General features: G+C 43.0%; 3 protein-coding genes across 4 annotated transcripts; all 3 read left to right on the forward strand.

Annotated features, from left to right (window-relative positions):
* Window positions 1–11093: 11093 nt before the first annotated feature.
* Window positions 11094–15511, forward strand: LOC129704931 (platelet glycoprotein IX-like). The gene is made up of 2 exons (XM_055648336.1): window positions 11094–11167; window positions 12869–15511. Exon 2 carries the CDS (start codon window positions 12880–12882, stop codon window positions 13486–13488), a length of 609 nt encoding a protein of 202 aa, XP_055504311.1. The 5' UTR covers window positions 11094–11167; window positions 12869–12879; the 3' UTR covers window positions 13489–15511.
* Window positions 15512–18173: 2662 nt separating this feature from the next.
* LOC129704832 (platelet glycoprotein IX-like) lies at window positions 18174–39644 on the forward strand. Its single transcript, XM_055648204.1, has 3 exons — window positions 18174–18346; window positions 38176–38227; window positions 38350–39644. Exon 3 carries the CDS (start codon window positions 38351–38353, stop codon window positions 39071–39073), a length of 723 nt encoding a protein of 240 aa, XP_055504179.1. The 5' UTR covers window positions 18174–18346; window positions 38176–38227; window position 38350; the 3' UTR covers window positions 39074–39644.
* Window positions 39645–53452: 13808 nt separating this feature from the next.
* Window positions 53453–69034, forward strand: rab43 (RAB43, member RAS oncogene family). Of its 2 annotated transcripts, none has more exons than XM_055648206.1 (3): window positions 53453–53975; window positions 55798–55946; window positions 64559–64697. In XM_055648206.1, exons 1-3 carry the CDS (start codon window positions 53784–53786, stop codon window positions 64560–64562), a joined length of 345 nt encoding a protein of 114 aa, XP_055504181.1. In that variant the 5' UTR covers window positions 53453–53783; the 3' UTR covers window positions 64563–64697. The 2 variants fall into 2 exon arrangements, with proteins under 2 accessions (XP_055504181.1, XP_055504180.1); XM_055648205.1 differs by having other exon boundaries at window positions 53455–53975; window positions 55798–55981; window positions 64559–69034.
* The last annotated feature ends 611 nt before the right edge of the window (window positions 69035–69645 follow it).

Here is a 69645-nt window from a genome sequence, read left to right on the forward strand (position 1 = left end):
TCCTGCACTAGGCTGAGTAATGACCTCTAATCATAAATATGCTTAAACAAAGTGTCATCATATTGGGACATTGCATTAATGTTGGAAATATAGGTGAAGATTGGCTGAATCGCAAAAGGTCATAATCTCTGTCACATTCTTACAAACAAACTTAACGCCAGCCAATGTTGACATTTGCTAAATCCAACAAATCTTTTATGATCAAAAATCTGCATGCATAGACAGCAAAAAGCGGTATTATCTTTACGGATTAGATTAATTTGCTTTCCACTTTAGAACAGAGCAGTAGATGCTTATCTCTTGTGGTGCAGAGTTACAGCTACATTCTCACCAACCCTGTTCATGCAGGGTTTATTTCATGATAATGCCAGACCTAGATCAGACAGGAGCCTCATTGAAATTAGAATTAAAGTTAACACTAGAATTGAAATTCAGAATTAAAGGACTTCTTTTAAGAAGGAGATGAGAAGATATTTATTTAGTCAGAGGGTGGTGAATCTGTGGAACTCTTTGCCACAGCTGTGGAGGCCAAATCAGTGGATATTTTTAACGCAGAGATAGAGATATACTTGATTAGTACTGGTGTCAGGGGTTATAGGGAGAAGGCAGGAGAATTGGGGTTAGGAGGGAGAGATAGATCAGCCATGATTGAATGGTGGTGTACACTTGATGGGCCGAATGGCCTAATTTTACTCCTATTCCTTATGACCTTATGAAATGTGATAACTTAGCCCCCAGATTGCATTTGCACTGGGCAGTGACTGGCCTAATCAATGGTCCTTAAAGCAAATGCCAGAAGTCAGACTTAAGATAGTCCAAAATATCTGGATGTTTTGTTTTCTTGGAACAGCAGGAGGCCTCTTCTCCATCCAGTAAAAGTGACCAGGCTGGAGACTCTCACCCAAGTCCAGCCTGTGGGTTGCCAGCTCTCTGCCCCAATACCAGATCCATTTGCAGCTTTTTTCTCTGAGTACATTGGGCATACAAATCATTTCCCACAAATGTTGAAGTGTTCGCACCATTTCCTATGAGGCCCCTGTCACTGAGTAAATTATTCAGGCACTTCCTGTCACAATTTATCCTCACTTGCGTGACATTTGCCCACTGTTTTTCATTGGATTACTTGCCAACAGAAATTGGCTCAGATTGCAACTAACAACCCTGCATTGGTAATTCGCCGTTCAACAAGGAATGAAAATAATTGAGAGTATGAACCATGGGTGCTTTAACATGTCCTAACTCGGACATTGTTCTGTATTGTATAGAACCCCCATTGTCCACAACCTGAAAATCCTGAGTGAAAACCAAGGCATTTATGCATTTGTGTCTCTGAGTGACATATGCTTGTATTAGTGGGCTTACAGCTACCATTTTGCAATCAGCCCAGTTCTACAAATCCAAGTATCGCAATTCTGCTGCACACTGGTTTCCCATATCAGTGGGGTCTGTCTCTAGTGCACTCAATAATGGCACTGAGGCCAATCAGGCTACTCTGCAGTGCACGGGGACTCCCATCTGCCCTCACCCTTATTCCCTACCACGAACGACCTCCCCTCCCCCCACCCCACTTCCTTTCCCTCCTCTCAACAGCAGCTGACAACTTCATAGCCAATAGCAACAAAGAAGAAGGCAGCTTTTTGCAGCCACTATCTGTGAATCTGCAAGCCAGAATTTAATGGGAGTAAACCACGATAACTGAAATCAGGTGACCCAATTTGGAAATTACTTTGATGGGCCCCATTGTGGCAACATTTATTTACTGCCCCCAGAATAGGTGAAGCCCAAATTCTAGGTTCCCTCTGCTATTCATTGCTCCATTTCCCAGCCAATTGGACATGAAAACGCATGCATTCCCTGCCTTTGGAGAATCGTTGAGCTACAGCTCTACACTGTTGTTTACCTGTGCTTTGTGACAGGATTAAAGGGAGTTGGTCTCTCTTCCTTTTACCAATCCTTTCAGTCTGTTTTGTAAATGTTTTATTTGACTCTATCTGGCACTTCACCATTCCCCTTTGGCCTTTTAAGTATTCTGAGACGCAGTCAGAGGTAAATTAATGCAATATTCATTAAACCATTCTCTGATCGAATGGAATCCCGAGTAATATTTGATGATAATATCTCTTTAATATTTCCTGATGTGCTTCCATTCTAACCTGACTGTAAACCAGAGGACACTGAGAAAATGATCTTTGTACATTAGTTCTGCTTAATATTTTAAGAATGTGTGATTATGTGTCACTTTTCATCTGAAAGGAATATAATATTTCATTCATCTCCTTACTTATTAAACCTGCCTAAACTCTCTGTGATCCAATTTGCCTTCTCATTCAATATTTTAGAATCTTTAGATTTGGTTGCAGTGTAAATAATTCTCTCACTAGGATCATTAGTGGAGATTGAGGGGACTAGAATCCTGGTTATTATGTCACAATACAATAAGCATTCACAACTGTTTACTTCCTTCTGTTCAGCTTGTATCTAATCAGTAACATTTCTAAATTCATGAGCTGTCATAGCTCAGTCCTTCTCGGAGTGGTAGTGGCATAATGGGGTCAAGACTCAGCCCCTGAGGTGCTGTGTGCATCTGTGCTTCACAGAACTAACTAGCCTTGTGCTTTTATTTGAGATCAGCCCATTTATCTTCTAATGAGGTCGTTTCTCTCACAACACATGACAAATTAGTAGTATGTGTGTGTGTGTGGGCTTGTGGATGCTGTGTGCTGGAGGGATAGGAATGCAAAGATTGATATCATAGAAAATGTTTTTTCTTGGTCTTTAAAGCAATTATTTTGATGGGCTGAAGTTGCTGTAAGAAAACTGTCAAACTATCATCTACCCGATCTATTCCTCATGAGATCATAGGATTAGACCAGAGGACATAGGTTTAAGGTGAAGGGGGAAATATTTGATAGGAATCTTTTTCACACAAAGGGTGGTGGATTTATGGAACAAGCTGCCAGATGAGGTAGTTGAGGCTGGGACTATCCCGACATTTAAGAAACAGTTAGGCAAGTACATGGATAGGACAGGTTTGGAGGGATATGGACCAAACGCGGGCAGGTGGGACTAGTGTAGCTGGGACATGTTGGCCGGTGTGGGCAAGTTGGGCTGAAGGGCCTGTTTCCAAATTGCATCAGTCTATCACTCAACTCTTTTTAAAGAGCAGCTTCTAGCAATGAATGTGGTCTATTATGGAGCAAAGGATTTGTCTTCTTTCATGCAGACAGACCAAGCAACAGCAGAAAAGGTGCACGTTAAACCTGAATGGTAAAGATTGACAATCAGTTGATTATATGTGGATTGTCTCAATCCTTCATAGTGTGGACTATCAGGACAAGAGCATGCAACATATGACATTTACTGAATCGTGCTGGACAGCAGCATAGTCAATGCATAATGCTCCTTTCAATCAGTAAATAGACATACCTCGTCTAATGTGGTCCATTTTTTCTGATTGTCAAAAAAGAACATAGAAGATGACAGCACAGGAACCGGCCCTATGTCCCACAATGCTAGTGCTGAATGTGATATCAAAACAAATGCTTATCTGCCTGCACATAATCCATATCTCTCCATTTTTTGCATATTCATGTGCCTATCCAAAAACCTCTTATCATATGCCTTCCTTCCCACTCTATCTACTTGTGTTGCCATTGTCAAGGACTTATGGACTTGGACCAAAAGATCCCACTGTACATCAATGCACTTAAGGGTCTTGTCATTAATTGTACCGTTTTCCCTTGCATTTGATGTCCAAAAGTGCAACCCACCTACACTTACGTTTCAATCATGTATATACATCACAAACAACAGAGGTCCCAGCACAGATTCCTGGTGAACTCCACTGGTCACAGACCTCCAGCCCAAATAGTCAGTATTCTATTTCTTCAATAAAAGTCATAAACCATTTAACAAGAAGAGTTTCCTGACATAAATCTACTTTTTCATTGGACTTTCTCTTTACACTATTAAAGTTCATTGTCAGCCACAATCTTCATATTTTTTTAAATATGACCAAATTTCCTCTTACAGTCAGGGAGCAAGGTTCATCGACAATGCTAGTGATGGAAGCGACATGGCACAAAGGGTTAATTTCCGATGAAGGTCAGTGGGTTTACTCCATGGATATAATGGTGGAATGCATAAACACACGACACAGGTTCTCCCCGAGTTGTGATCGCCCAACTTGCAGAACGAATGAGTGTCTGGGGGTTTGGCAGGATGGATGGAGATGGATTTGTCATCTGCTGAGGGGCTGCAGACTTTTTGTGCCTGATGGAACCGTGCATCTTTGCATGTCTTCTCTCCCCACAACAAAGGAGCTTCTTCACAATTGTCATTGGATTGCAGACAAACTGGGTGACTGGGGAAAACGAGGCATTGTTGACTTATAGTTCGACACAAAATGCTGGAGTAACTCAGAGGGGCAGGCAGTAACTTGGGAGAGAAGGAATGGGTGACGTTTCGAGTCAAGACCCTTCTTCAGTCTTGACCCATTCCTTCTCTCCAGAGATGCTGCCTGCCCCGCTGAGTTGCTCCAGCATTTTGTGTCTATCTTTGGTTTAAACCAGCATCGGCAGCTCCTTCCTACACATTTTGACTAGTTATAGTTGTTTATTTCACCTTGAAATGTTTCTGTAAATTTGCTGCTGTTCCCCCAGTGAGTGCTATTAGAGTAGTGTGCCTCAGGAATATTTAACAGAGCTATTCTTCCTCGGAATTGCCTTTGAAGTCTGGATAAACAAGTCTGGATAAACAGCAGTTATGTGTTACCCAGTGGGATCAAAATGTACTGAACTACCTAGAAAATTACATTACAGAACTATCAAGATATTTAATGCAACCAGTTCATTGCAGTATCGATCCATGGGAGAAAATGGCTTCAGTCACAACTACCTGGTCTATTGTTTTCATCATTTATCTACTTTCCTTTCATTACATTTCCTTCTTTCGGATTCCTTTAATTGCTCTCACATTCCAGACTTGCTTCATAATGCCAGCCAAGTCTGAACATAAATGCCTGGACTAGAAACTTAGAAAACATAGAACATAGAAAACATAGAAAAATAGGTGCAGGAGTCGGCCCTTCAAGCCAGTGCCGCCATTCAATATGATCACGGTTGATCATCTAAAATCAGTACCCTGTTCCTGCTATTTCCCCGTATCCTTTGATTCTGTTAGCCCTAAGAGCTAAATCTAACTCACTCTTGAAAACATCCAGTGAATTGGCCTCCACTGCCTCCTGGGGCAGAGAATTCCACGGATTCACAACTCTCTGAGTGAAGAGGTTTCTCCTCATCTCAGTGCTAAATGGCCTACCCCTTATTCTTAAACTGTGACCCCTGGTTCTGGACTCCCCCAACAACAGGAACATCGAGGCGGGACTACTGCACACCTGGTTGAGTATTTGACATATAAAGTTAAGTAAAGTATCCTTTATTGTCATTCAGACATTTCAGTCTGAACAAAATTATGTACCTTGCAGTCATACCATAGAATAAAATAACTTAACACAGTTTAACATCCACCACAGTGAGTCTACCAGGCACCTCCTCACTGTGATGGAAGGCAAAAGTCTTAAAGTCCTTGGTTCTTCCCTCCATGTTCTCCCTCTGCGTTGAGGCGATCCAGGCTTCCGATGTTGCGATCCCGCCGGGTGTTGGTAAGTCCAGTGGCCGCAACCGAGCTCCGCGAACGGGCTTGTTCAAACTGCCAGAAATAATTTTGGTTGAGTCAAAAGTAATGAGTGGTTGGAATGGGATGATTTGGGTCATTGTTCTATTCGTTTTTTTAAATCAAGATTTGAAGCTGTCCTTGTTTTAATAATCAAGTTGTACTGTAAAATGGTATGTAAAATGTTATAAAGAAGCATGCAAATACTGCAAATAAAATACTGTAAGTTTTTGCAGTAAATAAAACCTTTTTTTAGAAAATATTTTGTGTGTTGATTTGATTACCTGTTACTGTTCGACTGTGTTAGTGTGTGCACGTTAAAAATGATGCAAAATGAAAGTCGCAAACTATGGAATACATATTTTTCAGTATTGTTATCAAGGAAAAGAAAGCAGTTCTAATGGTTTGATATTAGTCATATGGAGGAGAAAATATAATTGCTCTAAAACCTACCTTAATTTTGCAATCTCACTAAAGATATTCTTCCTTTCCCTCAGCCTCTCCTCCTTCCCCCGCCCTCTCCCTCTATCTCTTTTTTTTTTTTTCTTTTTTCTTTTTCAAAGACTTTATTGAACACATCAAATAATACAACAGATCAAGTCATACACAAAACGAACTTACATTATATCGTGTCATTATAGTACAACATTACAATCATTATTCACAATACTCTCAACCCCACGCGGTGACCAGCACCCACGGAATACCTCCAAAGTCCCCGTGAACACCGCATGTTCCCTCTCCAGGGACACACTCTCCCTCTCTCTCTCTCTCTCTCCCTTCCCATTTCTCTCTCCCCCTCACCTTCCCCTCTCCCCCTCTCTCTCTCCCTCTCCCCTCCCTCTCTTTCCCCCCCTCTGTCTCAAACCCCCCCTTCCCCCTCTCTCCCCCCCTCCGTCCCCCTCTCTCTTTTTCCCACGCAGCGAGGCTCTGACTCCGTGCTGCAGACACTGCAACCCCCCATCATAAAACCCCCATCCCCCCCCCCCGGCCCGGAGAAACGGGCACTCCCACAATGTAATATTCCACTACTTACCTGGAGTAGACACCTAGGATCATTGGTAGACACGAGGCATCGAGGTGATTGTGTGGAGTGCAAATAGGGATCTGAACCCGCACAGGCCCACTGCGCACGTGCAGAGAGACAGCGTCATTTTGTGTTGCTACTGCGTCACCGGCTTCCCCCAACTGCGCAGGCGCGGATGGTCGCAATTATTTCACAAAACTTCCAGCGGGCCAGAACCAGAATTTCGGGTCAAAGTGGAAACGCTGATAGCGCTCCAATTTTTTTTTTTTTCTTGGGATTTTTTTTTACTCTGGGAAAAAAAAACACCTTGGCCGGAGGCCCTCTAGATTTTGAGGCCCTAGGCTTCAGCCTATGAAGCCTATACATAAATCCGGCCTTGACGAGCCCCCCCCTAGATCTCGAAGACCTAAGCTTAAGCTTGTGAAGTAACGGAACGTAAATCCGGCCCTGACCCTGCTAAAGGAAGGATGGTGTTAATGTGGAAAGAGTGCAGTGAAGAGTTCAAAGGTTCAAAGGTCAGTTTATTGGCACATGTACCAATTAAGCTACAGTAAAACTCGAATTACCATACAGCCATACTAAAAAAAAAAGCAACAAGACACACAACTACATTAAAGTTAACATAAACATCCACCACAGCAGATTCCCCACATTCCTCACTGTGATGGAAGGCGCTAAAGTCCAATCTTCTGCCTCTTTATTCTCCCGCGGTCAGGGCAATCGAACCGCAGTTGTGGCGATCGAGGTTCCCATAGCCGGCGGTCGAAGCCCCTGGGGCTTGGAGCTCAGGAAGTTGGTCTCTAACCAGGGTCAGCGAGATCCATGATGTTAAAGTCGGCAGGTTCCCGTGGTTGGAGGTCAATCCTCGACTGGGATCGCGATGGTAAGTCCAGCAGGCTCCCCCAGTTGGAGCACCCGACGTCAGTCTCCAGCAGAGGCTGCCAGCTCCTCGATGTAAGGCTGCCATGTAGACGGAGATGCGATACGGAAATCTCCATCGTGGTAAGAGATTTTAAATGTTTCCACCAACCCCCCTCACCTGCATAAAAGAAGCTAAAGAACACTAAAACATATTTAACACATATTTTAAAAAAAACAGGACAGATGGGACGGACAGACTGGTGGCGAGGCAGCCATTGCTGGTGCCACCCGATGACTATGAGGAAGTTGTCAGGACTTGAGAGCCGGAGCTGTAGGGAGAGGTAGGGCAGGGCACGACTTCATTCCTTGGAGCGCAGGAGACTGGGTGGTGATCTTAGACGTGTACGTCATGAGAAATAGATAGAATGAATGGAGAGTGTTTTAGGGGAGACTAGACCAAGTGGGACCTGTTGCTCCCCTTTCGCCCAACGCAATATTCCACCACTCACCCATAGCCCCAACTGCGCAGGCACGGCTGACGGGTTCTCGTTGTGACACCAGAGATCCCCGTTGTGACGCGAGTCACAGCTACCCTCCCCCAACTGTGCCTCGCCATCCCTCTTCCTATCCCTATCCTCCTCCATTCCCCCTCATCCACCAACACTCCTTCCCCCTCCTCTTCACCCTCCCTCTTCTTTTCCCTCTCCTCCTCCCCTCCCCAACTCCCTCCCTCACCTCTCCCACCCTCTCCTTCCCCCTACCCTCAGTCACTCCCTCCCTCCATAACCCCTCTCCCCTCCCTACCCCCCTCTTCTCCCTCTATCCCCCACTCCTCACCTCCCCCGAAACCCACCCCTCCCACAATGAAAATCCCAATGTCTTTTTTTAAACGACACCTCCCCCCTATCCCACCCACCCCACAATGAAAATAGCGTTTTTTCTTTAAAATAACCTAAATAATATTTAGCTGTGAAAACAGAAGAGTTTGAGTAAAACGGAATTTTTTTTTAAATTGCGATTTTTTTAAGTAAATGAGATTCGCGATCCCATTGTGATGTCGAACGCTGCTGACGGGCAGGGCAAGTGTAAAAGTGGTTTTAAAAGTGTTTTTGTGAAGTTTAAAATGTCAATAACTTGTAAAATATAACATCAATCCCAACGAAACTTGTTTCTTTTACATCCCAGGACAATGGTGAGTAAGGTGTGCCAACAATTATAGTGCTATCATGTACCGTTTTTACGGGGTTTTGGAATATCGCTCACACACATGCACCCATACATACAAACATACAAAATGAGAGTTTTAGTAATATATATGTAGATGATAAATCAAGAACCAGAGGCCATAGGTTTAAAGTGAGAATGGAAAGATTTAATAGGAACCTGAGGCAATGTTTTCATTCAGAGGGTGGTGAGTATGTCGATTGAGCTGTCAGAGGAACTAGTTGATGCAGGTACTATAACAACATTTAAAAGACCTTTGCATAGGTAGATGGATAGGAAAGTTTCGACTGATATCTGCCAAACCCAGGCAAATGGGAGTGTCACTTGGTTAGCATGGACAAGTTGGGCCGAAGGGACTGTTTCCACATTGTGGGACTCTATGACTCCATCAACTACTCATCACACTCTAACGAGCCTTGGCAGATAATTTCTGGAGACCCAAAAGTAGCTCATTTATTAAATATGTCCAGACTCTGATCTAATATTTATACTTGTGCCTATTACAATAAACTTGTCTTGATTTGACTTGACTTGATTTATCTGTAACCACTACATTTGTGGAATTAGTGCAGAGCTCCCCCTTCCCCTGGCCACCACAATCAGCCTGAAGTAGGGTTACGACCCAAAACCAACTATCTGCGTTCTCCAGAGATGCTGCCTGACCCCCTGCAGTTACTCCGGCACTTTGTGTTTAAAAAAACAAATAAACCAGTGTCTGCAATTCCTTGTTTCTACACTGCAATGTGTGGCTGGTTTCAGTTAGTTTATTGTCACATGTATCGAGGTACAGTGAAAAGCTTTTGTTGCGTGCTACTCACTCAGCGGAAAGACAATACAAGATTACAATCGAGCCATTCAGAGTGTACAGATACATGATAAAAGGGGATTACATTTAGTGCAAGGTAAAGCCAGCAAAGTCCGATCAAACTTTACTGATCCAGTTACCTTTTAGGTCAACACCTTCACCACCACACCAAGGATATTGTCAGCGAGGATAACATCACTGAGTAGAGTGGGTAGATGGTTGGATCGTCTATTGTTGGAGATGATTATTTGTGCATCTGCTTGTTAGTAGCCACTTACCAGATGTAAGCTGAAATGTTTACAGGGCACGCTGCATACTGGCACAGAGTTGAGGATTTACCAGAATATTGTGCACCTTCAGCAAAAATTCCCACATCGAATGAAAGGCAGAACTTGGTAAAGCAGCTGAAGATAATATTTCCTTTGACACCACCCTGAGGAATTCCCAGACATCCTGGAGCATCAGAATGCTAAAGTAAGGAGCTGATGGACTTTGCACCCAGCCCTTAACTTTAGTTCATGGAAGGTTGGTGTAAGAACCATGACTCTATTCATTTGATTGGGGTCGCTGAACTTGTAGTAAACATTAAATATCTGTTTTGATTATTTTTCGGCGTTTAATTAAGATATTTTAAATTGTTTCCTAATTATCTAAATCTACTTGAACAGTTTTTAATTATCTCCGTGTATCAGGACGCTCCAAGGGGTAGAGATCTATTGGATCAGGGATTCCTCTTGGATACGATGGATCGGTACGGCTGGTACTCCTCAGCCAGAAATAATTATCCAGCTCGCAGCTCGGCAACCACTCAGGGAGATCTCTGGAAACCTGGTAGAACCAGGACAGCAGGTGACAAAGTGTTGGAGTTAAGGGCCTGTTCCACTTGGGCGTCATTTGCGCTTCATGCAGATGGCGCACGAAGATTTTGGACATCTTAAAATCCTGGGGCGCCACGCGCGACCGCACGCCACTGCCTACGTCACCACGCACCATGCGCGTATCACGTGCGCATCACGACGTCCGCGTCGTGACTCGTGAATGACGTCGCATAGATGATGCGCTAATGACGCCCAAGTGGGACAGGCCCTTAACTCAGCCGGTCAGGCAGCCTTTGTAGAAAACATGGATAAGTGATATTTCAGGCTAGAACCGTTCTTCTGACTGATTGTAAGGGGTGGGTGGAGGGGAGAAAGCTGGAAGAGAGGAGAGGCAGGACAAAGTGTGGCAGGTAATCGGTGGACACAGGCGAGGGTATTTTATTGAAAGGCAGATGGTGGGAAGAAAGGCCAGCGATTAAAGCAGGAGGCGTGACACAGATGGATTAGAAAGTTGCAAAATGCAAAACCAGAGGAATGAATGTCGGACAATCATGTTTAATATATTTTGGGAGAATGCAGGAAATGTGACAAGTGATGATATGTGAAAGTTTGCAAATTCATTTCCGTTCCAGTTCCTAGAAGGTTAATATATACTTTGCTCAATCATTCAGCTTGACAGATTATTTGTGTTTCATATTTACTGCTCAGTCCTGAGACTTTACTTAACCAACAAAAATAAAAAAGTATCTGGACTGCAAGGTAAGAGATTACATTTAATGCAAATAATTTACGTGTATTTGGATAAATTCCTATATTTGATGCATAGGATTGCAGAGATTTGAATAATTATAAAATTGTCTTTATTTATTAAATCCAAAGAGTGAATTAAAATTCAGAACTTTTTATGATTTCTGAAAGTTATTCTCATTTTTTTGTTGCCTCATATTCCATCCTTCCCCTCCTGAAGCTGATCTTTCACTCTGCATGATGGAGCCTGCTCTTGTGTTTATGCTGAAATAATAATGAAGGATTAGCCATTTACAGGGAATACACAGGCATCCTTACCTGCAATTTTATATCTCTGTTAAAGATTTGGAACAAAATCCTTGAATTCAAGTGGACACAGTTCGAGGTCTCCAAGCCTCTCATCCTTTTGTCTACCTGCTATTTCACATCGTATTGTATTTTTGCCCTTTTCTCTGAACAATGACTTTTACTTCTCTCCAAATTCCAAATAATTCAGATAATCTGAGTGTAATAATTTCTGTAAATGTAGGGACATGTTTGATAGTTTTCAGTAATATTGGAAGAGTCATTGCTGCAAAAGTTACATTTGATGTGCATACTATGTTGTCATATCTATTAATTCAATTAAATTAGCAGACCAAACAGTGACTGAAGAAGGATTGTAGAATTAATGATACTCCCCCCACAAATAACGCCAACAAGGTTACTGAGAATAGAATGAAAATGTTGAAAACTTCACCTGGTAGGTTGCCTAACTGTAAAGTCAACATCTTTGGGAACTGTGCATAATACCATGTGGCAAGGACACAAAGGCAGTCTAAACAGTTAAATTACTGGAATCACAACCATAGATCTGGACCATTGATCCAAAGACATGAGATTTAATTATCTTGAATGTGCTGTATTTAAATATAAATTAATAAACATGCAATGTCAGATACATTAATGTCCTAATGTAATTTCCTTATTGTGTCTATTCTAAAGGTGATCCCAAATCCTCCAAAACAATTCATTCTTAACTGCCTCCTTAGTTAAGGATTGGGATGAACAATAAAAAACTGGCTTTGCCAGCAATGTCAAGTGAAAAAAGCAATGTAACAAGAACAGGTAAAAGCAGCTTTCAAGTTGTATCCAAGATAATTCCACGTAACAGAATTTGTCATGTTACGCGGATTTTATTGTGATTGGAAAGGCAGCTCTTTATCTGCATGTACCTTAAACACGCCTCTCCTGTCTAAATACCCACCTCCGTCTCAATAATTCCATGTTTCCATATTTAGTATTAATGCGCACACATAAATCGTGGACATTGGTCCTCAGAGTGCTTTATCCCAGAAAGGGAGACAACATCTTTGAGAAAAGAGGAAGTAGGCGAAAATTGGAACAAAATAATGTCATTTAGCTATTTCAGCTTTTTAAAAAATATATTTAATATAATATATGATATATTTAATATATAGCTACATTTTTCACACAAAGGGTGGTGGGTGTATGAAACAAGTTGCCAGAGGAGGTAGTTGAGGCTTGGACTATCCCAACGTTTAAGAAACAGTTAGACAGGTACATGGATAGGACAGGTTTGGAGGATTATGGTGGGACTAGTGTGGCTGGGACATGTTGGCCGGTGTTGGCAAGTTGGGCCAAAGGGCCTGTTTCCACACTGTATTATACTATGACAGTATGACTCTATTAATTTACAACAATTTGTTCTAGCGCCGCCCAAGATGTTGGCCTTTGCTGTGTCAGCGTTATTTTTCTTCCTCGATTTGCCAAGTGTGGAATTGTGTCCAGTACCCTGCGAATGCACAGAACTCCGTGACCATGGCTTCAGAGTTGACTGCAGCTCCAAACTTCTGAAGGAAATTCCTGTTCTTCCTGAAAACACAATTGAACTTCACCTACAGGAGAACCACCTCACCACTGTTGCTCCAGGCAAGTTCGACAAGCTTCACAACCTGAGAAAGTTAGACCTTTCCTCCAATCCATGGAACTGTGATTGCCACATTGCATACCTCAAACACTGGCTCGAAGATCAAAAGCTCATTTCTGATTCATCTGTTCTTTGTTCAACTCCTGCTGTAATTAACGGCAAACATATATTGAACCTAACCGGCAATGAGTATCCTGCCTGTAAGAACCATGAATTGATCCTTTGTAAATCAATTCTTCACAGAAATATCGGTATTTTTGCTGTATCGTTGCTTGTTTTTCTTTTGTTAGCATGTGCTGTTCGCATTGCAAAGTACTTGAGCTACCGGGTTTTCATGGCAGAATGCCCCTTAAGATCAAACAGTCAACGGAAAAGTGGCAGGGGAAATGAATTTTGCAAATAAAACATTTTTTTCAATATTCTCTATAAAGTACAACCCCTTAGAGAACTACAATTCTAGATTATAGAAACATATAATCATATAAAATAGGTGCAGGAGTAGGCCATTCGGCCCTTCGAACCAGCGCCATTCAATACGATCATGGCTGATCATCTAAAGTCAATAGCCCATTCATGCTTTCTCCCCATATCCCTTGATTCCCTCTGCCCTAAGAGCTAAATATAACTTTGTTTAGAAATAATGAAAGTTTTGTTATATGTATAATACTCAGAGGGCAATGTGGGAGGGGCTTGAACTTTGAAATCATTGAGAAGAAGGGTCTTGACCCAAAACGTCATCTATTCCTTCTCTCCATAGAAGCTGCCTGTCCCGCTGAGTTACTCCAGCTTTTTGTGTCTATCTTCGGTTTAAACCAGCATCTGCAGTTGGTTCCCACACAGGAAGATAAACTAATTTGCCTGTTTTATTGCACAAATGATTCATAATGAATTTCCAACTCTGCATCTTTTTGCCTTTTGTTTGACTGCATCATGTGTTCTACCTGAGACCTACTCCCCAAACGGATTACTCTGAATTTCCATACTCAAATCCTCTGGTTCCCTGACTTTGCTTGTAGTTGCAGAATCAAGCTCCCCATCATTTCAAATCATATTCTTTCTCAAGCGTCAGAGATCCTCTCTATCAGAATGGGCAGCACGACACTGCAGCGGTAGAGTTGCTGCCTTATGCCACTGACCCACTTAGGAAACCTGAACGGAAACCTCTGGAGACTTTGCGCCCCACCCAAGGTTTCTGTGCGGTTCCCGGAGGTTGCCGGTGGTTGCCGGAGGTTGCAGGTAGTGGAAGCAGGTAGGGAGACTGACAAAAGCCTCCGGAAACCGCACGGAAACCTTGAGTGGGGCACAAAGTCTCCAGAGGTTTCCGTTCAGGTTTCCTAGGTGGGACAGGGGCATAATAGCGCCAGAGACTCAAGTTTGATCCTGACTATGGCTGCTATGGAGTTTGTACATTCTCCCCGTGGCCTGAGTGGGTTTTCTCCAGGAGCTCCGGTTTCCTCCCACACTCCAAAAACACACAGGTTTGTAGGCTAACTGGCCTGGTAAAATTGTAAACTGTCCCTAGTGTATATAGGACAGTGTTAGTGTGTGGAGTTCGCTGGTCGTTGTGGACTCGGTGTTTCCGCGGTGTATATCTAAACTAAACCAAATTAAACTAAATAAACTAAAATGTATCATGTAATTATAAAATAAACTCACACTTTGCAGTGGTATCACTTTTTTTTAAACCTTGGGAGAAATGTTTGTATAATGGTGATGTTACTAATAATTGGGAAATGAAGACTTAATGATATAGAAAACCAGCTTCAATATAAATACGAGCATCAGAGCAAGGGTGAGGGAGTACTAGAAAGGGTGCAGGGAGTTTTTTTTGTGAATATTGGTTAGAATGAAGAATTTATAGCCATGGGGAATGTTTAATTTAAGGTTGTTTTCTTTGATATACAGTAATACACAGGAAATATACAGTAAACCCTTGTTATTACAGACCTTTAGGATGGATTTCGGTTGTAGCGGACTGTATCTTTAAGAATACAGGCTTACACTGTGGAGGTCACTGAAATTGTCAAGCCATTGAAATTGATAAGGCGTAGAAATTGCCAAGGCATTGGAATTGATAAGGCGTAGGAATTGCCAAGGCATTGGAATTGACACACAATCTCTTCGATTGACACCTAACGCCATTGAACAATGCATCAAAACAGTATTTTCAGCTTGCAGTACAAAAATACATTTTTAGCTGTTGAGAACGTTGAATATTCAGCAGGTTAGGCATGTTAGTGTCTTTGGAAGGAGAATCAGAGTTACATTTAAGGTCAATGTCCTTTTGCCCTGGTGGGCAGCTGTTTGTGGGAATCTCACTTGGAGTGGGACAGGGTTACCTCACCCCGCCACACAGCCACCACATGCTCTCAGTCTCTGAATCCAGGAATCTGCAGCAGGGGCAGTAGTCATTTGCCCATGTGGTGAGGGAGGTCCACTGGGATTTCAGTGACGGGACTCCAGGATTCTGACCCGGACATGGCAATCATGCCAATGGGGGGGACAAATCCTTCCACAGTTATAGCGGACAATCACCTAAAACAGACATCATCATCACCCCCCCCCCCCCCCCACCTCCCCACCCTCATTATAATAATGGTTCACTGTATTGGACCTAGATGGAATAGACAAGAATTACTTATTTCCCTTAACAAAGGGGTCAACTATAGAAGATGTGGATTTAAAGTACTTGGTTGAAGGATACAGTTGGAGATTGAAAGGTTGGTAGAGGCAGGGACCCTCTCTGTGTTTACAGAAGTTCTTGGATATCCAGTTAAAATGTCCCTCATGTCCAGGGGCCCAGGAACTGGAGAGTGGATATGAACTGTGTATTCATTTGCATGAGCATCATGGCCAAAATGACAGCCTTCAGTGTGTTAAAGGCCGGTGATTCCATGATTCTACATATTCACACCCACAGTATTTTGTTGCCCTTGAATGGTGTAAGGTAGAACAGCTCCCAAAAGGAATAAAATAACGAGCGCAAAATAAATATACAACCTGTTTCCTGCAATAGCATCTACATAAATGATTGTAAATTTCTGTGGTCAAATTTTAAAACTTGAAGAAGTCTTTATGCTTTTGCAGTTTAATGAAACTGCAAATTGTAATTTTTCTGTGCTTTCCATGTTTGTCGAGAAACATCGTGCTACTACAGCTGAGTGAAGAAATAAAGGTTTTATAATGGCGAAGGTAGACACAAAATGCTGGAGTAACTCAGCAAGACAGGCAGCATCTCTGGAGAGCGGGTCGGGACCCTTCTTCAGACTGATAATTTTATAATGGCGATATTTCCTGTGTCCCCGTTTTCTCTTTATCTGAAGGGTGCAGCTGGTTGGCGATCGTGACTTCCTGCACTAAGCCACGTAGGGGATGGAAAAAACCAGTGTGAAAATGGACTGTGCATCGTTCCTACTTGGTTTCTACTTTCATTTGTCTCTTGCTCTGCTAATTATTCATTCCGATTTTTGTTTAACAATAAAATAAAGTTGTTTCACATTGTCACATGGAAAATGGTTGCTTCAGCCTAGTCAGGATCTGTTGATAATTTTTGCAATATGTTGAATATACAGTATTCCTCATCCTATATCCAACTCTTATACATGTCGAAGTGTTCATTAAAATAAGTGGGTTGCTTGACCTACTGAGTCATTCCAGCATTTTCTGTGTTTTTATTTCAAATTGTTAGCAACTGTTGGATTTTGGTTTTGAATTTGTGCACATATTTTTGAGTCTTTTCCACTTGCCCACAGATTAGGAGGAGTGGATCATCTGCATGGAAAAGCTGCCCAAAGGCTGGTTAAAACTGCACTGAGGTCCGTCTCGAATCATAGGCCCCAAACGACTTTGATAATACAAAGACATCGAGCTAATTCAGGATTGTATACACCAGTAAAAATGATGGTGGGTGGGGGAGAGAACGAATAGGTTCACCAACTTTAACTTAATTCTGCTTCTCAAATGGAGTTAAATCCCCCACTTATTACATCTGGTTATTTGCAAATAGCTTATGCAATCCCTAAATACGCAAAGTTTTTTTAAACCCGTAAAAATCCTAAAAATATATACACACGTGAAAGGTATTACAATGACAATCTTAATTCTGGCTCCTTAAGTGAGTTCATAAGTGATAGAAGAAGAATTAGGTCATTTGGCCCATCAAGTCTACTCCGTCATTCAATCATGGCCGATCTATCTCTCCCTCTCAACCCCATTCTCCTGCCTTCTCCCTATAACCCCTGACACCCATACTAATCAAGAATCTATCCATTGATATCCATTGACTTGGCCTCCACAGCCTTCTGTGGCTATGAACACAACGAAACAAAGGGTCTGAAGAAGGGTCTCGACCCGAAACGTCACCCATTCCTTCTCTCCAGAGATATTGTCTGTCCCGCTGAGATACTCTAGCGTTTTGTGTCTACCTTCCATTTAAACCAGCATCTGCAGTTCTTCCGTACACAAAGAAACAATATTGTGAGGAGATTCTTGACAACAACATTTGAGCTTTGCCTTTGCGGAACAATTGTAGCAACCAATGAACAGCAAATTCAAAGTGAAATGTGATCGAATGTACACGCAGTTCCTCCAATTCTTCAGAAGAGGGAGACAGAGTTAAAAGAAGAAAAGGGTTTGTAAAACATGTTTGTAACAATAATGCTGAATTTTGATACCTTTCGTTAGTTAGAGTACATGTTTCTCTAATCTATGATTACTTATTCCTGCATATGCATCATAAGTCTTCTTGGCCCTTTCTGTCGTATTTTTTAAGCTTCAATGCAATATCTAGTGTATACTTGTAAATAAAACACTTAGCTCCATCATTCTTTGTAATGTGACACAATTACACTTTCTTCTTCTTTTTCAATAACATGATGGAAATTCAAGAATAGTAAACTATTTTAACTTTAATAATAGACCGTATTAGAAATGCCACGTGTTTTTTTAAAGCGGTTAAAGAGGTTCAATTAATTTGTCAGGGAATTCTTATCTTGCAAAAACATTTAGTTCCCCTCGATCACGTGGGTGTTTTTGTATGTTAGATTATCGCAGCAGGCTGATCACACAAGTGATTACCATGTTTATTGCACGTTTTCCAACTGCGAAGAAGCTCTTGTGGACTGGTCTCATAGTCAATCCAACTAAAGCATTGTACTGAGCTGAACGAGAACTCAACTACTGGAGAGGCACCCTTCCTTTACCAGCAGAGAATGCAGCATGATCACCAAACAACTTTGTAATTTTTTGAGAGAGACATCAAGGTTGGTGTATTAACTGTGCATTGTGCAGGAAGGAGCTGCAGATGCTGCTTTAAACCAAAGATAGACACTAAAAGCTGGAGTAACTCAGCGGGACAGGCAGCAACTCTGGAGAGAAGGAATGGGTGACGATTCGGGTCGAGACCCTCCTTCAGAGTGGAGTCTGAAGAAGGTTCTCGGCCCGAAATGGCACCCATTCCTTCTCTCCAGAGATGCTGCCTGTCCCGCTGAGTTACTCCAGCTTTTAGTGTCTAACTGTCTGTGTATTAACTATTTTACGCTACGGAGTAAACATTACCTATAAATTGTACTTATTATTTAAGGATTAGTATTGTTTTGAGATGTTTTCATTTGCTGCTGTATTGGCAATGGATCGCTGTCATAGTTCATCCAATTTAGTTTAGTTTATAGATACAGCATGGAAACAGGACCTTCGGCCCACCAAGTCCACACAGACCAGCGATCCCCACACTTTCCTACACTCATTAGGGACAATTTACATTTATACCAAACCAATTAACCTACAAACCTGTACGTCTTTGGAGTGGGGGTGAAGACTGAAGATCTTGGAGGAAACCCACATGGTCACGGGGAAAACGTACAAACTCCGTACAGCCAGCACCCGTAGTCAGGATCGATCCCGGGCCCCCACCGCTGCGCCACCGTGCTGCCCTTTTGATGAGACAAGATATTTCTTTGGTATTGATATTGGTTTAATATTGTAGGGTCTACTGAGATACTTTGTTTTACATCCTACTGCGGGAAATCATACCATACATCAGGCAGGGCAAAAGGGAATAGAAAAAAAAAAGTGTGGAATATAATGTTACGGCTACAGAGAATGCAGATTAAAAAATTGCAAAGGCTGTGACAAGATTAAGTTGAAGATCGAGAATTCTGCCTTACCATATGAGAGGTTCATTGAATACTCTGGGGAAGTGACAAGAAACTGCAGATTCTGGAATCTGGAACAGAACACAAAATGCTGGAGTAACTCAGGGGGTCAGGCAGCATTGTGGAGGGAATAGCTAGTCAACATTTTGAGTCAAGACCCTTCTTCACTCTGAGCGGAACCAAGCCTGGCAAGTGGTGGATAGATACAGTCAAGGGAGGTTTGTTTGGTGGACGAGTGGAGTAAGTGACAAAGGCTAAAGATGAATAGAAGAGAAACGGGTATTAACAAGGAACTTCAGCTGCTGGTTTGAAAAGAATGACACAATGTGCTGGAGTGGGTCAGGCAGCATCTCTGGAGAACGTGGATAGGTGACGTTTCGGGTCGGGTCCCTTCTTCAGACTGATTCAGTGGACGGGGGGGGGGGGGCAAAGAAAGCTGGAAGAGAGGAGCGCAGAACAAAGCCCGGCAAGTAATAGGTGGATACAGGTGAAGGGTGGTTTTGATAGGCAGATGGTTGGACAAAGTCCAGAGATGATTAGACAGCAAGTCTGAGACAATTGGATTAAAGAGTTGTGAAGCTAGAGGAAGGAATGTAGGTGAAGGGGAGGGAGAGAGGGGAAAAACGGATGCAAGTCCAGGTGGGGCACAGGGGAGAGAAAGGGGGAGATGGGGGAAGAAGGGGGAGGGGGGGGGGGGTTGTGTCGCTATCTGGAAATTGGAAAATTGAATGTTCTTACCATTAGGTTATAAGCTACGAAAGCAGAAGCTGTTCCTCCAGTTTTGTGTGTGTCCTCACTCTGGCAGTGGAGGAGGCCCAAGATGGAAAGGTCAGTGTGGGAATGGGAAGGGGAGTTAAATATTTAGCAACCAGCAGATCCAGCGAGCCTTGGCTAATGTTGAACTAAACAGTTGGCTAGTGTATACTTGGCCTCGACAATGTAAAGGAGATCACATCGGGAGTACTCCAAAGCACAAGACGAGGTTTGAAGAGGTGGATGTGGACCTCTGACTCACCTGGAAGGGCCACCTGGGTCCCTCAGATGAGATAGAAGGTTCAGAGACAGTTATTACATCTTCCACGTATGTAGGAGAAAATACCTAGGGAGGTGGTGGTTTTGGTGGGAAGGAACGAGTAAACCAAGGAGTTGTGGAGAGAGTGGACCATGCGAAAAATGAATGGTGTGGGAACGGTAAGGCATGACTGGCGGTGGGATCATGTTGAAGGTGGCAGAAATGTTGAAGAATATTATGTCAGATGCGGAGGCTAGTGGGGTGAAGGGTGGGGACTAGTGGAATGATATCCTTGTTCCATCTAAGGGAGGGGGAGTGAGAGGAGATCTGTAGGATACAGAGGAGACACCGGTTAAGGATCCACCCACAACAGCAGGGGAGGGAGCCATGTTTACTGAAGAAGGAGGACATCTTGGGTGTCCTTGAGTTGGAAGCCTTGGCTTGGGAGCAGATGCGGAGAAACTGAGAGTAAGGAGTGGTGTCCTTGCAAGAAGGAAGTTGGGAGGAGGAATAGTCGCAGTAACTGTGGGAATCAGTGGGTTTGTAATAGGATGTCAATTGATAATCTGCCCCTGTGATGGAGTCAGAGAGTTCAAGAGAGGGGGGCAAGGTGTCCATGAATTTGAGGGCAGGATAGGAGTTGAGTAGATTTTTATTTAGTAGATACTGGTGGCAGCGGTGATGAGAGCAGGTATTGAGGGGGGTTGTTCTGGGACATCAGAACCAACTGTTGAGCCTTCCTAAGGTGTGTGGGTCTAATTCAATGACACACCACTGACAGGAGATGTCCACTTGATAACCCCAATGATATACTTGCATCTACATAGTTTTCTTTTAATGTGATTGGTAACAAGTAGTTAGCGGTGTATTGTATATGTTAGTTATTGTCCTTAGCACAAGTTTGTGTAATCAGTTAGAAACATAGAAACATAGAAATTAGGTGCAGGAGTAGGCCATTCGGCCCTTCGAGCCTGCACCGCCATTCCATATGATCATGGTTGATCATCCAACTCAGTATCCCGTACCTGCCTTCTCTCCATACCCTCTGATCCCCTTAACCACAAGGGCCACATCTAACTCCCTCTTAAATATAGCCAATGAACTGGCCTCTACTACCCTCTGTGGCAGAGAGTTCCAGAGACTCACCACTCTCTGTGTGAAAAAAGTTCTCCTCATCTCGGTTTTAAAGGATTTCCCCCTTATCCTTAAGCTGCGACCCCTTTTAGATAGTTTAGATAGTACTTTGGCTTTGGGCTTGGTTTTCTTAGTTGAGCACTTATCCTGGTGTTATAGCACAAGTACTTTGTATTTTAATAGTAATGAACAAAAGTAATAAAGGTGATTAAATCAACAGATCCTGCCTTGAGTGCATGCGGCTGCACTGATGCAGTCACCGATGTGGCTTAGAAAGAGTTAGGGGATGGCGCCAGTGTACGTTCAGAACATAGACGTAACCAAAAGAAAGACAGGCCTAGCTGAGGCTCGTGCAAATGCTCATGGCTACACCTTTGACCAAGTACTGTCCCTGTAACACCTGTCCCTACATCTCCTCCCTCACCTCCATACAAGGACCCCAGCAGCCCTTCCAGGTAAGACAGAGGTTCACATGCATTTAGTGTTCCTGATGTCACATCAGCGAATTCAAGCGTAGACTGGACGCCCGTGTTGCATCCATTTGTGTTCAGTCCGCCAAGGCCTGCTGCATCTCTCGGTAGCTAACCATTTAACATTCCATTCTGTCATTGACAGATTGAGGGCAGGTGCAACCTGGAAGAACTGCGCTCATTGAATAAACATTGAATTCTCCAATTTAAGGAACACTTCATTTACTGTTTCCTTTCAAATGTGATTCCACCCCCACCACCACTGGTGTGCAAGCATTTCTTCCACTATCCCACCCCCCCTCACCCTCCCCCCCCCCCCCCCCCCCCCCCCCACCCCACTGTCTTACAGTTTTCTGCCCCTTACTACAATCTGTCTTGAGAAGGGACCTGATCCGAAACACCGCCTATCCAATTCCTCCACAGATTCTGCATGAATGACCCACTGAGTCTAATTTAGTTTAGTTTGGAGATACAGTGAGGAAACAAGCCCTTCGGACCGCCGAGTCCACAACGATCAGCGATCCCGGCACATCAACAGCACCCAACACACGCTAGGGATATTTTACATTTACACCAAACCAATTAACCTACAAACCTGTACCTCTTTGGAGTGTGGGAGGAAACCGACGATCTCTGAGAAAACCCTCGCAGGTCACGGGGAGAACGTACAAACTCCGTGAAGACAAGCACCCTCAGGCAGCATCAACCCCGGGTCTCTAAGGCAGTAGCCCGACCACTACGCCACCGTGCCGCCCCAATGTCAGCACTTTGTGGTTTGATGGTGAGGGAGACTGGTTTGTGTGATGGTTTGACTGCGTTCACAACTCTCTGCTATTTCCTGAAGTCTGGAATAGAGCAGTTGCCATACCAAGCTGCTTCCTAGGTGTATCGGTCACCATTGGCCAGAGGCATTGGAGTCATGCCTGATTTTTTTTTTGCCTTCTGAGGATATAGAGGCAGCGGTGTGCTTTCATGGCTGTAGCATCAATGTGGTTAGACCAGGACAAATTGTTGGTGATAGTTAAACCTAGGAACTTGAAGCTCTTGATCATCTGCAGCACCTTTGATGCAGACTACTAACATTGAGGGAGAGGTTGTTGTCTTGACGTCATGCTTCTCTGGTCTCTATCTCCTGGAGAAAAGTCAGAAAAACATAACCTAGAAATTCAAATGTATGAATTATATTTTGATTGCAGAGGTAAACCCTGTTCCTGACTGTAATGCCATCAATATTTGAGCTTGCAACTTGTATTGATAATTTCTACAGTGCTACTCATTAACACCCCAGCACCTCATGTTTTGCTTGGGCAGCTTACAACCCAGCAGCATGAATATTGACTTTGCTAACTTCAAGTGACCCTTGCTTTCCCTCTCTCTCCATCCTAATTCTCCGACCAGCTTGACTGTTCTCATGATTACATTTTACTGATTGTATGCCTCATTTTCACCTTCCCCTCAGCTAACACTGATCTATTCTACATTTTCCTTGAATTTCACCCCCTTTGATCTATCATTTTCACACCTTACCCTTCCATATCTCTATGTCTCCCTTTCCCCTGACTCTCAGTCTGAAGAAGGGCCTCGACCTGAAACGTCATCCATTCCTTCTCTCCACAGATGCTGCCTGTCCCGCTGAGTTACTCCAGCATTTTGGGTCAAACTTTGGTGTAAACCAGCATCTGCAGTTCCTTCCTACACAGCAATCTTACTTATCAGATTTAGAAAATGGGCAACTAGAGGGGCCACAAGAACTTTGCCACCTTCCAAACACAGGCTGGAGAAGGCAAAATGTGTAGGAAGGAACTGAAGATGTTGGTTTATACCGAAGATAGACTCAAAATGATGGAGTAACTCAGCGGGACAGACAGCTTTTTCCAGAGATACTGCCAGACCCAGTGAGTTACTCCAGCTTTTTGTGTCTATCTGGAGAGAAGGCAGATCATTTCCCCAGAGATGTGTAGTCTCGGAGAATGGCCCCCGATCCCACCAGTCACATCAGGAAAGATCTTTCTTCATTCCCAATGACAATCTACTTTCATCTTTGTAGGCAACGACGTATGCTGTATGTGCAGGCAAATATTCGCTCACGTAGGTTTGGTGCATGTACAGATGTGGTGAAGATGTCTCCGTTTGGAGCATATTGCACAACACGCTATACTGCACACCTGTGGTCAAACTATGGAAAGACAAGTTTACAGAGACTAAAGGTGGCTTATAATAATGCCATGGGTACACTGCTAAGGAATCAATAGACAATAGACAATAGGTGCAGGAGTAGGCCATTTGGCCCCTCGAGCCAGCACCGCCATTCAATGTGATCATAGCTGATCATCCTCAATCAGTACCCCGTTCCTGCCTTCTCCCCATATCCCGTGACTCAGCTATTTTTAAAAGACCGTTCTTCAGACTATTTCTTCACTGGGCAGCCCTATCTAGCTCTCTCTTGAAAGTATCCAGAGAACCGCCCTCTGAGGCAGAGAATTCCGCAGACTCACAACTCTCTGTGTGAAAAAGATAAATACAATCTAGATGATGTAGTGCTAGTAACATGCTTGTGGCTGCAGGAGTCAGTATTTTAGAAGCTATCCTAAGAAATTATATGTATAAATTCATTTGCAGGATTAATGACTCTGAAAATGTAATTATCGTGGTCTTATCAAACATAGGGTTTGGCACGACACGCCATGAATCTCAGTTGTGGAGACATTGGTATCGCTGTCTCGTTGTAGGGCACTGATCTTTCTTTTTACTCTGGATTTTAAATCATGTATTGTATTTTTTGTGTATAATTTATGATGCTCTTATAAGTAATTTACTAAGCTTTTATATGTATTTGATGGTGTTTTTATATGCAATGTATTTTATGTAATGTCGTTTCTTGTCTGGACCTTGAAGTCTGAAATAAATGTTTAATAATAAATAATGTGTAAGGACCAGGAAGCAATCTGTCCCGTGAAGAAATAGTCTGAAGAAGCGTCTCTTAAAAATAGCGGAGTCAGGGGATATGGGGAGAAGGCAGGAACGGAGTACTGATTGTGGATGATCACATTGAATGGCGGTGCTGGCTTGAAGGGCCGAATGGCCTACTCCTGCACCTATTGTCTATTGTCTTGACATTAAACGTCACTTATTCCTTTTCACCAGCGGTGCTGTCTGACCCATTGATTTACTCCAGTTTTTTGTGTCTACCTTCAACCTATCCAGTGAAGTTTATTGTCAATGCGCAAATATGGTATGGTACAGATACAAAGAAAAGCTTGTTTGCAGCAGCTTCGGAAGCACAAACTCAACACAGTGAACATAAGTTTACATAAATTGTACAAGACTGTGAAAAGAAAGAGGAATTAATTTGTGCAAAAACACAATAGAAACAAGGCATTCGATAGTGTAGGAGGTGACCCGCTTCTGTTACTTAGTATTATGCAGGTCGGTTCACAGTCGATGTTTTTATGAAAGTAGCTGTTCCTGAACCTCGTGGTGTGGACTTCAGTGCTTTTGTACTTCCTCCCTTACAGTAGCAACAAGAGCAAGTAGCAAGCTAATACCTCATTAGTTTAGTGGTACAGAGCAGAAACAGACCCTTCGGCCCACCGGGTCCGCACCTACCTGTGATCTCCGCTCACCAACACTATCCTACACACACTAGGGACAATTTAAAATTATTCCAAGTAATTTAACCTACAAACCTGTACGTCTTTGTGTTAATTCTGGATAAATTGGAGATGCCTGGACACTAAAATTGAGTAAAGGCTTCTGTGCTGCTATTTGGCCATTTGGTGAATTTAAATGTGCCTTTTGCAGAACTGGGACAAGCTGCAGAATGGTGCCAGCTTGTCTGGAGTCCAGGTAAGAGTTGCAAGGAAAGAATGGGACATCTGCAGATTCTTACAATTAGGTGTAAATTGCATGAAACGGATTGGGTGAATACAAACCAGATATACACATTGTAAATAATGTTGCAAAGCTTTATGAATCTGTCCACTTTCACGACCTAATCCACGACCTTTTTTACTCGTGGACATTTTTCATCATGCTAGAAAAATGCCCCGAGTACCTACAACTAGCATCACTACCTCCTACAACCTACCTACGACCTCATAAAACCTCGTGACGACTAGACTGCAAGTATGAGTCAAGGGGAAACACGGCAGAGGTCGTGAATTAGGTTGTGAAAGTGGGACAGGCCCTTTACTTTGCTAATTGGTGATTGGTCGAACTGTTGAGCCTTGGAGGAACTGCCTGAATCTCAGGGCACATGCTCATATGTTTGCTTCCTTCTAGAAGTTTCTTTCAAATACAATGTACATAAGATCAGGGCTGCCAACATTGGGTGAGAGTTGGGAGTGAGAAATTGCGAGAGACCAAGCCCAAGGGCGTGCAGCATCCGAAGTGAGTGGGGAGGCTGTGGGAGGGGGGTGTCCGCCCTCCCATGGGTATGGAGCTTTTTCATTTTTCAGCTTGAAATTGTGCAATCTGGTGCATACTGCAGCGAGTCTTTTAACTTACACTTGAATGCAATATTTATGCTTTAAATTGGATTAGCTATGGATAAGGTTAGGCTAAACTACATTCCTAATTACATTCCACAGTAGAGCCAGGCTCTGATCAACAGGTACAGCACATGAATGATCTTAGTATTTTCATGTATGGAAATCAGATTATAATCAAGCACTTGGCCCATGTTGACCAACCTGGGTTTCACTGCACACCTGGTACTGCTCCTGACCCTGACTCCAGTTGCATACATTCTCTCATTCCTGACCCTGAGTCCAGCCTTACACCTGGGACCCTATTCTACCCTGATCATAGCTGTTTACCTGCTTTGGTTCCCAGTGCTGAACACTCCCATTGTCCCAGCTTTGACTGCACACCGAGTACTATTCCAGACCATGACTCTGGATGCACACTTGGCCTTGCTCCTAGCCCCTCTGCATGAACAATATATCTGGCCCACACATAAAGCCCCATATCTGACCCCCTGGACTTAACCCATTACATTCAAGTCCACAGGTGCTTATCTAATGCGGTAATCTGAACTTCACTTCACAGACCAAATTTTGTAGAACAAATCAGGCTAATCAATAACATTAGCCAACTCCGAAACACGAAGTGTTGAGCATTGGGATCCAGACATCATGGACAACTGGCCTCAGTTCCCCGCTCACATCTGCCAGTGCTCTCTGTTTGAACCAGGGGCCACGGAGCATTTTTGAAAGTGGAGGGGGAGGGGGAGGGGGGGCTTAGTGATCATTGATCACTCGCCTTGGGGGCACTCGGCGAGAAAGTGGAGCAAGCAAGTGGAGGGAGTGTGAGGGAGGGGGGTGTCCCCCCTCCCATGGTAGGGACATTGAAATTTGATGTATTAAAATCATATTTTAGTGCATTGTAGAAGTATGATTTCAATGTTTTTTGTTTGAATTATTTTTAAGATGTAACTTTTTAAGAGTGGTGGGTGTATGGAACAAGCTGCCAGAGGAGGTAATTGAGGCAGGGACTATCCCAACATTTGAGAAACAGTGAGACTGATACATGGATAGGACATGTTTGGAGGGATATGGACCAAAAGCAGGTAGTGTAGCTGGGACATGTTGGCGGGTGTGGGCAACTTGCGCCGAAGGGCCTGTTTTCACACTGTATCACTCTGTGACTACATTATACCTCCACCATGCATGATTGCTTCAAAATCAAGTGGTTGAGTTTTATTGCCATATACTCAAGCATAGAAACATAGAAAATAGGTGCAGGAATAGGCCATTCGGCCCTTCGAGCCAGCACTGTCATTCAATATGATCATGGCTGTTAATCTAAAATCAGTACCTCTTTCAAGTTTTTTTCCCATAGCCCTTGATTTTACGACCCCCAAGAACTCAATGTAACTCTCGTGAAAACATCCAGTGAATTGGCTTCCACGGCCTTCTGTGGCAGAGAATTCCACAGATTCACAACTCTCTGGGTGAAGAAAGTTTGGCCTCATCTCAGTCCTAACTGGCCTACCCTTTATTCTTAAACTGTGACCCATGGTTCTGAACACCCTCAACATCGGGAACATTTTTCCTGCAGTTACAGTAAGTGAAAATCTAGCAGGCAAGCAGGATGCTTTCTCCAACCACCCCCATTTGAAGGCCACTTGTCCTACCTGCCTGCGCTTGGTCCATATCCCTCCAAACTTGTCCAATCCATGTACCTGTCGAACTGTTTCTTAAATGTTGGGATAGTCCCAGCCTCAACTACCTCCTCTGGCAGCTTGTTCCATTACCCACGTGTGTGAAAAACTCACTTCAGGTAGGCCCGGCATTCCCTCTCTCTCTATCCCTCTCCCAGTCAAGTCACACTAGCTTCTCTTTTTCACCCAACAAACAACCAACAATGGCCTGTTTCCTTTATCATTGTTACTATTTGGCATATATTTTATTCATTGTTCTTTATCTCGCCACATCATCGTCTATATCTCTTGTTTCCCTTATTCCTAACCAGTCTGAAGGAGGGTCTCAACCCAAAACGTCACCCATTCCTTCCCTCCAGAGATGCTGCCTGTTCCGATGAGTTACTCCAGCTTTTTGTGTCATCTTCTACTTTCTCTCTTCAGGCCATTGATCATCGCACAGGCAAATCTGAAGCCTTGTGGTTGATGGCATAAATAGACACAGATAGTGTTATCATTTCACTCAACTGCATTGCAAGCCAGACAACTGTGGCAGATTAGACAGAAACTAAATGGCCAAAGAATAAACCTCAGAGATCCACCTTGATGCCATTCAGTCCTATGATTAGAACATAGAATATACAACATTGAACAGTACAGCACAGGAACAGGTCATTAGGCCCACAATGTGTGTGCCAAACATGATGCCAACTTATATCCTTCTATTCCTTGCATTAAAAATATGCCTATCCAAAAGTCTCTTAAATGCCACTATTGTGTCTGCTCCACTCCCACCCTGGCAGTGTATTCTCTGTTCTAGGCTTCACCACTATCTGTGTAAAAGGCTTGCCCCACACATCTCCTTTAAACTTTGCCCCTCTCACCTTAAAGCTATGCTCTCTAATATTTGATATTCCCATCCTGGAAAAAAAAAAGGTACTGACTGTCTACCTATCCATGCCTCTCATAATTTTATATACTTCTATCAGGTCTCCCCTCAACCTTTGGTTCCAGAGGGAAAAAAATGTGTAGGAGTACCTAACCAATTGCAGCCCTCATCTTCTTTAGTGTCCATCTTCCATGTTTCAAATGTTGACATCGCTGTCATCGTCCGTCCTGAAAAGGACACAAGCTTCCAGCGACAATCAGTGGGAGCCATCACGTGTTGCAATAGACGATGGTGGTAGCAGGTACCTGTAGCAGAATTAGCTCGGGATACTTCCAGTTTCCAGCCCCCCGACGTGGATGCTTCTGCTATGGAGCCGCAGCCCTCATGAAGGGTTGGAATGGGAATAGGAAGGGAATGTTAAATCATATGAGGAACTTCTGTGTGAAGAGTTTAATCTCTCTTTATTTTTGGCATCAGTGGTACATACATTGATATGTTCCCTTATTTATGCACATCTCTTAGTTACAAATTTGTGAATGAAATTTGCTTTCATGCTGTACTGATTGAAGGAATTATATTTGATGTGATATTGTCTGTGTACCTTGGAAATTCCATTCCCGTGATGAAACGGGGCTTAAATGTTCCAGCAGTTTCATAGTCCCATGCAGTCCAAGACCTGTGGGGTAGGAAACTAGTTCCTACCTTCCCCACTCCTTCCAAGCATGTATAATGTTCAGACTGAAAGAAAACAAAATCTGTAAAATACATTTATTTTCCAAACAGCACAATTTGGGGGCAACACTGTGGCGCAGTGGTTGAGCTACTGCCTTACGGATCCTGACTACGGATGCTTGTCTCTATGGAGTTTGTACTTTCTCCCCAGTTTTCGGTTTTTGGTTTTTGGTTTTGTCCCACATTCCAAAAAGTACAGGTTTGCAGGTTAATTGGCTTTGTATAAATGTATAATAATAATAATAATAATAATAATCTTTATTTATATAGCACTTTTCAACAAAACCAGTATTTGAACCAAAGTGCTTTACAGAGATCGATTAAATTAATTGAACAGATCAAATGTCAATAAATCCATACAAAACAAAAAAGAGAAAAAAGAAAAAAGACACAGAACAGTACACTATAGAAATCAACATGAAACATCGAATTCACTGTGGGCCTAAAAATATCCAGTTCTCCGGTCCTATTGTATCTCTCAGCCAAGTAAAGGCCCTCTAAACTAAACTGCGGCCAGGACTGAAAAATACTGAAGACTGCAATGTCCCAAGTAGGCCGCGCTTGCCGGACCTTTGACACTGGCGAACCACCAGGCTCCGCGGTGTTGTGCCCGCCCGCGGCTGACGCTCTTGAGCTCACTGCAGTCGGCGTTCCCTGCCCCGGGCCAAATCCGGTAACTGCCCGCTCTGTGTTGGTGTTGGTGTCCAATTACCGCCGGCTAGCTGTAGCAACAAGAAGTCGCTGCCTGCTCCAGGTGAGGCCGCACAGAGGGTGGAGCGGTTCAGAAGAAAACATCTCCGACCATGATGGGTTTTCCCCCTTTGCCTGAAGCAATAAAAAAGCAGGACTAAATATAAAAATAAAAAAAAAAGAAAGGACGGACTGCAGGTAAAGGGATCACCCCCGCATCCGCCATCTTGTATAATTGTATAATTGTCCCTAGTGTGTAAAATACCAAGATCGCTGGTCTGTGTTGACTCGATGGGCCTAAAGGGCCTATTGTATCTCTAAAGTAAACTAAACTAAACTGAGCAGAAAATACTATACAAAAGAGATCTTGACCTTTGAGCACCAAGGTTTGTGCATGAGGATTGAGCCACCGGGTGCCTAGGGCCAAATCTAACTGAAACCAATTAGCTACTTGCACCAAGAAGGTGCTTGGGTGAGGCCGGGTGGATTCAGAACTCCGATGATGGGTTGCCTCAGCAAAAGCAGAAAAAGTCCTGGCAGGTAAAGGGATGATCCAGATTATTTTGTAAAAATCATCCCTCACAAGCTGGAAATAATTTTCGTCCCTTTATGTTCATGCATTAATCTGCTCAGGAAGCTTGTGTAAAATCATCACAAGCTCATCTGCAAGTGGACTGCTGGATGTTTTGAGTACTGAGGTGCAAGTTCTTTAAAATGATAATGTTGTCATTATTAACATATAACACATTAACATATAACACATCAATCTACTGCCAAAAGCACAATAACAAAGATAAATGTTTCTCATTGTTCCCACCCTCAGTCTCGCCTTATATTTCTCCAGTATTTCCAGCATACCTTTCATGTAAATTCCAGAAATACGGCACTCATTAAAATCAGCAGCTTACGGAGTGGTTTCTGGAATGGTTTGAAATGTATTTTTCTTGAAATGAATATAGTTTTCACCTCAGTTTCCTATACAGAAAAAATAAATAGCTCTAAGTCTCTTGGATGCACAGAGTCTCATGACCAGAGTAGGTGAATTGAGGACCATAGGTGTAAGGTGAAGGGGAAAAGATTTAATAGGAATCTGAGGGGTAACTTTTCACACAAAGGGTGGTTGGTGTATGGAACAAGCTGCCAGAGGAGGTAGTTGAGGCTATCCCAACATTTAAACTATCCCAGCATTTAAGAAACAATTAGACAGGTACATGGATAGGATAGGTTTGGAGGGATATGGACCAAACACAGGCAGGTGGGACTAGTGTAGCTGGGACATGTTGGCTGGTTGGGCCAAAGCTGGGCCAAAGGGCCTGTTTCCATGCTGTATCACTCTATAACCTAGCCTCTAATGTTTAGACCTCCAAAAATGCCAAAGTTAGAAATAAAACGTGGGTTTCAAACGTATTGTTTGAAATGCACTCAAAACATCGGTCAAAAATGTCGGCAACTAGTTCAGCACGGATGTTATAGATTTAAATAATCAAATTATTTAAACAAGAACGTAGAGAAATGAAATGAGAAGTTTCATTTTTTTTTTCTCCATGAAAGCTCAGCGTCTAAAAGGGTGGAGCAAGAATTAATTTTATTCTTCCAGGCTAATTGCTGGTTTTGCATCCCATGAGACATTCAATTTTATTTTTCCCAGAGTTGTATATGTTGGTGAATAAATGTGTTTATTTATTTAACAGCATGGCAGAAAGCTCAGGCTACACTGCTGTGTCTCTGAACAAAGCTCGTCTAAATATCCTCCCATCGCCAGCTCATTGGAGACCCAAACGTAGACTGGGCGATCGTTTTGCTGAACACCTTCGCTTAGTCCGCCTGGACCTACCTGATCTCCGGGTTGCCAAGCACTTTACTTCCTTCTCCCAGTCCCACACTGGCCTCTCTGTACAAGGCCTCACCCATTATCAGAGTGAGGCCAAACGCAAATTGGAGGTACAGCATCTCATATTTCGCTTGGGCAGCTTATAAAGTGGTATATAGGGTCTCGGCCCGAAACGTCACCCATTCCTTGTCTCCAGAGATGCTGCCTGGCCCAATGAGTTACTCCACTTTTTGTGTCTAAACCAGCATCTGCAGTTCCTTCCTACACACCCCCTCTGTTATTTCTTTCCCTCAGCATTGCACTTTCATCGGTGTAACCCCCAGCTCACTGAATTCTTGGCTACAAGTGTTAAATTGAAAACATCCACTAAATTGGCACCAAACATTGCAACTTAACTAGAGTCAGGGAAAGAGGAAGCACTTCCATCAAGTATTGTTTTTATTTTGGAATGAGAAACTTCGGTTATGGTTTTGGTGTCTCGGAACTGAAAATAATGCCGGCTGCATTCTCACAAATTCAGAAAACGGCCACTGCCTCTCAGTGACTCATCATATTTATTAATCTGGTTTTTGTGCAGAACAGGGAAGTCCTGTGTAATCCAATTTGAACTGAGTTAAGTGATCTCTCTGGGGATGGATCTCTCTGAGGAGAATACAGAGTAATATGCCGAGAAACAATGCATGTAACTGTAAAGCTTAAATCTATAGCCAAGAGGTTAAATTGTGGTGCATCCGTTTTCAGGCACCAGGTTTAAGAACAGCTACTTTCCTATAACTATCAATATCTTGAACCAACCTACACATCCCTAATCCAAACTTGACAAGCCCACCTCCTACACTACTATGGGTAGAGTCATAGTCATAGAGTGACACAGTTTGGAAACAGGTTCTTCGGCCCAACCTTTCCACACCGGCCAACATGCCCCAGCAACACTAGTGCCACCTGCCTGCGCCCGGCACATATCCCTTCAAACTTATCATGAATTGTGGAATTGGACCATGCATTTTTGGTTGTGATCCATGCCAGTATCTGGTATCAGACGTAGACATCATAACGTGTGTGATGCCCATTTACACACATGTCAACGTCAATTGGAGCTCAAAGCTCCCCACTGTAAGCACCATGGAATAGTCTTACACCAACGAGGAAAACGTTCGACCTTACTCACAATTGGCAGCACGTTCTGATGGCATTGGGAGACCTGAGTGGCCAACTTTGTCCAGAGAGTGCTAAAATGACCAGTGAATGTTCCGTTCCAGCATTTAGCTGCTGCATTACTCATACCATGTGTGATTATTTGGTGGCAGTGGACCACTATAGGAGGTGTTGTTATGGGCAAATGGATACTCCAGATGGATTAGGTGCAATGAAGTATCCCTCAATGAACAGCTGCACTCTGTGTTTACAATGGATCTCCAGTGGAATCGTAGATACATAGGCAATAGGTGCAGGAGTAGGCAATTCGGCCCTTCAAGCTAGCACCGTCATTCAATGTGATCATGGCTGATCATCTACAATCAGTACCCGGTTCCTGCCTTATCCCCAAACCCCTTGATTCTGCTAGCCCTAAGAGCTCTATCTAACTCTCTTTTGAATGGATCCAGTGAATTGGCCTCCACTGCCTTCTGAGGCAGATAATTCCACAAATTCTCATCTCTCTTTCCTCATCTCAGTTCTAAATGGCCTACCCATTATTCTTAAACTGTGGCCCCTGGTTCTGGATTCCCCCAAACATCGGGAACATGTTTCCTGCATCTAGCGTGTCCAATCCCTTAATAATTTTAAATAGTTCAATGATGCCCTCTCATCCTTCTGAATTCCAGTGAATCCTAGCTAGAGAGTTATTTTTGTACACCAGAATTAATTATTTTGTAGTGAAATGCCATTGCTTGCTTTATAAGAGCAATCTGATTGTAACAGCTGACCTAGGGTGCCCTTCACTTTCACTCTTCACATCCTTGCTGCTGAGCTAAATGCTGAGTGCCTGCCATAGACCCAACGAGCCAGGATTCCCAGTGAATGATCAGCACGCATCCACGACTGCAGTCCCCGTCTCAGTGCTGACACCTACTGGTGAATGTGACCAGTCTGCCCTCCTGACTGCAGACATTCTCTAGTTCCCAACCTGATACCAGTAACTCGGTAACTGTCCCATAACCGATAGAAACTGCATCATTTCCATCGGTTAACCCATTTTTGCACCTGACTGAATTGAATTGAATTACATTGATTTGTCATTCAAAGATGAAAATTTGAACGAAATGTTCAAAAAATCATACAGCCATAACAATAAAAAGCAAACAAAACAAACAATTACATACATTTAACATAAACATCCATCACAGTGACTCTCCTCCAGGCACCTCCTCACTGTGATGGAAGGGAAAAAAACCTCTTATCTGTTCCTTGCTTCTTCTCCCGCAGTCAGGCAGTCAAACTGCTGCGTCGAGGCGATCGAGGCTCCCGATATTGAAGCCCCCGCCGGGCGATGAAAGGTCCTGCAATCGGGCCGAATCAAGGGGCGCCATGCAATTTGGGGCGGACGAAGCTGCTGTGGCTGGAATTCCCGAAAAGTCGGAAAAACAGTTGCATCTCCGTTGAAGAAGAGATTTTTTTTAATTTAATTTTTTTTTTAAATTAATAAGTTTCCCCCCCCACCACCCCCACATAATCTATCTATCTGTCTGTCTGTCTGTCTGTCTGTCTGGCTGTACGTACATAACTAAAACTCTGATCTTGTGCTCTTCCGGTTTGGCAGTTTTTCTATAGGGTGATTTCACTAAAGGTCACTGGAGCGTAGATCCGCACCCACGTGACCAAAATTCTCAAGTGGAGGACACTCGAGGGTTCGGTACATGTTAGTGGATGGGAAAAAACGCATTTTCCCACCCGTTAAAAACATAGAAAACAGCGAGGTTGTGAGCTGCAATTTACTGTGCCAGTCGGGGTGACCGTGAGGCACAGCTACCTAGATTTACAGGAAAAAAAAAGATAGCAAGTAAGGTAAATTCAAGAGGGAACTGAAGGTGCCAAACCGGCGGAAGTGAACAGCCGACATTTGCCGTGGATATTTACAGGTCCAAAATATCGGGAATGATCGCGTTTGCTCGCTGAATTTCATCAAAAGTAAGGCATTATTAACTTCCTTTTGATGAAATTCAGCAAGCAAACGCGATAATTCCCAATATTTTGGACCTTTAAATATCCACGGCAAATGTCGGCTGTTCACTTCCGCCGGTTTGGCACCTTCAGTTCCCTCTTGAATTTACCTTACTTGCTATCTTTTTTTTTCCCTGTAAATCTAGGTAGCTGTGCTTCACGGTCACCCCGACTGGCACAGTAAATTGCAGCTCACAACCTCGCCGTTTTCTATGTTTTTAACGGGTGGGAAAATGCGTTTTTTCCCATCCACTAACATGTACCGGAACCCTCGAGTGTCCTCCACTTGAGAATTTTGGTCACGTGGGTGCGGATCTACGCTCCAGTGACCTTTAGTGAAATCACCCTATTTGCGCTAAAACAGTACACGATAGATTTTTCCCAGGTTACTCGCCGTTCTCCTGTGCTGTGAGTGCAACAAGCTTCGTTCCGATCGGTGGTATATTGTAAAAGTTATCGACGTTTAAAAATGTTAAAAACTGCGTGTGCGCAGATTCCTTTAGTCAGCGCCACGCAGATTGGTCTCTTCTCCTGTCAGTCAATGCCACGGCCAGAATGGCGACGCCCCTTCCTGCCCCACGGGCGGCGGTCTGTCCCGCCTCACTCACAAACTCCTCTCTCCCCCTCCTCACAGTAACTTATTTATTGTTTCCCCCACCACCGGCATTGGCCGTGGGCGGGGTGGGGGGGGGGGGGATGCGGGGTGTTCAGTGGAGACCCTGGTCCTGTCTCTCTCTCCCCCATCACTCACCCCTCTCCCCCGCCCACCCTCTGCGGCAATGGCGGTCCCGTCTACCCGTCCCCCCCCGGGTCCGTTTCTAACGCCGCCGCCGTTGCGGTAACTCACCCTCACGGCCTTCTTGGAGATCTTCTCCACCAGCTCATTGAAACTCATGGTGCCCATCATAATGAACACCGACTCCATCCCCCCCTGCGGCCTGGCCCAGCCCGGCAGCAACAGCGAGCAGGTAGGCGGGTGGGCAGGGCGCGGATGGGCCGAGCGGCAGCAGCGGGCGGGCAGGGCGGGGACGGACTGAGCAGCAGCGGGCGGTCAGACAGGATAGGGATGGGGCCGAGCAGCGGCTGAGCCGGAGTGGGCAGAGGGAAGGAGGGAGAGTCGCGTTGCAGGGTGGCCAAGCAGTTTGCGCGGAGTTTGAGTAACTCACACACACACACACACACAATGCAAACTGGTCCAATCATCAAGTCAACTGGATCTAAACCACAGCTAGCAATGAATGACCTGTGGAGGAAGGAACTGCAGATGCTGCTTTTTATGGATGGAGGAGAGGGAGGGAGAGGTGAGGGAAGGATTGGGGAAGGGGAGGAGGAGTGGAGAAAGAAGAGGGAGTGTGAAGAGGGGGAGGGAGTGCAGGGGGATGAAGGGAAATGAGCCGTGGCTGTGCAGTTGGGGGCTATGCGTGAGTGGTGCAATATTGCATTGGGGGACGGGTTGTATTGAGGGAACGAGCGAGTGATGGAATATTGCGTTGGGGAACGGGTTGCATTGGGGGACCGGGTTGCATTGGGGGACCAGGCCGCCCGTGTGACAGGGACCAAACAGGGCCCACTTAGTCTAGTATATATTACTAAGACACTCATATTGTTTGTTCCTATGCGTGTCTGTGTGCCTGTTTGTGATTGATTCGGTGATGTCGTCAAATTACGCCAAAACATTACATGATAGCGTAATGCACCACCTTGCTCACAATTGTCACGTGGTGGTTTGTATTCAATTTTTGTTCAGATTGATGTTATATTTCACAGTTTTACAAAATTTTGAATTTACAAAACCCTAATTTGAGAAAAATGTTCTACCCTCTACACTGGCACTTACAGCTATGACATCACAATGGGATTGTAGCCCTGCTCGCTACGATATTGCTATTCCTAGGACACTCAATCCTGCCAACCCAAGCAAGTGCAATTGCATTTTTTTTTAAGTTTAAAATGAGGGGGGTTGAATAAGGGGAAATTAACAGCCCCTGCGCAGTTGGGAGCTATGGGCGAGTGGTGGAATATTGCGTTGGGGGAACAGATTGCGTTGGGGAACCAGGCCTCCTGTGTGACAGGGACCCAACGGGTCGCACTCGGTCTAGTATCATATACTTATTAACATTCTGATCTTGTTAGTGTATATATGTGTTTGGCTTTACATCTTTGCGAAAAAAAACGCGGTAACGATAACATTTTTACATATTCCGGTTGACATTTTTCCCGTCGAGGCCGGGATCACCTTATCTGAACATTTCATGCTTTATTTCTCGACTTATTACTGATTAAAGTTTAAAAACATCAAAAGAGTTTGAAATTAAAACCACCAGCTTCAAATGATGACGTCACAATGGGTTAGCTAGCAGAGGCCAGCCTGAATGAAGATTTCATCCTATATTTGAATTTAATTACGAGAAGGACATTATAATTTAAGAGGGTTGTGTATTTTTGAAACATGTAAAGTGAGAACCAATGTAAAATATAGATGTGTCTCAGTTTTGGGAGTCAAATTATTGAAGTCATATCAGTGATGAGTTGAAATTTTGTAGCTCTCTGTCGAGTTTCAAAAAAGCCTTAAAATGTAAAATAATTAAGGATTATAATGTAAAATGATTAAAATGTAAAATAAGTAAGGACTACAATTTAGAGTAAATTTTTTTTTCTCTTTCCTTTGTGATGCTGATTTTATGGATTGTATCGGATAGGCAAAAATAAGCTTTGTGGCCTCAGCCTATTCCTTTTTCGGTCATTGATCATGTGAACATTGTGTGAAATGGATACAGTGTTGGTTCATATTCACACGGATTGTAAAGTTTTGTTCTTTTTAATGTATGATCGAAATAAACTATTCATATTCATTTCATTTTTTTTTTATTTGTTTTCAGATTGACAGAAGATTCAAAAACACTTTTCTATTTTGCAGGATACTAGAACAAAGTAAGTCCAAACAGTTCACACACCTTTAATCAAATTATATTTGACATTCACATAAGTATTCAGAGATTGCTTTGTGTATTTATTGTTTACTGATTCTCACTGTCTTGCGGATTAATTTTCAGGATGCTGATATCTCAAGGTTTCGCCATGCTCTTTCTCTTGAGGAGTTCCACCGCTGAAGAATGCCCAGAAAAGTGCAAATGTAAATCTTCCTTTCAGCGTGTGGAAATTAACTGCAGCTTCAGAGGTCTAAGGGAGATACCATTTATTCCAGAAACCGCAACTGAGCTTTACCTGCACGACAACTTGCTAACTACGGTTGCTCCGGGTACTTTTGGTAAATTGCCTAACTTGCGGACTATCAGTCTCCACAACAATCGCTGGGACTGCGATTGCCATATTGCCTATCTCCACCAGTGGCTGCAGCACCCATCGGCAGCGGTTCATCCTAATGTCACCTGTTTCACCCCTACAGCTATTAAATTGAAGCCCGTGACAGAACTCCGAGGAAATGAATATACCGGTTGCTGGTCTCATCATCTATATCCATGCCGTAACATGTACCCTGGAAGTATTATTCTTTGTCTACTCTATTTGCTTCTCCTCATTTTGATGACGTGTTCCTTCACCAACATCAAATCCAAAGCTTATATATTTACACCATCCAATGAATTTCAAATAAGTAGAAAAAGTGAGAAAATAAATTTGCTGACAGAAATTGAGTTGATGGATGAATCGCCCGGAGATGACCTGGAGAATTTTCTTTTCAGTGAGAGCATGGAGATTTTGCCACAGATATTACATACCTTGAATACAAAATGTAACATTAAAATCAAGGAACATTGACCTTGTTCTATATGTTCTATCTACGGGCACATAGATTAACAGTTTCAGAACAATGGTAAGTCTGCAATAAGGCAAATAGGCATATGTTCTATTAAATATGCTCACTGAAAAAAGAGTTTGCTGTAACCAGTCAGCAAAAGCTATAACAATTATCTTAAATGTGGAGATGATAATCAATGGTTACAGATAAAACAAAAAAAGCAAGATAGCATAGATTTATCGACCATTATGAATTTTACTTGAGTAAGTAAATCCACAAGTAATAATATTTCTTCGTTACCCCCACCCACTAATATGTGAATACATCTACAGAGCAAAACACAGTCCAGTTTTGTTTAGTGTCACGCGTACCCAGGTATAGTGAAAAGATTTTTGTTGCGTGCTATTCGGGCGGCAGAATTATTGAGAGCTTCACAATTTCACAGATGGGAGTTTGAGAGTTTAAAAAATAAAAATTTATTCAACGCTAATTTTATACCTTTATTAAATAAACTTAATACGCTGATTAAATTTTGGAAAACACTTCCTTTATCATTATTAGGTAGAATAAATGCAATAAAAATGATCTTCCTACCACAATTACTATACCTATTTCAGTCTATACCGGTATATATAGGGGGAGAGGGGGGGGGAGAGGGGGGGGGAGGGGGGGGGGAGGGGGGGGGGGGGGGGGGGGGGGGGGAGGGGGGGGGGGAGGGGGGGGGGGGGGGGGGGGGGGGGGGGGGGGGGGGGGGGGGGGGAGGGGGGGGGAGGGAGGGGGGAGGGGGGGGGGGGGGGGGGAAAGGGGAGGGGAAGGGGGGGGAGGAGGGGGGAGGGAGGGGGGGGAGGGGAGGGGGGGAGGGGGGGGGGTGGGGAGGGGGGGGGGGGGTGTGTGTGGGGGGGGGAGGGGAGGGGGGGAGGGAGGGGGAGGGGAGGGTGGTGGAGAGGGTGGGGGCGGGTGGGGGGGGCGGTGGGCGGGGGTTGAGCCGAGGGGGAGGGGGGTTCGGAGGGAGGGGGAGGCGGAGAGGGGGGGAGGGGGGAGGGGGAGGAGGGAGGAGGGAGGGGGAGGAGGAGGAGGGGGGGGAGGGAGGAGAGGGGGAGGAGAGGGAGGGGGGGGGGAGAGGAGAGGGGGGGGGGGGGGAGGAGAGGGGGGGGGAGGAGAGGGGGGGAGAGGGAGGGGGGGGAGAGGGAGGGGGGGGGAGGAGAGGAGGGGGGGGGGGGGAGAGGGGGGGGAGAGGAGAGGGGGGGGGGGAGAGGAGAGGGAGGGGGGGGGAGAGGGAGGGGGGGAGGAGAGGAAGGGGGGGAGGAGGAGGGAGGGGGGAGAGGGAGAGGGGGGAGAGGAGAGGGAGGGGGGGGAGAGGGGGGGGAGGGAGGGGGGGAGGGAGGGGGGGGGAGAGGGGGGGGGGGAGGGGGGGGGGGGGAGGAAGAAGGTAGGGGGGGAGGGGAGGGGGAGGGAGGGGGGAGAGAGGGAGGGGGGGGGAGGGAGAGGGGGGGAGAGGGGGGGGGGGGGAGAGGGAGGAGGGGGGAGAGGGGGGAGAGGAGGGGGAGAGGGAGGGAGGGGGGGAGAGGGGAGGGAGGGAGGAGAGGAAAGGAGGGGGGGAGGAGAGGGGGGGGGAGAGGAGAGGGGGGGGAGAGGAGGGGGGGGGGGGAGGGGGAGGGGGAGGGAGGGGGGGGGGGGAGGGGAGGGGGGGGGGGGGAGGGAGGGGAGGAGAGGGAGGAGGGGAGGAGGGGAGAGGAGGGGGGGGAGAGGGAGGGAGGGGGAGAGGGAGGGAGAGAGAGGAGATGAGAGGGAGTAAATAAGGGGGAGGGGGGGGGGGGGGGAGAGAGAGGGGGGAGGGAGAGGGAGAGAGGGGAGAGAGAGAGGGGGGGGGAGAGGAGAGGGAGGGAGGGGAGAGGGAGTGTGAGAGGGAGAGGAGAGAGGGGGAGGGGGGGAGAGGGGAGGAGGGGGAGGGAGGGAGAGGGAGGGGAAAGAGAGAGGGAGGAGAGGAGTGGTAGGGGGAGAGAGGGAGAAGGGGGAGAGGGAGGGGGGAGAGGAGAGGAGAGGGAGAGGGGGGGGAGGGAGAGGGAGGGAGGGAAGGGAAAGGGGGGCAGGGGGAGGGGGGGGGGAGAGGGGGGGGGGAGAGGGAGGGGGGGGAGAGGGAGGGGGGGAGAGGGAGGGGGGGAGAGGGAGGAGAGGAGAGGGGAGGGGGGGAGAGGGAGGGGGGGAGGAGAGGGAGGGGGGGGGGAGAGGGGGGGGAGGGAGGGGGGGGAGGAGGGAAGGGGGAGGGGGGGGGAGAGGGAGGGGGGGGAGGGGGAGGGGGGGGGGGGGGGGGGGGGGGGGAGGGGGGGGAGAGGGAGGGAGAAAGGGGGGGGGGGAGGGGGAGGGAAGAGGGAGGGGGGGAGGGAGGAGGGGGAGGGGGAGGGAGGGGGGGAGAGGGAGGGGGGGGGAGGGAGGGGGGGGAGAGAGGGGGGGGAGAGGGAGAGGGGGAGGAGAGGGAGAGGAGAGGGAGGGGGAGAGGAGAGGGAGGGGGGAGAGGAGAGGGAGGGGGGAGAGGAGTGGAGAGGGAGGGGGGGGGGAGAGAGAGATATAGTATCAGAGGAGGGAGAGAGGAGTTGGGGGGGGGGGGGGGGGGAGTGAGAACGAGGAGAGAGAGTGCCTTTTTACTTCAACCCAAACCCAAACAACCATTTGCAAGCAGTGCATTTTTACCTCTAACCATATCTTCATTTTCAAACCAAATTAAGGGTACTCACAGTGCTGTAGACATTTGTCAGTGTCATTCAAAGCTCTGATTGAGGCACACCGCTTGCAGAGACTCATTGAGGCACACCACTTGCAGAGACTGATTGAGGCACACCACTTCCTGGTTTTACATTCCCTCCTTCTCCCTCCAGCGGGGGCAGCAGAGAGAATGGGGAATTTTGTAAAATCATTAATATCTTTGTCATATTTCATCGACAGGAAAAATCCTCAGCACATATACGGCGGAGGGGGGGCTCTGAGCGAGGTGGCCAAAAATGATGGCCGTAGGTGGCGGCGTACTCTCGGAAACCGCAGCACAGAAAGCCAAAACCGATCAAGAACAGAGTTTTAGTAATATAGAAGATTACTGGGCAGTGCATGTTAAGAATATAATTTATTGGCTGGATAGTTCTATCCAACAGACAGAATGGATAAAAATGGAGAAAGTGGATTGTCATTCTTGTAATATAGGAACGATCCTCTTCTCCCCGAAAAAACTGAATAACACAATATATAAGAACCCAATTATATATGGTACAATAAGAATTTGGAAACAAATAATATTATCTTTAAAATTAAGAAATTTATCATTGTTAATGCCAATTGCGAATAACCCTTTATTTAAACCATCTCTTATTGATAAGACATATAACCAATGGGAAAGTCTCGGAATTAGCAGGATCGGGGATATGTACGAAATGGGAAACCTACTATCATTCCAACAATTACAATTAAAATTTAAACTGAAAAACAACCAATATTTTAAATATCTTCAGATTTATGATTTCATGAAAAAATATATACAAGGATATCAAAAAATAACTCCTGAAGAAGCAATGAATATTGAAGCTGACTCACAAAAATTAATATCATATTTATATAATAGTATTCTAAATATAGACCTACCATCGATAGAGGTACTTAGAGAAGAGAGGGAATGGGAACTAATGATAAAAATTACCAAGGTTACATGGGAAAAGTACTTGATATATATTCACAAATGTTCGATTAATGTAAGATAATCTAATTCAATTTAAAATTTTACAGATTATATTATTCAATCTAATTTATTTTTCTTATTCTAATCTTTCTTTAATATAACAAAAAAAAAGAAGCTGTACATAAAATGTATTTTGAAAATATATATTAGGCACTTTGGTGCCATATGATTGTACTTACTTCTAATAAAATACAATGAAAAAAGTAATAATAATAAATAAATAAATAAATAAAAGAAAGTTGAAAAACACGTGATAATCCCAAAGATCCGTAGGGTGCTGGATTAATGAACCAGTCTAATAAATCATTCAGAATTTATTAGAGAAATTAACTTGTACGCCAGTATTTTGTCAGACAGATCTACTGAAATAGGAGTGAATAGAGTTGTTGTAGGAGAATTGTAACAGCCACAAAATATATTTAAAAAGCATGTAGGACTCGGTTCAAAGATGTGTAATATTCTAAAGATAGGCTCCAATCAAAGATAATCATTGTTGACGTCAACTCGGTCCAGCCTGGCAACAGCTGCCACAATGGACTAATAATTTGATAACAAAATAAACATTTTCATTCCTTGGAGGTAGTTTAGTGCATTGCTGAAGTCCTATTTAAGGTTTTCTTTCTACTATTTAATACATTTGAGAAGTCCAAAAGATGTCCTGTGGAAATCTCTGAAGACACACGAGGAGAAGGTAGTTCCACGTGTAAAGGGGGGAGGGTAGAATAGGGTTAATAAATCCATTGGGAAATACAAGAGGATCTTATTTATTCACTAATGATTAAAAGGTTGCTACAATGAGGAAGTGGGCTGACAAGTGAAATCTAGATGTGTACAAAAGATAACATGCAACATGAGGATATATTGATGTGTATATTGAATTATGTTGGGTGGGCACTCGCAAATAGTGTAAATGCTATAATGGGTCTGTCGGCCTCAATGTCTATTTCTGTTAGTAAAGCACCACCTTGTGTAATAATATTATTCTTCAATAAAATTAGTCTGGTTACATTTTTTTTCATTGGATAATTAGTTCGATTCAGGATTTTTTATTATCCATTAAATGCATAAAAAAGACAAAGATATTTATTGTCACCATATTTATTCTGAACATCCATGTTATATAAAAGCTTCCATTCTGCATGATATGCTATTACAAAATGTGTAGTTTGTAGGCTATGAACATGATCCCTGTGAGGGGCAGCTTAAGCCCCCAAGTGCCACAAAAATGCGAAATGAAGTAAAGCCGATTGCATTAACATTTACTTTTCTAAATGGAATTAATTGATTTGTCTGTGTCATTCCTTCTTAATGATTTCTATTGAGTGAATGTCCAGCAATCCTGATCACAGTGATTTGCTTGTACTAGTCAAGTAAAATAAAGGCATCAACACATGCTTGTATTAAGTGAAAATGAACTTTCCTCTTTAAATGCTGTCTCACCCACTGAATTTCTCCAGCATTTTTATCTACCTTTTATCTGCAGTTCCTTCTTAAACACTTCGGCCCGTATTTTACTAATTTTTTTAAACCCAACAGCAGGTTTAACTCTGCAATTTAGACTCAATGGCGGGTTTAAATCCCTGATATTTAAACTAAAGTCCAAGTTGTCATTCTACTAATCACCAAAGCTTAGACTGACCTTAGACTGGAGTCTAACTTGCGGCAAAATTTAGACTCAGCAGGGGGCAGGTTTAAGGAAGGTCTAAGCTCGCTACGGAGAGAAAAAATGGCCATTCATGTTGTATTTTATAGTGTTGTGTTTTTTTTTCTTTTTTACTTTTATAGTGATATATGATAATCAATATTTTCTCAGAAAAAATTACTTTTAATGTCAGTTAAACAGAAGAAGGGATAGGAAATTTTTAAAAGAGAAATTATTTCATTGTCTATGTAGGAATTTTCCAACTAATGCATGGTGTTGGAACTAATGCAGGCTATTATCTAAATGGTGGCCGATTGGGAAAGGGGGAGATGCAGCGAGACCTGGGTGTCATGGTACACCAGTCATTGAAGGTAGGCATGCAGGTGCAGCAGGCAGTAAAGAAAGCCAATGGTATGTTAGCTTTCATTGCAAAAGGAGCAGTATAGGGCAGAGAGTTTTAAGTTGTAAGGGTCTTTGAGAACCCAAGTATTGCGCGTACGGATCTGAGGAAGGACATTATTGAGAAAAATGGCCATTCATGTTGGACTGTTTATGAAGAAAGTGGATTGTTTATACTCTCTTTTTTTCTTTTTACTTTAAGGGGTTGGAAGGCTGATATATGATAATCAATATTTTCAGCTTAAGGATAATGGGGGAAAGAAATCCTTTTAAAACCGAGATGAGAAAACTTTTTAGTTCTAATCTCTGCCACAGAGTAGTTGAAAGTTCATTGGCTATATTTAAGAGGGAGTTATGTGGAAATTTTTATCAAAGAGAAGCAACGGGATATTTCATAATCAGCCATGTCATATGTGGCGGTGCAGGCTCGAAGCACGAATGGCCTACTCCTCCTAACTAATGCTATGGTGATGATGCAGGTTTATCACAGCCATCTAGTCCAGGAGGTGGCATCCCACATAGCCCAATGGAGAGGAGCTTATATCTCCTTCCCATCAACTCCCCAGCAAGTTCATGACACACAAAATGCTTTCTACCAGTATTGCCTCTTTCCTGGCATGATAGGGGCAATTGATTGCACACATGTCCCAATCAGAAGTCCAGGTGAGGACCTCGCTCAGATGTTTGGCAATCGGAAGGGCAGATATTCTGTGAATGTACAGGTAAATGTAAATGTTAAAATCATTTTATTTCTGAGAAATATTGAATGAAATCCTTTCAAAGATTTCTGAATTCATGGTTTTACATGAGAAAATGTAGTTGGCCAAAACAAAATAAATGTGTCATAGCACCTTTTTTTCTCGATAATTGTAATTCTATCGGCTAGTAACATCAGGAGAAACTCTTTCTCGCTGGCGTCCCAGTTTCCTTTCCGCTGTTTCTTTTTGTCAGCCATGTTGAAGTTGTCGTCTGCTCGTGCTTCTGCTATTGCATTGCACATGTGCAGTACAAGCAGACAGTTAGCCTTGCCTTAGACTTTAGTCTAACTAAACCTCGCTAGCAGAATACCAAATTGTCCTTAAACAGAGCGTCGGGTTTAGTTAGACCGAGCGGCAGGTAAATGTAAAAATTGTCCCTAGTGTGTTCATAGGATAGTGTTAATGTGCTGGGATCGCTGGTCGGCGCAGACCCGGTCAGCGCGAAGGGCCTGTTTCCACACTGTATCTCTAAACTAAACTCCAAAGACGTACAGGTTTGAAGGTTAATTGACTTGATGTAAATGTAAATTGTCCCTAGTGTGTTTAGGACAGTGTTAGTGTGCAGGGATCGCTGGTCAGTGCAGTCTCAGTGGGCTGAAGTGCCTGTTTCCACGCTGTTTATCTATACTAAACTACAAAGAGTTTACCATCAGGCAGACGCCGCCACCTCACCCATCCCCAATGCTGCCGCCCAATCCAAATGAAGAATTTAATAAACTTTGGGCTGGAGCGCCGTGTCTGGAGAGCTGGGACTTAATCATGTCTCCACAAAACATTTTTCTCTTTGGAACAACCGTCCTTTAAAAGCCTAACTGGCTGAGCAGGTCCCATGACCCTGTATGTTGCTTCATGCCAAACCTGGCCTCTGCCTATCACAAGTTTTTCCCTTTGGCCTATTCATCCCTGCCCCAATTACATTCAACTTAAAACAAATGTATTTTTGCTTACTTAATTCCAATGAAAGGTTTTTAACTTAAAATGCTAATTCTAGTTCTCTTTCCATAGATGCTGCCTGAACTGCTGGCCACTTCCATTTTTTTATTTTCCAGATTTCCAGAATCTGGAGTTGTTTTACTTTTGTAGTTCAGCTATAGATACATAAATTTATGTTCGGTCAAGACGACCTAATACGAATTAAGCTCAAATTTGTTCAAGTACTGTTTGCCCAGTGCAAATATTGGCTGGCACTTATGCTTATCAGCTTTTGATCAGACTGATTTATTCCAATCTAATTTAATAGAGATCTTCTCTAAGATATGGAGGAGGTTTTTAAGTAGACTGTTGCAACAGAACAAATAAATTACAACTTCCATCCGGCACTCCAATACACCTGGACCATTTCCGACACTTCCCTACCATTCCTTGACCTCACCATCTCCATCGCAGGGGACAGACTTCTGACCGACATATACTACAAACCAACTGACTTACATGGCTATCTGGACTACACGTCTTCCTACCCTGCCCCCTGTAAAGACTCCATCCCATACTCCCAATTCCTCCGCCTATGCCGCATCTGCTCCCAGGATGAGACGTTCCACACCAGGGCATCGGAAATGTCCTCGTTCTTCAGGGAACGGGGATTCCCCTCCACCACCATAGATGAGGCACGCACCAGGGTCTCTTCCATACCCCGCAACACTGCTCTCTCTCTCCATCCCCGCACTCACAACAAGGGCAGAGTCCCCCTAGTCCTCACCTTTCACCCCACCAGCCGGCAAATACAACAAATAATCCTCCGCCATTTCCGCCACCTCCAACGTGACCCCACCACTCGCCACATCTTCCCATCTCTCACCATGTCTGCCTTCCGCAAAGATCGCTCCCTCCGCAACTCCCTTGTCAATTCTTCCCTTCCCTCCCGTACCACCCCATCCTCGGGCACTTTCCGTTGCAACCGCAAGAAATGCAACACCTGTCCCTTCACCTCCCCCCTCGACTCAATTCAAGGACCCAAGCAGTCATTCCAGGTGCGACAAAGGTTCACCTGTATCTCCTCCAACCTCATCTACTGCATCCGCTGCTCTAGATGTCAGCTGATTTACATCGGGGAGACTAAGCGGAGGTTGGGCGATCGTTTCGCCGAACACCTCCGCTCAGTCCACAATAATCTACCTGAACTCCCGGTGGCTCAGCACTTCAACTCCCCCTCCCATTCCCAATCCGACCTCTCTGTCCTGGGTCTCCTCCATTGCCAGAGTGAGCAACACTGGAAATTGGAGGAACAGCACCTCATATTCCGCCTGGGTTGCTTGCGTCCGGATGGCATGAACGTTGAATTCTCCCAGTTTTGCTAGCCCTTGCTGTCTCCTCCCCTTCCTTAACCCTCGAGCTGTCTCCTCCCATCCCCCCCGCCCTCAGGCTCCTCCTCCTCCCTTTTTCCTTCCTTCTTCCCCCACCCCCCATCAGTCTGAAGAAGGGTTTCGGCCCGAAACGTTGCCTATTTCCTTCGCTCCATAGATGCTGCTGCACCCGCCGAGTTTCTCCAGCATTTTTGTGTACCCATTATTTACCTTGTTCCATATTAATGATCTACTAAATCTAAGAGCCAAGGTCTTCTTTCCTGGTTCTGGTATTACACAAGATGCAAAGAAAATAGAAACACTGTCAAAGACAAGTTCAATACAAGAAAATGCTACAAAACATTCTCAACCTTCTTCCCCTGATTAAAGGATAGTGACATGTTATAAGCAGTTTTTCACAGCAGTAAAGTGGATTGGTCTTTTACTTACTCACTATTCATGGGGTTTTCAGTGGAATCAAGCATTAAACCCTGAACACCCCCACTACTGGGCAGTATTTTATTGGGGGGGGGGGGGGGGGTTCTGGAGCGCTAGTATGGGTGTTGTGGGCTGAAGGGACTGTTAAAATCTGTTAAAAGGGCTAGTATGCAAATTGTGCGCAAAATGGATTCTTGGGCTGGCATCTCAGTCAATCAAGCCTGTTGTGCTGGCAACTCACTCACTCACGGCTGGTAGGCTGGTAGTTGACTCACGGCTAATCCTTGAAATTCTATTTCAAGCAGGGTATAAGGCCACCAAATTCAAGTGCAGTTTCATACCATTTGAAGTAGGGTGCAAAGCCACTAAAGACAGCGAGTCGTGACCTCTCCCTCCTCCATCTTGCAGAGACTAAGCCACACCCACATTTCCAGGTTTTATAACCCCCCCCCCCCCCCCCACCCCACCAGAAAAGGTGTGGCTTTCATGGAGTGATTGACAGGAGAGAGATTCTCAGCATTTAAAAAAAAAAACTAATAACACTTTTATTTTTCATTGATGGGAAGAATTCTCTGCACCTGCTTAGCGGAGGGGGACTGAGTAAGATGGCCAAAAATCACAGCCGTAAGTGGTAGCGTTTTATCTAAAATCAATATACAGTGCAAACAGGAAGTGCATTTACAGTAGTGCCTTTTAACTTCAAGCCAAAGCACCCAAGCCGCCATTTGCAGTAAGTAGTGCCTTTCAACATCATGCCACCATTTGCAGTAAGTAGTGCCTTTCAACTTCAAGCCAATGCATCCACACCACCATTTGCAGTAAGTAGTGCCTTTCAACTTCAAACCACACCCAAGCTACACCCAAGCCGCAATTAGCAGTAAGAGGTGCCTTTCAACTTCAAGTCAAAGCTCCCAAGCCACCATTTGCAGTAATAGTGCCTTTCAACTTCATGCTACCATTAGCAGTAAATAGTGCCTTTCAACTTCAAGCCAATGCACCCACGCCCCCATTTGCAGTAAGTAGTGCATTTTAACTTTAAGCCATTGCACACAAGCCACCATCTGCAGTAAGTAGTGCCTTTCAACTTCAAGCCAAAACTCCCAAGCCATCATTTGCAGGAAGTAGTGCCTTACAACTTCAAGCCAAAGCAACCAAGCCACCATTTGCAGTTAGTACCAATTTGCAGTTAGTAGTGCCTTTCAACTTCAAGCCACCATTTGCAGTAAGTAGTGCCTTTCAACTTCAAGCCACAATTTGCAGTAAGTAGTGCCTTTCAACTTCAAGCCAATGCACCCACGCCCCCCATTTGCAGTAAGTAGTGTTTTTCAACTTCAAGCCACACCTAAGCCATCATTTGCAGGAAGTAGTGCCTTTCAACTTCAAGTCAAAAACTCCCACCATTTGCAGTAATTAGTGCCTTTCAACTTCAAGCCAAAGCAACTAATCCACCATTTGCAGTAAGTAGTGCCTTTCAACTTCAAGCCAAAGCAACCAAGCCACCATTTGCAGTAAGTAGTGCCTTTCAACCACATGCCACCATTTGCAGTAAGTAGTGCCTTTCAATTTCAAGACCAAGCCAACCGGGGGAGGGGGGAGTTTCTGGAGCACTAGTATGAACCATTTTAGAACCAATAGACATTTTTTGCAAGTTTTAGAACCAATATTCCTTTTTTTGTAAGCTTCAGAACCAATAGATATTTTTTTGCAAGCTTTAGAACCAATAGAGATATTTTTGCCAGCTTTAGAACCAATAGAGACATTTTTTGCAAGCTTTAGAACCAATAGAGACACTTTTTGCAAGTTTAGAAACAATAGACATTTTTGTTGCAAGCTTTAGAACCAATAGACATTTTTTTGCAAGCTTTAGAACCAATAGAGACACTTTTTGCAAGGTTTAGAAACAATAGACATTTTTGTTGCAAGCTTTAGAACCAATAGGCACTTTTTTTTTTGCAAGCTTTAGAACCAATAGACAAATTCTGCAAGCATTTTAGAACCACTAAGGGCACTTACATTTGAGTAGACATGTGTTCAGTGTTATTCACAGCTCAGAGAAACGCGACCCTCCGCCTTCCTCCATCTTGAAGAGACTGAATGAGGCACACCACTTCCTGGTTATATAGTCCCTCCCCCCCTGCCGCCAGCGGGGGCAGCAGAGAGAATGGGGAATTTTGTAAAATCATTAATATCTCTGTCATTTTTCATCGACTGGAAAAATCCTCGGCACACATGCGGCGGAGGGGGGCTCTGAGCGAGGTGGCCAAAAATGACGGCCATAGGTGGCGGCGTTCTCTCGGAAATCGTAGCACAGATCACCAAAAGCGGTCAAGAACAGAGTTTTAGTAATATATATAGAAGATAGATAGATATACGTAGTTTGTTTGTTTATACTATTCTTATAACAAATGTAAAGCACTTAGGCCAACGAGAGTTGTTTTTTAAATGTGCTATATAAATAACTGTGACTTTACTTGACTTGACATGTTAATCATCCTGTACATCGAATATCTAATCTTGCATAATGTACAATATGGTTCGAGCAAATTGTTCACTGAAATGCCACACTATAGCATTACGAAAGTATAGTTTAATCACAGGATGCAGGAAAAATCGTAAACAAAATCAGATATATATTTTTTTAATTGAACTCGTTTTAAGTAAACAAACCAAATTCCATCATAATGGGTCTATTTTAAAATAGGGCAATGGACGATTTTGAAATTTAATGTTAATGTTTCAAACACTGTAATAAAGTAGTTTGATATAACAAAGTGCCGAGAATAAATGTATTAAAAATGCAACATGGCAGAAGCATTGGTTCAAGCAGCACCAGCGAGAAACGGTGAAGGCTCCTCTGATAGTTTACCTTACAAATCTTGAAGAAAAACAATCTCGCATATTTCTGTTCTTGGCTTCACAAAACATGTCTCATTAAAGAGTGTTTCATTTTCTATTGTTCATATGACGAAAAAGCACAAGCATGATTCTGTTGGCACAAAAAGCTGGAGTAACACAGCATTTAATTAGTTTTTGGCTGGAGAAGGATCTTGACCCAAAACGTCACTGGAATTATTTTCCCCAGAATGACTGTGGAGGCAAAGTCAGCGGATATTTTTAAGGCAGAGATAGATAGATTCTTGATTACCACGGGTGTCAGAGGTTATGGTGCGAAGGCAGCAGAATGGGGTTAGGAGGGAGAGATACATCAGCCATGATTGAATGGCAGAGTAGACTTGATGGGCCAAATAGCCTGATTCTACTATTCTTTATAGATAATAGACAATAGGTGCAGGAGTAGGCCATTTGGCTCTTCGAGCCAGCACTGCCATTCAATGTAACCATGGCTGATCATTCCAAATCAGTACCCTGTTCCTGCCTTCTCCCCATATCCCCTGACTCCACTATTTTTAAGAGCCCTATCTAGCTCTGTCTTGAAAGCATCCAGAGAACCTGCCTCCACCGCCCTCTGAAGCAGCGAATTCCACAGACTAACCACTCTCAGTGAGAAAAAGTGTTTCCTCGTCTCCGTTCTAAATGGCTTACTCCTTATTCTTAAACTGTGGCCCCTGGTTCTGGACTCCCTCAACATCGGGAACATGTTTCCTGCCTCTAGTGTGTCCAAACTCCATAGATACTGCTGCACCCGCTGAGTTTCTCCAGCATTTTTGTGTACTATTAACAATCTTATATGTTTCAATGAGATCCCCCTCATCCTTCTAAACTCTGGTATACAAGCCCAGCTGCTCCATTCTCTAGCATATGACAGTCCCACCATCCCGGGAATTAACCTTGTAAACCTACGCTGCACTCCCTCAATAGCAAGAATGTCCTTCCTCAAATTAGGGGACCAAAACTGCACACAATACTCCAGGTGTAGTCTCACTAGGGTCCCCGAATTTGTGGAAGGACATTCTTGCTATTATGATCTATAGGGTGATTTCACCAAAGGTCAAATGAGCGTAGATCCCCCCTCACGTGACCGAAAATTTTAACTGGAGGACATCTCTCAGTTTGGTACATGTAAGTGAATGGGGAAACACGCACTTTCCCACCCGTTAAAAACATGGAAAACGGCCGATTTTTGAGCTGAAATTTTCTGTGCTAGTCGGGGTGACCGTGAAGCACAGCGACCTAAATTCTCAGGCAAAACAAAAGATAGAAAGTGAGGTAATTACAAGAGGGAACTGAAGGTGGAAAGCGGCGGAAGTGAACAGCCGACAATTGCCGTGGTGATTTTAAGATCCAAAATATCTGGAATTATCGCGTTTGCTCGCTGAATTTCATCAAAAGTAAGGCATTATTAACTTACTTTTGATGAAATTCGCGAGTCGCAGATATTTGGATCTTAAAATCACCACGGCAAATGTCGGCTGTTCACTTCCGCCGCTTTCTACCTTCAGTTCCCTCTTGTAATTACCTTACTTTCTATCTTTTATTTTGCCTGAGAATTTAGGTCGCTGTGCTTCACGGTCACCCCGACTAGCACAGAAATTTTCAGCTCAAAAATCGTCCGTTTTCCATGTTTTTAACGGGTGTGTTTCCCCATTCACTAACATGTACCAAACTGAGAGATGTCCTCCAGTTAAAATTTTCGGTCACGTGAGGGGGGATCTACGCTCATTTGACCTTTGGTGAAATCACCCTATTCCTTTTCTTCAGAGATGCTGGCTGTCTGACCCGCTGAGTTCCTCCAGCCTTTTGAGTCTATCTTCGGTTTAAATCAGCATCTGCAGCTCCTTCCTCCACGATTCATTCGGCAGTTGTGTGTGGCTCCAGGGGCGCGGAGCGGACGCCGGGTCTTGAAGGCAGTGCGGGGGCAGCTGGCGGAAAGTGCCCTATCGCTTGCATGTTAACGCGTGCAGGCGCAGCGGCGGGCGGCCTGGTCCTGGTCCTGGTTCTGGTACCACTGCCTCCCTTCCGGGTTGTCAGCTCCGGGTTTCTGGGCACGTCATGCGCGCGGCTCCGCTTTAGGATCTTTGGTTGTGGGCGCTCGCGCTGGGGCCGTTAGTCCAGTTCCTCACGCGCCGCAGCCCGCGCTCCCGCCCGCCCGCCCGTGCAGTCCAGCTCCAGCTCCAGCTCCCCACGGGCCGCAGCCCCGCCCTCCCGCCCGTGCAGTGTAGCTCCAGCTCCAGTGCAGTGCCAGCTCCCCACGGGGCCGCAGCCCGCCCGCCCGCCCACCAGTGCAGCTCCAGCTCCAGCTCCCCACGGGCCGCAGCCCGCCCACCAGTGTAGCTCCAGCTCCAGTGCAGTGCCAGCTCCCCACGGGCCGCGCCGGACCTTGGACTCAGGCCGCTTTGCAGCCCTCCAGTCGCTGGAGCTCCTCACGGACATCGCCAGGGACTCGGGCCCGGACCGCGGCCCGCAGTTAGTCGAGCTCCTCACGGACCAGGCCGGGGTCACTCACAGGCCTTAGCTTCGGGTCGCATCGAGCTCCTGCTGGGCCTGGGCCTTGGACTCGGGCCGCTCACATCACTGCCCGCCACAGCCGACATGTCGGGGCCGGTGGATCCGGACGAATCGTTCGACTTTCTCTTCAAGGTGGTTTTGATCGGAGACGCCGGCGTCGGCAAGACGTGCGTGGTGCAGCGCTTCAAGTCGGGCATCTTCGTGGAAAGACAGGGCAACACGATCGGGGTGGACTTCACCATGAAGACGCTGGAGATCCAAGGCAAGCGGGTGAAGGTGAGCGGCAGTCAGAGTGTCTATAACACCAGGGCAACACAGTGCAGGATGGAGCTGCGGTTGCTGGTTTACACCGAAGATAAACTCAGCGGGACAGGCAGCATCTCTGGAGAGAAGGAATGGGCGACGTTTCGGGTCGAGTGCTGGAGGAACTCAGCTGGAGAGACACAAACGTCGTCTGTCATTCTTTCCACAGATGCTGCCTGGCCCAGCAGTTCCTCGAGTTCCTCAGCAGTTTGTGTTTGGATTACGATTCCAGTATATACAGTTTCTTGTGCCTTAATTGCAGAGGATAACAGAAGCGTTAACAAGAAGCAACTTCTCAACCAATTCTTTGTACCACTTTCTTCTGGGACCAGTCTTTCATATGGTCCATACCAATGGGCCCAATGGCCGGTCCCTATTGTAACCATGCTTTGTTCTTGTAGAGAGGGGAATTATATTTTTTAAAGAGGTACTATTAAGTTGACAAGATGAAAGAGAAGAGAAAGTTGGCAGAAATTGGTTTGCATAAGGTTTTATTCGCACCTGCGGTAACTTGGTGACACTGAACTGGGCAGACACTACAGAAGTGAAATTCAATCAGTGTCACGCTTAATATACAGAGTTTGTTGAGTAAATAAACAATATAAAATTGTATTTAGAAATGTGTTTTTCACACATTTTAATAATGCTTTGCATTTGGCTTTTAAAGTATTTGTATACCCTTTTATGAGTTTTTGATGTACTCAGCAACACTACCTTGGGAAACACTACCTGTTTTCAGAATTCTTCTTCTTTAATATACAGTTATTTCAATTGTTCAAATTATACTTGTAATTTTTAATCTATCCAGTTCTGCTTTCTTAAGGGCCTGTCCCACTTGGGCGTCATTTGCACGTCACGCAGGTGGCATGCGAAGATTTTGTGAATCCCAAAATCCTGGGGTGCTACGCGCGTCACTGCTTATGCCACCACACCTCACCTCGTGCTTCGTGACACGTAAATGATGTTGTGTAAATGACACGCAAATGACGCCCAAGTGGGACAGACCCTTTAGTTTGAATCATAATCCTCATCACTCGTTTTATTTTGAAGAATTTAATACCTTTATGCTTAAATCATTTTAATTGATATGACATTTAATTTATATTGACAACCAGGCCTCATTTTTAATATTTAAGATAGTCCTTGGTTGGCTGTATCATTTCAGTTATTGACTTCTTTAAATTCCCATCTATGACTGGCATTTGTGTTGCGCAATATATTGCCCCTGAAGATAGCTGCATTAGTCCCATTTTTTTTTTTAAATTTTAAGTTGAAATAGTTCCATAAACTGTAAATCTTAAACAGAAATTGCCAGAAATACTGAGCAGATCTGACAACATCTGTAGAGACAGAATTACAGTTAATATTTGACGGTGATCATTTCTGAAATATTTCCAATACAAACAAAATCACCCTCTCAATTTAGAGGATTATTTATTTTTTTGTTTTACCTGCACTTTCCAATCAAGTGAAGTCCCTTTACTTCTAACAATGCAATTATGTATCTATAATTTTGTATATATGTCATAATATGTTCTTGTATTATCTCAGTTTCAGATGATAGGGGCCCTAGTTATTTGGAATTGGGCTTGAAAGAGAAATAACATTAACAAAAGCAGCTGCAACCCAATCAGTTCAGACTCTCAGATTCAAAATATTGTATCTGTGTTTCATTATCCTTTGTCAAGATGTGAAGAATCTTAAGGGGACAATTTATTCTTAAGGGGACCCTCTGTTTAGCAGTGATGTTTCTTCTTTTTCATTTATTGCTCACATGTTTTTCTCTGTCTTCCAGTTGCAGATATGGGATACAGCTGGACAAGAACGATTTAGAACGATTACACAGAGTTATTATCGAAGTGCTAATGGTGCAATTATCGCTTACGACATTAGCAAAAGAGGAACGTTTGAATCTGTGCCACGGTGGATAGAAGATGTGAAGAAGTATGCAGGTTCAAACATTGTACAGTTATTAATTGGTAGGTTTTTTTCTGCAGGTTGGAATAATGCACAATGATTAATCGGTAACTTTCTCACATAGTTTAAGGAGAATGTGGACATCCTTGGCCAAGAAAGTAAGCATGAGGATTAGTAGCTACAGCTTTCACTTGCATGTTGTATTTCTCCACAACTGTTTCGCTACTCTTCATCTTAAATTAAGTGTCAGTGCATTGGTAGTGTGGATTATTATTGATCTTAGTTTGTAATTTGTTTAAACCCTGATGTTGCCCCTTTTGAAACTACATGTAAGGCACTTCTATCTCTGAGTGGACAGTGAGAGGAGCACATATGAAGGATACTGATTAGATATAATGGATGACGATAGACCGGTACCTCTTCATGCTGAGTCATGGATTTTGCTGACTTTCCCGACTGGGTGCGGTTGCTGTTTTGTCCACCCAAATGTGTTGGCTTAGACAACGTATTTTCAATGTTGGAATGAAAACAATAAGGAGATAATTGATGAGAATGGCCAATGTTTGCCTTGACCTTCATTACGCTGGCAAGCTTACTTCCCATAATTCTATTTTTCTTATACAAGTCCCCATAAGTCAACCGTGGCAACTCCAATGGACCTGCACTTTCCTGAAGCATTTGAAGTCAGGGATGCACATTGTTACAAGTGGAAAAGGCTGCCATTATGTACATTAAATTGTGACATTCAGGTGCAAACAGCAATCAATAGTTTTGTCTGTCCTTTGGTATTCCAAAATATACAAACTCCTTGCCTTCTCAGCATGCTGAGTAATGTAAAAAATAATACTAATCCCCAAGGATTTAGTGAAGTGAATAAACAGTTGACTGCATACTGTTAAATGCCCCATTGAGTCACCAAAATAAGTTCACAGTGATGTATTTTAACAGGATGTGATAAGCAGAATGTTAGTAGGTCTCAACAAACTACCTGATTCCAGATAATGTCTGTTAAACTGCATGAGGTTCTATAACTTGGGGCTTCCATTTATAATCACTCGCATGATTGATTTCAACTCTATACGTGGCGACTCTTTGCACACCTCATATATGGTTTGCAAAACAAAAAAATGGTCACATGTGATAATAAAGTATCAATCAATCAGACCATACACTCATGATGCTCAAAGACTCTCAGGTCCTCAAGGACCCATCTGTTTGCAGGATCTTGTGAGGCAGATACTTCATTAAATAACCTGTAGTTTTCGACATCAGAATTTGTTGACTTGGTTAAATGACGGTCATGTATTCATCCTTGACTATCCTTTCATTTCCATTCCATGATCGGATTTGAGAAATCTCCTCTTATGTAGAGTGTATGACTAAAGTGTAAAAGCCTCCCTAGTACAACTGGAGAATTTTGTGGCTGTGCGACTAACACTGAAATGCGTACATGTCGGTGAGAGTTATGAGTGACATAAGCTCTCTGACAAAGACAGGAACATGGACAGGAATCCCCCATCTTTGTTGGACAGGACTTTGGTGATCCACGCAAACAGGAGGCATAGAGAATGGTGCTCCAGTAACCACATGTGCCTTTAAGTCATGTTCTCCTGTGGCAAGAATGAGCAAAATCTCACTTTACGTCCTCTGGAAACCAAAAAAAAGAGGTAGTGGTAGCAGGATGCTTTCATTCGCCACATCTTCCCCAGTTAGATTTGTGCTTTATTTTTGGTTAGGGTTGGATTGTATAAACAAACAGCCAAGAATATCACAGCATAAGACCTCTCCATGCATGTACGGACAAGCAATAGCCGGGGGGGGGGGGGCAGAATGATTACATCACCATCTCGGAGAATGGGATTTATTTCAATATTTATTTAAAGTCGGGTATTTATATCAAAGAGCAGTGGATAGAAAATAACAGAGCTATGACTACAAACCATTGCACCCGCTCCCAGTGAGAGTCTGAATATCTTTGACAATATGTCATTTGGCTGGACTATCATGGTCGCCGGACTCTGTAATGCTGAAAGCTTGATCCAATCATTGGTCTGCATGGAGGATGGAGTTTCTACAACTATTGAGGATATTTCTTCCATTATACTTTTAATGTGCCTCAGCAGAATTTGTATCAGTCGAGTCATTTTGAAGGTGTTTAGTGTAGTTTATTGTCAGGTGTACCGAGGTACAGTGAAAAGCTTCTATTACATGCTAACTGTCAGCAGAAAGTTAATACGATTACAATCAAACCATCCACAGTTTACAGATGCATGATAAAGGGTATAATGTTTAGTGCAAGTTAAAGTTAGAACAGAAACTGAAAAATATTCCTGCTGATGTGGGGTGCAATAAAAAAAAGTTTGGGAAGTTTGGCTGATGTAGTTCCTTGAATTTCGGATTTGTGTGGCAGGGATCAAGGTTCTATCTTTGGGTCATTGTTGCCTCTTTATAGACAGAATAAATTGAAGTGGTTTTAAGGGCCAAATGCCTTCATTTTAATTTTTTAAAGGTTGAATGGTGCTCTTTGCTGCTGCCTTGACTTACCCAAGCACACTTAGTACATTTTGGGTATTAAATCCTGATGCAATCCCCGGTGCAGGTGACTATCTAACAGGATTTTACATCCTTAACACTTCTTTTCCAAGAGGTAGTGTACCAAACAAAATATTGAGATATTAATGTCTGTTTTTCATCCAGACATGCTTCTCACATTTTGAAATGCTGTCCATGAAATATATTTTGTTCTTTGGTTACTGAATCATTATTACAAATAATTAAGTTGTAATGCAGCACTTGAAGTCAATGAATTGCTTTGTAAAATTGTGTTAACATCAAAACGTAAGTTATATGAATCTTATCTCTACCCAATACTGCCACCCTTCTCCACTGAAATGAACAGAGTTGCATCATCAACAACTATAACCTGGTGACAGGAAGTCGATGCTCCTTATCTGCAGGAAGTTAACTTTGCCATCAGAATGACAGTGGCAACAAGAACCAACAGGAAGTTAGTTCAGGTCTTTCATGTTTGTCTGAGGGATCTTCCAGAGTGATTGTCAGTTTTAACCATACCTCTAGGGTTTATAGCACTGATAAAAAAAAGTCTGAGATGGGTGTGCTTTTTGTTTACATTGAATGGGATCCAATAATAACACAAATAAATCCAGAGCTGCCAATTCTGAAATTTTAGCTTGATATATTCCTATTTTTCTGAGTTCCATATGTGTGTGATGTTGTTTTTCTGCAAATGTAATGTAGAACATAAGCACGGCTGAAAGGTTTGAATTATTAGAAAATAGTCTTGCTTGCCAATACTTTGCTGTACTTTCAGTTGAATGTGGTGGCCATACGATGCATTCTGTCCTTTTATTTATGTGACGGACTATTTCTATTGGGCTGTTATTACAAAGGGTTAAGTTGCTCTTACATGAGATTGTTACCGCAGAGAATGAGGCTGTTCAGCACATTGTCTGAGCCAGCTCTCCTCCAGACCAACTCTCCCGTTCAACCCTCCAGCCTTTTGTCTGCAGCTTTGAAAACTTTTCTCCACAAAACATTTAATTGCTGCATGGGGCCATAGTGAAACCTGCCTCCACTGCATTTGCAGGCAATGTATTTCAGGTTCCAACCACAGACTGCTTTTTTTACTTAAACAAAAGGTTTTAACCCACGTCACTTCTAATTATTTTCCCCTTTACTTTATACCCGTGACCTTTAGCCCTTAACCTCTTCAGCACTTGGTTTCTTCAACAAAGGAAACAGCTACCACCATCCACTCTGTCCATGCCTCTTATCCTTTTATATACTTTCATCAAATCTCCTTTCAGCTTGCTCTTTAAATACCAGTGCTAGTCTCTCTCGCCTTGATACTCTTCCTCATCTGAGGATTCATATATTTATAATATTATTTCTAATAGTTGTCAAATCCCCTTGCAATCATCTTGTAACGTGGCAGCAAACGCGAACGGATGATGCCAGATCATTGTGCAGCATGAAGTTCTCTGATTCTGTTGATAAAGACCGGAATTGCTCCATTAACTGCTTTTTCAACTTGTTCTGCCCTTTCAATTATTTGTGCACACACCCTTCCCCCTTCTGCATCTTTTTTTTTAGGTTCATGTACTTAGAATTTGATTTTTTTTTAGAAGTTTAATTGCAACAGGTCAGCTTTTAAACATGGTGGTTGTATCAGTAACACAGCTTTGATCCAGTTACTTTGGTCCCTCAGTATGTTATATTTGAATCAGTTGCTTGTTAATGTGTAATGCAAAATCATGGCACAACTTCTGAAAGAAAGGAACTTCAAGGTGAAGAAATGCTGAAGAATTGTTCTTGAAGTCTCTTACCCAGGATCTGGGCGGATGTACCAAAGAAGGCATTTCAGGTAAATTAAATGCTGGAGTAACTCAGGCAGCATCTCTGGTGAAAATGGGTAGATGATATTTCAGGTCAGTCAGAAGAAGTGTCCCGACTTGAAACGTCACCAATCTATTTTCTTCAGAGATGCTGCCTGACCTGCTGAGGTACTCCAGCGGTTTGTCTATCTCTGGTATAAACCAGCATCTGCAGATCCATTTAATTACAATGAAGACTTTCAGATATCGTGTCTGCTGAAGCTATATGATTAATTCCTATCGTTGGTTCTGTTTCCTGACAACTTCGTCCATTAAGCATTTAGTCTTCAGTATCCTCATGAAAGTTAGCACTCAATTAATTTTATTATCCTTTCAGGCAGTGCATTTTGCATCAAAAGAACTTGCCTTTTTTTTTTAAATCCCCTATTCTCACTAATAATTTTGCTACTTGTAAATCCACGTTACTGCCAATGTAAATATTTTCATTTTGTTTTTTCTTATCGATGCCTTTTGTCATTTTGAATACCCATCATATTTTCCTTTTAACTTCCTTTGCCTAAATGAAAACAACCTTAGTTTCTGCAAAATGTCTTAATAACTTTAGGTTTTTAAATTCTTGATATCGTCCTAGCCAGCCTCCTTCCTTGCCATCCTTCTCAAACTGGGAGCTAACCAATGTTATTCATCATAACTGGCTTGCTTTTGTACTCTGCCTCAGTTTATGAAGCCAAAGATCTTCCTGGCATTTTAAGTTATTCACAGCTCATCTCTCTAGTACACTCCTTCTCACATCAATAGACCAACCATGCAGAAAAGGATTTTGTTTCTTTCATAAAATGGAAGCCTGTTTTTAAAACAACCCTGTTTATTAGAAACAGTTTTCTATGTATTATAAAAAGACAGTACTTAATTTATATATCTTAGCTCAATTCCAACAATCACGCAGTCTACATTAAACTAAACGAAAAAGACATTTAGAATATGGGTTTAATGTTTCAATAGTACAATTTGGAATCATAAAGAAATTATTGTTCACTGTCACACATATGTATGCTTTATATTAGTAGAATGTAAATTGGCATATTTTTTTACATAATTTCTTTTAATATAGCTTACTATATCTTAAGATGCTGTTATAGTTCTTTGATCATTTTCCCATTGAGATGTAACAGAGTAACAATTTTAAGGATAATTTTAATGGGGAATGTGGACCCTTATGGTAATATCTTATGAGCTAAATGCAAAACACTAATGTACTAATGTTGTTAATGGTGACAAAAGAAAACGTAGAACTACCTTTCTCTGATTCTGGTATCAAAGATGGGTAAACAAAAATGCGTATCACTTGCATTATGTCATGGTAATAAGTTTTAAATAAGTTTAAGTACGTTTTGTCATTTTGTTGGAAAAAACTTGGGAAATGTGAAAAAAATGTTTTCACAGAGGGAAGTGGGTATATGGAACAAAATGACGTAGTAAGCTGTAAAAGTGGGTCCAAATACAATGTTTAAAAGACATTTGGACAGGCACGGAGATAGAAAAGGTTTGGAGGAATATAAGCCAGTTGCTCAATGGGACCAACTTGATTGGTGTGGACAAGTTGAAGGTCTTGTTTAGTTACTGTATGACTCGCGTGACCTAACTGATTCTGATTGGAGAAGTTCTCTTCCCACACTGAGCTACTAGTCACCTCAACAGCAATCCATGTGTGACTAAATCTATAGCTTTGAGAACATGCCAAAGGCGACCTTGTCTGCAGATGTGCGGTTGCATTTCAGGTTTAATTGCATTTATCTGAAGCCCTCTGCTGCCTGTGGTTTCAGATTTTATGTCCAAATTTTATGTGCTGCAGTTTGTTGCAGCAAAACACTGGGAAGATCAAAGTCTGGATCTTTGGCTCCTGCTCTGGCTGTTTTTGGGGTGAGCTAGCTGTATTCAAGTTGTTTCCTGTTAAACTATGATGTACGCTTTAATTTCCCATCCACTGCATCACCCAATCCATCTCTATTGTATTACCAGTCTCTTCCTGTCCAGATCTGCTCCAGATCCTTATTTTTGCTCACTCTACTTTCTGGTCTAGTTACTTCCCAGCTGGCTTTCCATTCTCCATATTTTGTAAACTTCAGCTACTGTAAAACTCTTCCCTTCATCCTAAATCGTAATATGCCCTGCTTATCTATCACTTTCATTCCATCTATCCACAATGATGCAAGGTTTCTGGTAAACATTCCTATGTGGCATTAGCTAAGCCTAACTGTAGTTTGGTGAATACTCTCTTAGAATCAGAGAGTCTTACAGCATGGAAACAGGCTCTTTGGCCCAACTTGCCCATACTGGCCAACATGTCCCATCTACACTAGTCCCACCTGACTGCATTTGGCCTATATCCCTCCAAACCTATCCTATCCATTTACCTGTTTAAATTTTTCTTGAACTCTGCAATAGTACCTGCCTCAGCTACCTGCTTCAACAACTTGTTCCATACACATACCACCCTTTCTGTGAAAAACTTATACCCCTCATGTTCCTGTTAAATCTTTTACCCCTCACCTTAAACCTATGTCTTCTGGTTCTCGATTCCCTTACTCTAGGCAAGGGACTCGTTGCGTCTATCCGATCTATTCCTCTCATGATTTTGTACATCTCTATAAGATCACCCCTTATCCTCCTGCACTCCAAGGAATAGGGTCCTAACTGCGCAACCTCTCCTTATAGCTCAGGCCCTTGAGTCCTGGCAACATCCTCATAAATCGTAAATCTCAGCACTATTTCCAGCTTGACAACATATTTCCTATAACATGGTGCCCAAAACTGAACACAATATTCTAAATGCAGCCTTGCCAACATATTTTGCAACTGCAACATGACCTCCCAACATCTATACTCATTCCTCTGAGTGATGAAGTCCAATGTGCCAAAAGCCTTTTTGACCTACCTGTAATTCTGCTCAACAGAATTCTGCTCAAACGTGCTCCACAGAGCACTACCATTTACTGTGTAGGTTTTGCCCATGTTAGTGGTCTTAAAATGTCACACGTCACATTTCTCTTCCAAGGATTTACCTGATCACTGTTCTAACTTCCAACATTCAAGGGTAGCTTATCTCTTTAAAATATCCATGGAAGCACATGTTTTCTGCTGTAATTCTGTGGAGCTGATACTGTGGTCAGGGTGATTGTGGGGATCCATGAGGAGGACTTTTTCATTAAAACCATATTGATTATGTAAGGATTGGCAGAATACAAAAAATAGGAGCGATCTAACACCAGTTGTTGAATCTGGATTTTGCTGCTTGTGCAGAACATTATGGGATCTTTTTAAGATTCTTGAAGAGGGGCATCTAATGAAGTAAAGTGGGATTGCTGCACAGTTAAAGACACCACCTTTCCAATGGGATATCCATCCAGGGCTCTCTTGTCCCTGTCAGATAATTATTTTGAAGTTGAGGAGAAGAATGATCCTTATTGTTCGAGGCCTATGTTTATCCCTCCTATGATTCTGGGAGCTTGATGAACAGAGTCTGGCTGCTGCTGTGTTTCTGGCGCTGCAGAAGTTATTGCACCTCAAATTGGCTATGAAATAAATTGAACGATCCAGAGATTTTGAGAGTTGTACAAATGGAATTAATTTCTTTCTTTGGGACAAAAACTGGAATTGGAACAGAGGTAGAGACATTTCTGAAGAGTTTTGGGGTGACTCAGTGGCGCAACACTAGAGTGGTTGGCTTATGGCACCAGAGACCTGAGTTCCATCCAGACCTTTGATGCTGTCTGATTGGTGTTTGTACGTTTTCTCTGTGAAACTTATCTTGATCTTCCCTTGATTAATACGGGTGTCAGAGGTTATGTGGAGAAGGGAGGAAAATGGGGCTAGGAGGAAGATATAGATCAGCCGTGATTGAATGGCAGAGTATACTTGATGGACTGAGTGGCCTAATTCTGCTCCTATCACTTATGATCATATGTGACTGCGTGAGTTTTCTCCGGGTGCAGGTTAATTGGCTTGTGTAGGATAGAACTAGTGGTCGGCGCAGACTCGATGGGGCCCATTTCCACACTGTATCTCTAAACTAAACTATGCAACAGTGTTGTTAGGTTTAATCAGTGGTTGAAGAAAAGGGGATATGGAACTTTGCAAGTAATTGCGATTGTCATGTTTTGCTCATTGTTGGCTGATCGGCCCGTTTGAGTGATTTTAGTTTTTGAGAAACTGTTAGCTGATTGTGCTACAATGGGGGTAAAATAAAGTTAACATTTTTCTAAAGGTTTCTATTTATCATTGCAGGTAACAAGTTTGATCAGAGTGATAACCGAGAGGTTGAATACCAAGATGCCCAAACTCTTGCAGATCACTATGACATAGTGTCTGTATTAGAAACATCTGCCAAAGATTCTAGCAACGTGGAAGAGGCTTTTATAAAAATGGCCACGGAGCTAATGTTGAGGCACGGTGGGCCGATGTTCACTGAAAAAGCAACAGAGAACATCAAATTGAATAGCAAGGACGTGAATGAAGGATGGGGGTGTAGCTGCTGATGTCGCCCTTTAACTTTAGGTTCTGCATCTCATTTTCAGTCAGAAGGATAAACCACAAATGTGGTGTCGATCAATTGGAGCCTGTAACATTTTAGTCATGTGTTCTTGAAGACTTATGAACGTGCCCATTCCTCCCATTTGAAGCTGACAATCCAGTTATCACTGATCATGAGGTTTCGACATTCCATGTTCTTTGAAATTCCAATGAGAATCGTGGTCCAACTGCCTTAACTACTGATACTGAACAATCATTTCCTCTACCAGCCCTCTTTTGTAATTAATTTTATAGTTCTGAACAGAATATTTTGCAGAAAATATCTGAACATTTCAAATGTGAACATATAATCAAAATTTAATTAGGACTAATGTGGGACTGCTTTAGATTAAATAAAACTGCTTGGAAGTAGTGGGGGTGGGGGGGGGGAGGTAACTATTTTTCTTTTGCATATCTATTGTTGCCTTACGATTAAAAATGCATTCCAGCTATTTCATGTGCCAGTTCTGTATTGGGAAATCCTAGTAGAACTATGAATATTGTTCTTTTAAAATCAGCTCATGCTTTATCGTGTGGTATTGTGTACTTGTCTGACCTACTTTTATAGGTAGTGATTTAATCCAAAACTTGAATCAAATGTATCGCTATAGTAATTACGTTTTGAAAGCTATTGCGCACCCTTTATTCAGTGTTTTGTGGCCCACAACAGACTTGGCTGTTTTGTTGCTCCCAAGACAACGTGGTTCTCACTTTTGATTGGACATTATTGGAAGTGAAGGCTTGAGCTAACCTAGCATCTGAAATTACAACTCTGGGTATTGTGCTTTGTGATGCGTGGTTTTACATGGAATCTGGATCGGTGCTAACCTTATTATTGATTCCGAGTACACGGTTTGTATTGATAAGAACAAAGCATTCGACAGCAGACAATACTGATGAGGTATTTGACTTCCATTTGCAAAATGCCAGCAGGGAAAATCTCCCAGAAAAAGCATTGTGCACTTTATATATTTTGGTTTTTTTTAAAAAGCAAGTTCCATGTTAACAGCAAAAATTGGTTCTGAATCTGTTGTTAAACATGATTTATTTTTGTGTGGGGGTACTACAGTGATGGTGGGGGAACTGAATTTTTTTAATTGACTGCATTGCCCAACAATGTCCTAAAACTAATCTTGATTTTATTGAAAATGACAGCACTATTTTCTGATGACACATATTTTAGACCAATAGTAATATTTCATTATTCATACCAAAGAATGCAATTAGTCAGAGGACCCATTGGATGCAGTTAGATACATTATTTTCCAGAAGGCAATTAAATACAACTTTTTTATGCTTGTAATGAAATAATGGAATTCTGATATTTTAATAACTGGGTGAAGTGTAGTGCCTGCAATATTTAACTATATATGGAATTTTTTGCACAGATTGTTGTACTAACATCTAGTTTATTAATAATATTTTTAATGTAGATATACCGATTCAAAACTTTACTAGTATTACTTCTCTTTAATTTAAATATAAATATCCTATGGCAATATAATTGTTCTGTAGTGCAATCCTTTAATCAATCCTAACCAGTAATAGTTTATTGAGGATAAAATAGGTTTTTGGTGATCTGTGCTAAATGCACTTAGAACTGTCCACCAGTTTTACCTTCCATTCACATCAACCATATTGAACACATCTCTTCCCCTCCCCCCACGTGCACACACATTTTTGTTAATGCTATATTGTTTTTCTTTGCCCCATCAATTCTGGTATCTATTTCTGCCAACTGCCAACCAACTTCTGTACAAAAGTAATGCTTGGGATTTTCAGTTCATCTCCTTGTGAGGGATAAACTTGCAGTAAACGGATTGTCATGGGAAATGGAGACATTAATTCAAGAAGGATTGCTTTTCTAAGTTTGGGAGTAGTGCTACTGGGGTGGAATTTTTGTGTGTCTGGCATGACGTGTCACAAATGCCAATAAAGATCTGATTTTAGCTCCCAGTGAGAGGAGACAATCTTCCTACCACGCTTTGTGTAAATGCTGCCTGTTTCAAAATGAGAGGCAGCTGGCAACATGCAAGTCAGTGCAAAATGGCTGGTGGTATAACGGCCTGGTTCATAAAGATGAGGCTGTACAACAAAAGGACCAAGCATTCCTTACAGAAATCAGAGGTGTTACGATTTACTCCTAGAGTCGCCACGGAAATTTAGATATGATTTATCTTCCTTGGTTACCCCAGTAGCTTCCAAACTGAGAGCTCATGTTAGATGCCTTGGTCAGAAGGTTAAATTCTTAGGCTCCCATATTTGCTGGGAAGTTGGTGGGAGCTAGACTCACTATCAAAATAGTAGTGTTAAACTGATGCATTGGTAGGTATTGAGTTGCTCCGTTTTACTATACTAACATAAAACGTGCCCAAGTTGCCTGATTGAGCTGAATGTCATTCTAGACAGTACAATAAGGTAGCAAATCAAACTAGTGTACTAGATGTTTAGTTATCTACAGCCATTCATTTCTGTCATCCATACTATTGTCCTTGGTTATAACGGTGACAGATGATCAATGAGGTTTTCTCCGAGTATTATCATTAGCACAAAATGGAGGCTGTTGGATTGATTTTGTGACCAGTTTATTGTAAAAATGTGCCAATCTTCAATGCATAAAGCCTATCTAATTTATCCATAAATTGAAAGAAATCTCTCACGTTTGAATTCTTTTCAGCTGAGTGTTTACAGTTCATTCTTTAAAAAAAATCGGGTTTCTGCATTCTTGAGAATGCATATTCATAGTTCTTAATTATGTGTCACAGAGCAGGTAAAGATAACCTTTAATAATATTTACAATATTTTCTAGAATCCTATTATAATATTTCCTTTGTGTTAATGTTTTTTAAAGCAAGTTTTTTTTAATTCATAAATTCTAGTGGAACTTGCACATTGTGATATTAAGCAAATATCTTAACAGTTTTCTAGAGCGGAAAGTAATAAACACAAAATCTAGTTAAATTTTAGCCCTTGCTACATTCAAAATTGCCAGACCAAATATTCCAGAACTAATACAGCACTTTATTACCAATGTTAACAAAAAGATGTAGATAAGGGCTCCATAATAGGCATCTAGTGGTCACTAGTCTTTTGTATTCATTTTTACCTTTTATAAAGGTTCCTGTTTAGTTGTGTAGGATAAATGTGTCAAAATATCACAAGAAGAGGGGAGGAGGGAAACATGAGAAGAATTTTAAAGACTTGTTCTATGTACACATGGTACCACAAGGGAGCTAATGGTCTTTATTATGAACTTCAAAACTTATAACGTTTTTTCATAAATTAAAAGCAAAACGTACAATTAATAAAGGCCAGTTCTAAACTGGATCTTAAGTTTTTTGGAGTAAACTGCTATCCTGGGATAATTTGAAATGTTTGGTGCTGTGAGTAGATCAATGGTAAGCCCAGTTTTTTTGTTGAAATAAATCTCATCACTTGTCCCTCTATCGTTTCACACGGTGGCTAACTTGCACCGAGTACGCTCATGATTCTTGAAAAGCAAAATGTCAGCAATTGACTGGTTCTGTACTGGCAGTAATTTAATAAAGGGCTTAAAGAAACAATGTGCAACCAGATATTTTAACAATGAGCTCATCGTATGCAGTCTGCACTGCCTTATAGTTAACCATAGGGATATGCTCTCGTGTATTGAACCCATTTTGATAGAATATGTTATGTCAGGTGGGGGATCAAACAATGTAATTATGTTACCTGCTGCTCCAACTTGATCACTTGAAATATTTTACACATTTGTTTCTCCCTCTTCTTGGGTTCTAGTACCTGTATATCTTTTACATTTTATATATTGTCTATACTTGTAAAACATGTAGGCTGAATAATACAGATTAATTTGGTCAACAGATTTCCTAAGAAAAATGAGTGAAGTTGCCTATTGAGGCTTATTATTGTAAATTTTTCTTGGATTAAAATAAATTTTGGGCATTTAGTATATGTGTTATTCTTGATTGTGTAGTAAGCTCTGCAAATATTTGAGCTTCTCCATCAAAAATACTTCTTCATAAACAGGAAGAATATTTCTGGATTATCTGCTTGTCTGGTCTTGGTGAAATTGTATTTCATCCACTGGTGCTTTACACGTTGGATCCTCAAAGCTGACTGAGCAAACCCCTTTAATGTTTTCCAAGTATCCTGTCATTGTACCTTTTACAATAAATTGTAGCATTTCCTCCATTATTGGTGTTAGAATCATTTGGTATGTAATTCTGCATTTTTCTCATTTTTCAAGTGACATTTGCCTCTAATCAGCAGCAGGTAGGGCAAGATGCTATTTTTGGAGATTGCCATTAAAATATACACTGCTTTGAGGACACCTACTATGATATGTAGGTTATCAGGCCTTTTAGCCCCTCATTTTGTCCAGCACTATACATTAATACTAATTTCGTTCAGTTCCTCTATCTGTAGACCCTTGGTTCCCAGGCATATTTGGTAGATTATGTCCTTGTGAAGTAAGACTTCGAGTATGTGTTTAACTGTTCTATCATTTTTTTTGTTCTGAATTATGCTGTATAATTCTGTTCCTGATTTTGGGGCAATCTCCATTGGTCCAGGTCAACCGTTTTCTGTATGCATTGATCACTTCTACAGTAAATGTTACATGTTCCCTGCAAGTTTACTCTCACCATAATATTTTTGTCCTTTTAATATTTTAGTCTTTTGAATTCTGAACCGTGTCCAATTCTAAGGTCCATTGCATTTTCTGACAATGGCTTCTGTCGTCTCTTTGGAAAAAATATTGTCCATCTAATTTCCTTCGTAACCACAGTTGAGCCCTTTCTCTT

This window comes from Leucoraja erinacea, chromosome 16 (genome assembly GCF_028641065.1).
Source record: "Leucoraja erinacea ecotype New England chromosome 16, Leri_hhj_1, whole genome shotgun sequence".
Lineage (NCBI taxonomy): Eukaryota > Metazoa > Chordata > Chondrichthyes > Rajiformes > Rajidae > Leucoraja > Leucoraja erinaceus.

What these genes read in the sequence shown, in the direction of transcription:
- rab43 (XM_055648205.1), top strand. Translation starts at nt 53,784, where the DNA reads ATGTCGGGGCCGGTGGATCCGGACGAATCGTTCGACTTTCTCTTCAAG. An exon ending in TCCAAGGCAAGCGGGTGAAG is followed by an intron (nt 53,976 to 55,797) that starts GTGAGCGGCAGT and finishes TCTGTCTTCCAG; the next exon opens with TTGCAGATATGGGATACAGC. An exon ending in CATTGTACAGTTATTAATTG is followed by an intron (nt 55,982 to 64,558) that starts GTAGGTTTTTTT and finishes TTATCATTGCAG; the next exon opens with GTAACAAGTTTGATCAGAGT.
- LOC129704931 (XM_055648336.1), top strand. Translation starts at nt 12,880, where the DNA reads ATGTTGGCCTTTGCTGTGTCAGCGTTATTTTTCTTCCTCGATTTGCCA.
- LOC129704832 (XM_055648204.1), top strand. Translation starts at nt 38,351, where the DNA reads ATGCTGATATCTCAAGGTTTCGCCATGCTCTTTCTCTTGAGGAGTTCC.